Source organism: Triticum urartu, chromosome 7 (genome assembly GCF_003073215.2).
Source record: "Triticum urartu cultivar G1812 chromosome 7, Tu2.1, whole genome shotgun sequence".
NCBI classification, from domain to species: domain Eukaryota; kingdom Viridiplantae; phylum Streptophyta; class Magnoliopsida; order Poales; family Poaceae; genus Triticum; species Triticum urartu.
Genome location: NC_053028.1, coordinates 304,504,066 through 304,576,154, shown reverse-complemented (window position 1 = coordinate 304,576,154; position 72,089 = coordinate 304,504,066). Strand labels below are relative to the sequence as shown.

The window sequence follows — 72,089 nt, the reverse complement described above, 5'->3', positions numbered from 1 at the left end:
GAGGCTAGGTGGCAAATGATAAAACCAAGGTTGGGCATTGCTGGAAAAGCTTTAATCAAGGCGAACTATCAAGGGGTTCCCATTATCACCCAACCGCGTAAGGAACGCAAAATCCGGGAACATAACACCGATATGACGGAAACTAGGGCAGCAAGAGTGGAACAAAACACTAGGCGAGAGGCCGAGCCTTCCACCCTTTACCAAGTATATAGATGCATTAAGATAACATGGCAATATAATGATATCCCAACAAGTAAATAATGTTCCAACAAGGAACGGTCTCCAATCTTCACCTGCAACTAGCAACTCTATAAGAGGGGCTGAGCAAAGCGGTAACATAGCCAATCAACGGTTTGCTAGGACATGGTGGGTTAGAGGTTTGACATGGCAATTTGGGAGGCATGATAAGAAAGTGGTAGGCATCGTAGCATAGGCATAGCAAAAGAGCGAGCATCTAGCATAGCAAAGATAGTAGTGATTTCGAGGGTATGATCATCTTGCCTGCAAAGTGGTCAGAGTTGACTGGATCCTCGAAAGCAAACTCAACGGGCTCCTCGTTAGCGAACCTCGTCTCCCGGCTCTACCCAAACAAGACAAACAAGCAACAAGGACACAATCAACCACGTGCAAACTCAAACAACATGATGCAAAGATGGTATGCTATGCAGGATGCAAATATGTGATGCATATGCAAGATTTGACAAGGAATGAATGAACCTGGCCTCAACTTGGAAATCCAAGTGTGCCACTGAAAAGATGAGATTAAATCGCTTGAAAACGATATAAAGATCACCGGAATCGGAGTTACGGTTTGGAAATGGCAAGCAATTCAAATATCACCACGTTCTGCGATTTACAGTAAGTAGCCATCTAAATGCAACAAGATGAACATGCTACAGCACCCAAACATGGCATCCAAATACATGGCAGGGATCCATTCATGATGTTTAACAAAATACTAGCACTGAGCTACTGCCAATTCATCCATTAACAGGTTCAAACAAGCATGGCAAAAATGCATTTGGTAAACAGATTTCAGACTTTAATTAACACTTGTCTGGAATTTTAGATCAGATAGCACACTTTGGAGCATGAAAACTATAAGCTACAGGACCTGAACATGGCAAAGTAAATCATGGCATGGAGCTACTCAAAGAGCTTAACAAAAGTCCCTTAGTGACCTTGAGCCAAAAGGTATCAGAAAATACATTTGCAAGCATGTGAACATGGCAAAAAAACATAATCAGTTCTCAGACTTAGTGAAAACTGGAGCATGCTGAAACAGATATCAAGTAGGCATGTTTACGAGCTCGATGCACTCACTACAGAGTAAGTCATGACAATCTAAGCATACAACCATCAAGAATACACAAAATACAAGCTAGACATGGCAAGAACAATAACATAGCATGCACGGATCAACTACAACATCCTCGGCAAAATCGCTAACAAGTAGACAATCTGCCCAGATTCACGAAATGACAAAAGTAGAGCTCGATTGACTCAAGCTAGGTACTCCATAATTGCAAAAAAATACATGGATGGATATAGCACTACAAGATTAACAAAACATCCTTACTGACCATCCTCAGAAGAGGCACGGATCACTAGGAAACAACATGAACATATGGCATAATGAGATAAACAGATCAAGGACTTGGTGGAAATGCTAAGTCCCTGAAATCAGCATTAACGAATGCACCACTTTGCAAGCTTGTGCTAGTCACCACACACATCACAAAAATACATGGGTTGCACCTCTGGATAGAGGGCAAAACTTATAACAAAACTCATGTAGAGCTCAGGGGCATATCATGCACACAATAATCATGGCAAAAATGACAAATATCTAATTGGAGCAGCAGATCTGACAATTAACTCAAATAGCATTCTTCCAACAGAATTTAGGGAATCAAGATGAACTCAAATAAAAATGATGCAATGATATGAAATGATGTGCTCTCTGAGACGAACATTTTGATATGCTACACGCCCAAAACGGAGTTACAGATGAGGAGTTACGATGCGATGAACATAGCCAAAAATATCTGAGACTTGTAAAAAAACAACCTCCCAGATCTAGGGTTCCTTGGCGCGCGAACCGAGGCGGCGGCGCACGCACTCCGGCGGCCGGGGTCGTCAAGGGATGGCCGGATCGGGTCGGTCCCTGCCCGGATCCGGTCGGAGGGGAGGCAAGGAGGCGCGAGGAGGCGGCTCCGGCGAGGCTCCCGTGGCGGCGGCGAGGTTCGGTGGCAGTGGCCGGCGATGGTGCGGCCCGGCAATGGCGGCACGATGGCGGAGGTGGCCGGCGGTGGCCGGGGTCGGGGAAGAGGCGCCGGGTGGCGGCGGACGAAGGCCGGGCGGCGGGGTCGGCGACTGGGCCGCGGGGGCCCTCCCCGGGCCGAGCGGGCCGGCAGCGGGTGGAGGCGGCGATGTGGGCACACGGGACACGTGGCGCCCTGCGATAGGTCCGGGCGGTCGGCGGACGATGTCCGGCCGGCACGGACGTGTCCGGCGCGGCGCGAGGTGGCGGATCTGGGGTTAGGGACGAGGGGTACCGCGAATTTCGGGAGGGTGGTGTATATATAGGCATAGAGGGAGCTAGGAGAGTCCAAATGAGGTGCGGTTTTCGGCCACACGATCGCAATCGAACGCTCTAGATGATGGAGAAGGTTTTGGTGGGTTTTGGGCCAACTTGGAGGGGTGTTGGGCTGCAACACACACGAGGCCTTTTCGGTCCGTTAGTTAACCGTTGGAGCATCAAACGAAGCCCAAATGGTACGAAACTTGACAGGCGGTCTACCGGTAGTAAACCAAGGCCGCTTGACAAGTCTCGGTCCAATCCGGAAATGTTTAATCCCCACACACGAAAGAAAGGTAGAAATGACCACCGGAGGAGAACGAAGCGCCGGAATGCAAAACGGACAACGGGGAAAATGCTCGAATGCATGAGATGAACATGTATGCAAATGCAATGCACATAATGACATGATATGAGATGCATGACAACGATAACAACACACGGAGACAAAAACCCGAACCCGAGAAAATAAAATAACTTAACACCGGAAACGGCAAGAGTTGGAGTACATATTGGGGAAATCATATCCGGGGTGTTACAATGATCATCTCATCATTCCACTTGGTGAGCTTTTGTGAAACGAATTCATCAACTCCACATGCCTTAAAGCTGGCATACACTCCAGGATAGTGATCTTCATTCTTCTGGATGTACTCCCAGTCTACCCATTTCATGTCACACACAATGGGCTTATTGTCAAGCAACACTGTCTCATAGAAGTCTTGTTGTTCCTGAGTGTGAAACCTGTAGTCCACAACAGTTCTTCTCCTGGTAGCATATGCATCAGACTCTCTCCATATTCTCAATCCTGCATCCTTCCTAATTTTCATGTTTTCTGCAACTAGATGTGCATCATTGTGGTCAGGGGTCTTGGGTTTCAGCTTCCTTAGCACTTGAGTTTCATCTTATTCGGTAGCTTCAGACACTGGGGCCTTGTTCTTTTCCTCAGCAGCAATGTTTCTAGTGCTTCTCTTGGGCTTCTGAGCTGGAGCAGCTTTGGGCTTAGATGGAGCAGCCCCTGATCTGATTGCATCCCCCATGAGCTTTTGAGCTTTGGGTGCTGGTGCAGCATCCTCTTCCTCTTCAACATCATTTCTCATAATTGATGATCTGCCAAGCACTCTGACAGTGGTCTTGTTGACCCTTTCCTTCCTTTTCTTGCCTTCTCCAACTACCTCTTCAGATGGCTTGGAGGTTTCAGCAGTGGATGCTCTGGCCTTAGACATGGGGACTCACTTTGCTGGTGCCTTCTTATGCATACCTGGCTTGACTATAGCAGCTGAGCCATACTCCTTTTTCAGCACCTTTTTCTTGGAGCTGACTTCTTCCTCAACAGCCACATAATCCTCATCCTCTGAATCTGAGGTCTTCTTCTTTCTTGTTCTAGTGGCTGCCTTTGGCAAGTTACTTGGTGTGCTCCTGCTGCCATCATCAGATGAATTGGAGGGACTAGTGCCCTCACTCAGTTGAACCTGCTCCTCAGACTTGTTCTGGCTATCACTTTGGTCAGACATCATGCAGGCAAACTATCAGCAGACCCTGTGAATAGATTATAGATGAGGTAGAGTAGATGAGCATCACAAAGTACAGGAGTTCTGCAAAACAATTGACTCAAAAACTTAGTTTTAGTTCTTCACAGAAAGCATTTCGGATCTACCAATTTGTAAAGTCGGTGATACCGAAGCAGTTTTTGGAACCTAAACTGGTGAACTCGGTCAGACCGAGTCACAGTTCGGTGGCACCGAGACTGCTAGGGTTTCACAGAGAATTGAACTCGGTCACACCGATTTGCAATTTTCGGTCAGACCGAAAACGCGTGTGCTCTGGCCTAAGCCAAAATCGGTGAGACCGATTTCTACAACTCGGTCGGTCCGAGATGAATTGGGCAGAGACCTAACCCTAAATTTTTAAATCAAAACTAATCTACAGGATGTTTTCGCTGGACGGGATGATTTCATTCGTGGCAAGAATCATGGCAAAGCAATGTGCTAAGAATCAGATAAGATTAGCACAATGATCAAGTTCGTACCCTAGTTTGGCAACAAACTTGCTACGGCGGCAACGACGGTGAAGATTTCCGTTGACAGCGGCGGAGACTAGCGGCGGGTGGTCGCTGGCGACGAGAGGACGATCCGGAGACCCGAGGAGGCAGAGTGGGTTATGCGCGGGCGGGGAGGTTCAGAAAATTTTCCAAATTTTGGCCCGTCGGTATATATAACCTGACCCTGTCGGTGTGACCGAGTGGAACGACTCGGTGGCACCGAGATGCAAAACTACATGCACTTACTGCAACTCGGTGTGACCGAAAGGTTCTAATCGGTTGCATCGTGATTGAAAAACCCTAGATCAACTTAGTGACTCAGTAGGACCGAAAAGGATGAATCGGTCAGACCGAGATGCACAAAGAGGTTTTGGAGGTTTAAGTCTATGACGAATCGGGAACTCCGAGTGCTCCTCACACAGAGTGGTTCGAATCTGACTTGATCAAACTTTGTGATGTAGCATGAAGAGAGTTTGAGACGAGAAAAGCATAAATAGCTAGAGGGAGTTCTTAGTCATTCTTGTCCATCCATTTGGCAAAAGAGAAAGAGCCAAACAATCAAAACAACAAATGGATGTCCTCGAATGAGTAAAATATGCAACCAACATGCTCACACAATAAAATGGCAAATGAAATATGTGACAAAGCATGCACAAACACTCTAGCATCTATCAAGCAATTTGGCGATGACTAGGTCATCTATATATGAGTATATTGACTTAGGAGTCAAATGAGAACATTTGATCATAGGTCATACTCATCGTTTAAGCACAAGTGGGGTTACCACTTTTACATAAAGCATTGTTGTGTTCACACCATTAGAGTTTCTTTAGCTCAATTGGTTAGAGTAAAGCTCCCCCTAGATGTGATATCCCCCCTAAGAGGGATGAACTAACCTTGGGTTTTGTCGATGATGACTTCATGTAGGTGTCGAAGATGTAGATGCTCAATGTTTGATGTAGATCATTTGGAGCAATCCATTGGAGTGAGTTGCACTTCCAATACCTACACAGGTTAGTACCACAAGGAACAAACAAGGATATCCATAGACATAGAGTGATGCATACACAAGATGATATCCATGAAAGCATTAGGTTACCTTGTCCCTTGTCTTACCAACAAGAGGGTTTGTGACTCCTTGAACTAGTGCAGTATATGGAAGTTGTTTGCACTTGTCCTCACCAAAATGATAGGAGTGAAGTATGTTGGCAGAGTCACCCTCAAGAACTCTCTAGTTCTTCTTCTGGATCCACACCATCTTGATGGGAACCCTTGTAGTTGTAGTTGTACTTGATGAAGTAGAACTTGATGTGGTCTTGGGAACCCACTTGACCAAGGCCTTGGGTGCTTCTTCAAATGCATCAATTTCCTCTTGAAGCTTGTCCTTGCCTTTTTGCTTGTGGTCTTGTGGTGGAAGATCATCTTGAGCTTGTGTCCCTTTAAAAGAAGCAGGATCATACTTCTCTTGTTGAGGAACAAACTTCGTCTTGGGGTATTGATCTTCTTCCCACTAAACTCCATTGGCATTGAACTTTCGTTCAAAACCAACACCTTGATTCTTCCGGTGTCTTCCTTGCTTGCATACAATTTCCTCAAATTGCTTACTCCCGGCAAGGCTCTTGTAAACACCTTTCTCTATAATTCCATTCAATAAGCTATTTTCTTGCTCAAGTGTAACTTGGCTAAGAGAATCATTAGTGGAATCAAGAGAACTACTAGAAGCAACAATATTGGATTTAGCATGATTGTTGTTACTACTAGATGAAGAATCTTTCTTGCTCTTGTTGCTAGATTTAACTTGTGTTATGTAAGTAGACAAGAGTAAACGCTTGGAAATGTAAGAAGAACTTTTCTTGCAAAGATCATCATTGATTGCCTTTAAAAACTCATGCTCTTGCTCAAGGTTGAGCTTTTCAAAGCGTAGCTTATCATGAGTCTTTAAAAGTTCTTGATGATTTTCCAAGGTAGTTTCATGAGCTAACTTAAGAGTGTTTAGTTCTTTAGTTAGACGCTCAATATCCTTCTTATCATCATCATTCTTTTATCTTGATTAGCATGATTAATTGACGTTTCATCATAGTATTCATCACTAGAGTTGTCAACAAGTAAACCATCATCACCTAGCAATCATCTTCATCACTATTGAAAACATACTCGGAATGTGTTACCTTTGGACCTTTGCCCATGAGGCACCTTCCAATTCCTTCATTTGGTGAGTCAGATATGTCGTAGGAGTTGGTTGACACAAGTGCTAGACCGGCAACACCTTCATCTTGAGTATATTCGGAGTCGGAGTGATAACTTCTTTCAGAGTGATTGTCGGAGTCGGAGCTGGATACCCATTCACCAACATGAGCTTGATGTCTTCTTTTTGTGTAGCTCCTTGATTACTTTTCTTTCCTTTCCGAATCCTTGCTTCTCCGAGAGGGTTTTCGTTCATAACAATCATCTCTACTCATCCTTTCTCTTGGTGGTGATTCTTCTCTTCTACTTCTTCTTTTGGGAGAATCTTCTCTTCTTTTGTAGGGAGCCGTACACTCATTGGAGTAGTGTCCGGGGCCTCCACAATTGTAGCAATTATGTTCACGACTAGAAGATCTTTTGTCATTGTAGGACCTTGACTTGGAACTTCTTTCTTTGCTTCTACTCTTGTAGAACTTGTTGAAGTTCTTTACCATTAGGCTCAATTCTTCATTGAAGGTTTGTTTCTCACTTGATGATGTGGGAGCATCACATGAGGCTTTGTAAGCACCACTTGACTTGTTGTGAAGCTCTTCCTTATCCTTGAGTGACATCTCATGAGCAACAATTCTTCCAGTGACTTCCGTTGGCTTGAGATCTTTGTAATTGGGCATCATTTGGATCAATGTGCACACGGTATCATATTTTCCATCCAAGGATCTTAGGATCTTCTTGATGATGATTTTTTCGGTCATCTCTTCACTTCCTAAGCCGACAATCTCATTTGTGATGAGAGCAAGCCTAGAATACATTTCGGCGACACCTTCACCATCCTTCATTTTGAACTTGTCAAGTTGACTTTGAAGCACATCCAATTTGGATTCCTTGACGGAGTCGGAACCTTTGTGCATATCAATCAAAGTATCCCAAATTTCCTTTGCATTCTCAAGACGGCTGATTTTGTTGAATTCTTCGGGGCACAATCCGTTGAAGAGAATATCACAAGCTTGAGCATTGTATTGTAGCATCTTCAACTCTTCCGCGGTAGCTTCACGGTTTGGTTCTCTCCCATCAAAGAATTCACCTTGCAAGCCAACACACACAATAGCCCAAACGGCGGGGTTATGTCCAAGAATATGCATTTTTCATCTTATGCTTCCAACTAGCAAAATTTGTACCATCAAATAAGGACCTCTACGGTGGTAATTTCCCTCGCTAGACACCATACTCTCCTAGGTTGTGAAACCAAGGCTATGACAACCAAAAGCTATGGAAATCAAAGCAAATGGAGACCAAAGCTCTGATACCACTTGTAGGATCGAAAGTATGTCTAGAGGGGGGTTGGTTAGACTACTTGACCAAATAAAAATCTAGCCTTTTCCCAATTTTAGTTCTTGGCAGATTTTAGCAACTTAGCACAAACAAGTAATCAACCTACACATGCAATTCTAAGAGTATAGTAGCGGAATGTAAAACAATTGCATATGAGGGTAAAGGGAGGAGTTTGATGGAGCAAACGCAATGTTGACACGGAGATTTTTGGCGTGGTTCCGATAGGTGGTGCTATCGTACATCCATGTTGATGGAGACTTCAACCCACGAAGGGTAACGGTTGCACGAGTCCATGGAGGGCTCCACCCATGAAGGGTCCACGAAGAAGCAACCTTGTCTATCCCACCATGGTCGTCACCCACGAAGGACTTGCCTCACTAGGGTAGATCTTCACGAAGTAGGCGATATCCTTGCCCTTACAAACTCCTTGGTTCAACTCCAAAATCTTGTCGGAGGCTCCTAAGTGACACCTAGCCAATCTAGGAGACGCCACTCTCCAAGAAGTAACAAACGGTGTGTTGATGATGAACTCCTTGCTCTTGTGCTTCAAATGATAGTCTCCCCAACACTCAACTCTCTCTCATAGGATTGGATTTGGTAGAAAGAAGATTTGAGTGGAAAGCAACTTGGGGAAGGCTAGAGATCAAGATTTATGTGATTGGAATGGAATATCTTGACCTCAACACAAGTGTGGGTGCTTCTCTCTCAGAAAATATGTATTGGAAGTGTAGGCATGTTCAGATGGCTATCTCCTCGAATGAAGAGTGGGTGGAGGGGTATTTATATCCTCCACACAAAATCTAACCATTACACACAAGTCACCAAACTCGGTGGGACCGAATCATGAAACTCGGTCAGACCGATTTAGTTCAAAATGTGAACGTTAGGATTCTCGGTGGGACCGACATGTCAACTCGGTGGGACCGATTTTGTTAGGGTTAGGGCATAATGTAATCTCGGTGAGACCGATTACACAAACTCGGTGAGACCGATTTTGGTAATGGACTAACAGAGAGTTGGTCAGGCATATTTGGTGGGACCGATTCGCTCATCTCGGTTGGACCGAAGTGTTACGAAAGGGAAACAGAGAGTTTACATTGCAATCTCGGTGGGACCGATCGCTCATCTCGGTTGGACCGAAACGTTACGAAGGGAAACAGAGAGATTACAATCCCATCTCGGTGAGACCGAGATCCCTATCAGTGAGACCGAAAAGACTAGGGTTTCTGGCAGTGGCTATGTCAACTGAACTCGGTGGTGCCAGATAGAAAGAATCGGTGGGGCCGAGTTGGATATTTGGTGTGGGACATATGTGGATATGAGAAAGTAGTGGAGGGTTTTGGAGCATATCACTAAGCATTTTGAGCAAGCACCTCATTAAGCAACACCTCATCCCTTCTTAATAGTATTGGCTTTTCCTATAGACTCAATGTGATCTTGGATCACTAAAATAGAAAATGTAGAGACTTGTGCTTTGAGCTTGAACCAATCTTTTATCCCTAGCATTTTGAAGGGTCCACTTTCTAATCCATGCCATGCCAACCATTGAGCTTTCCTGAAATATTCATCTTGGAATAGCATTAGCTCAATGAGCTATACGTTGTTAGGAATTACCAAAACCACCCAGGGATAGTTGCACTTTCAAGAAGGAATCATGGCAAGCATGTCATGTGTGCAAATAGTGGGCATGAATAATGCACGTGACATATCACAAGCCTGAAGGAAAGATATGATCAAAATAGCATCAATAGCATGAGGCACGTGATAAACATGGAAATATCAACAATGATCTCCACCAAGTATGCAAATACACTTAGGAGTAGCATAATGGTGAATCATGGGTAGATGAAAGCAAGGTCACAATTGCATGGCAAAATCATGTAAAGAGGCATAACATGCAAAGTGAACATGATATAATGGGCATAAGGTGACAAATGGTAAATATCCCAAAGTCGTGTGAGAGCCAAGTAAAAGAGATGCGTGTAGTTCTTGCGCGAATGGAACGTTGGTAATGGTAGTCCGCGGGATCCCAAATCGGCGTTGCTCTCAAGAGCTTGTTTCGTAAACTCTTGGGATTGAGAGGTTGACGAGTATATGTGAGTACCTACACAAAACAAAGATGAAGGGAAAATTGTGTGTGTGGTATATGTACACATCATCCATCATGATGCGCACGTGCATGTGTTGGTTATCACAAAATAGCCAATGCTCAAATAAATGAGATGTGTGATATAGGAACATGTCATCCGTCATGAGAGGTTTGTTATTATGTGTAAGTGCATCTAGTGCCACCCCTAGTTGGTTTTGGAGTATTGACGACAAACCTGGTTGAGGGACTAATGTGTTTTGAGAATTGCAGGATAACATAGGTAGTAGTCCCTCATTGATTCGGTTTATCTACCGGAGATGACCCCTAAAAATCTATGAAGACATTGAAGACAATGGTGGTATGTGAAGATATTCACATTGAAGACTATGACAAGAGAAGACATTGCGTGAAGACTATGGGGCGCGAAGACTTAGTTGTTTCGTTGTCTCCTTTTCTTCTTTGTTGAGTCATAGGAACCACCGTACTGTTAAGTGGGGTCCAAGTGAACAAAGTCAGAGTGACTGAAGTGATGCTCAACCAAAATCCTATGTCTTCGAGCGAAGACAATGAGAGCAAATCTTATCCAGAGCTGGATGAGTCAGCTTTGCTTGTAGCCCAAGTAAAGTTGCCGCGTGTGTTTGAAATATGACAGTTGGAACACGTGTTAGTTCCTTAGTGACGCACGGTCATTTCGGACAAATCAGGTCGGGTTGCCTAGTGGCTATAAATAGCCCACCCCCTACAACCATAAACGGTTGGCAGCTCAGAGTTAGTGTACGGCTTTTGTCGTTTGAGAGCAACCCACCTCGAAGCCTTTGAGAGAGAATTCCTTGCGAGGATAAAGCCCTAACCACCCAGAGCCAAAGAGTGTTAGGCATCACTGAAGTCTTCCTGTCTGTGTGATCTGAAGACTTATTACACTTGAGGACTGTGAATCCCCTAGCCGGTTAGGCGTCGCGTTCTGAGCATCCAAGAGTCATTGTGGATCACCGGTGAACGAAGTCTGTGAAGGTTTGGGAGTCTACCTTGAAGACTTACCAGAGTGATTGGGCGAGGACTGGGTGTCCTTAGCTCAAGGGGAATAAGGTGAAGACGCGATCTTCTGAGTTGAATCTTAGCCTCCCTAACCAGACGTACAATTGTCACAGCAACTGGAACTGGTTCAACAAATCATTGTCTTCAACGAGTCACTGGTTTCGTCCTTCCCATTCCTTTACTTACTGTTGGCCCTGGTGAAGTCATTGTATGATTGCATTATCTTTTGTCTTCACTAAGTAACTGATTGTTCTGATTGGCTTCACACTATCTTCCTACCTGATCTATACTATCTAGCTGCTATTAGTCATTGTGCTTTCACTTCATTGAATACTTGACTATGGCTTGCTAGTGTAGTCTACCTTCCGCTGCATGGTAATAGGTTTATTTCTATCGTTTATCTTCGAAACTTCCATGTTTTGAAGACTTTCATAAAAATTGCCTATTCACCCCCCTCCTCTAGTCGAACACTACCACTTTCAATTGGTATCAGAGCAAGGTACTCCCTTGTTCTGTGTGATTCGGTTTAACCACCTGGAGTTTTAGCTATGTCGACTGCAGGGATAATTAAAGTCTCCGCTGCGTGCCCCGTCTTCGATGGAACTGAATATCCCTACTGGAAGAATAAGATGTGCATGCATCTTGAAGCCATTGATGTCGACCTCTGGTATGTCGTCAAGAATGGCGTTCCCAAGGCTGGTGAAGGTGTCACTGCTGTTGATGTCAAGAAGTTCGTTCAACTGGATTCCACTGCCAAGAACATCATCTGTGGTCATCTGACCAAAGGACAGTATGGCCGTGTGAGTGCTCTGGAAACATCCAAGCAAGTCTGGGACTGGCTCTCCAAGGTCAACGAAGGTGTCTCAACCCAAAGAGATCAAAGAATCAGTGTCCTTCGCAACCTCTTCAACCGCTTCAAGAGAAACGACAATGAGAATGTCCAGCTCACGTTTGACCGCCTCACTGACATCACAAATGAGCTTCGAGCTCTCGGCGCTACTGAGATCACCAAGCATGAAATCGTCAAGACACTCTTGAGATCACTTGACACCTCGTTTAACACCCTAGCCCTGATGATTCAAGAACGTCCTGACTTCAAGACACTCGATTCGTCTAACATACTTGAAAGGCTCAACACACATGAGTTTCAGCTTTCTGAGAAAAGAGACATCTACGGTCCCAACTATGGGCGAACTCGCGCCTTGAAGGCAAAAGTTGTTTCCTCATCTGATGAAGAATTTGACTGCAGTTCTGAGGATCCTGAAGACATTGGAAGGGAGCTTGCTATGCTTGTGAAGAAGCTCCAGAGATTCACCAAGAAGAAAGACTTCAGAAAGTCTTCACGATCCAGCTCAAGAAATGATGAATCTTCTGCTCATGACTACAAGAAGAGAACATGCCATAAGTGCAAGAAACCTGGTCACTACATCTCTGAGTGTCCGCAGTGGGACAATGAGAACAAGAAGAAGAAGAAGAGCAACGAGTATGATTCTGACGATAAGAAGAAGAAGAAATACTCAAAGTCTTCTTCCAAGTCTTCCTCAAAGTCTTCATCACACAAGAAGAGCTCATCTGGCAAGGCCCGCGCGTTTGTCGGCAAGGAAATGGATTCAGAGGAGGAGTCTGGTTTTGAGGAGGCAGAGGTGGAGTCTGAGGAGGAGTCCGATTCTGGCATTGCAAGTCTGGCTACAGCCTACGTTGCCAAGTCCATCTTCAACACTGAAGACAATGACTCCGTCACCAACGCCGATGCTAATGACAAGGACAACTCCACTCCCACCTACTGCTTCATGGCATGCGGTGCCAAGGTAAACTCACGCGCCACTCACTATCAAAACATCAAGTGAAGATGACTCAGATTGTGGTTCCAAACCTAGCTACAAAACACTTGCTAAAATTGCAACTGAACAACAGAAAGCTATGGAACATATTCAAAAACTATTAGACAAAAGCGATGGCCTGTTAGACGCTGAAATGACTCGATCTTAGTCCTTAATTGAAGACATAAAAATCTTCATGTTAAGTATGACGAACTTGAAAGTTGTCATGAAACGCTCTCGACAACTCATGAAAAGCTTTCCTATGATTATCTTCAAAGGAAGCAAGATCTTGAGAAATTGAGAGCGGCTCATGAAGATCTTCAAAAGGAAAACGAGTCACTTCGCGCCAAACAGGTCAGTTCCGCTCAGGAAGGATTTGAACCACCATGTCTTAAATGCATTGAGCGTGATAACGCTACTTCTGTTGCTGAATGTTCTACTACTGCTACTATTGCAATATCTTCAACTGCTGATGTGGTAACTAACCCCTCTGCTGAGGATGCCACTGCTATTGCTGATGAGAATGCTAGGTTGAAGACATTGCTTGAAACAGGGATGTTCAAAAGTCTCAAAGGGCATCAGACACTATGTGATGTCCTTAAAAGGCAGATCCTGAACCGAAACCCTAGGAAAGAGGGTGTTGGGTTCGAAAGTAAAATGAATGTTGATGGCTCTTACTGGAAACCTGAGCAGTACCCCAAAACCACATGGGTTGCTACAAAGGAACCTTCAGCAGATCCATCCACCCTATCTGGCTTCACTTGTGCTAATCCCATTGTTATTGATGAATCCTTTGATGCAAACTATAAACTGTTTAAGAATCAGAATGGTGAAGTGTTTGCCAGGTATATTGGTACTAACTGCAGGAATGGGCCGCCTATGAAGAAAGTCTGGGTGCCGAAAAGATGTTTGGAGAATCTTCCTGTGAATGTCGTCATGACACCACACATGAAGAAGATAAACCCCAAACCACAGGCTTCATACTGTCCAAAGGCTTCATACAGACAGAGGACTCACCTGAGTCGCACTAACACAAATGTTTTGCAGGGAAACCTTACTCAGGCCTATGAATATGAGCGCGTTTCATCAAACCGCCATGTTCATAAGACCAAGAACTACTCTGCTTATTCTTATGAGTACTATTGTCCACCTGCAAGACTTTTTGCTAGGGCTCCAAAGCCAAAGTTCTTAGATGCTGCACTTAGACTCATTGCTTCGAAGCCACCTTGAAGATGTGGGTGGCTAAGAAAGCTTAACTCTCTTTTGCAGGGAAAGGTCTCCAGCCGAAAACCAAAATCGTCTGAAGCTATTGCTGGGGACCTTAAACATCTTGTAGGGCGCAAGATCAAATGCCCAAATGGTCTTATTATGTATTTTGTTCCTGAGTCGCTTGCTACTTGCCCTATCAGTCCTAACCTTGATCTAAGCTTTCATAATCCACTTGCTCGTCAAATGTTTATGCTTCACAATTCTCTTCATGAAGCCTATCCCCCTAACTGCACTGTAGGGTACGACACCAGCTGCTTCAGAATGGATTATTGATAGTGGGTGTACTAATCACATGACTGGCAAGCGAAGTCTTCTTATGGACTCAACCTTACGTCCATCTGACAAAAGTCACATCACATTTGCTAACACTGGTAAAAGCAAGTTTTTGAAGGGTATCGGAAAGATGATTTGTACGTGGTAGATTTCTCAGCAGGACCACAAATTGCCGTATGTCTTCTAGAAAAAGCTTCAGAATGCTGGCTCTGGCATCGGAGGCTAGGGCATGCTGGCATGAGGAACTTGCACACTCTTGCAAGAAAGAAGCATGTCATAGGCATCGAGGGCGTCAAGTTCAAGAAGGATCACTTATGCGGTGCCTGTGAAGCAGGAAAGATGACGAGGGCCAACCATCCCTCGAAGACAATCATGACAACGACTCAACCCTTCGAACTACTCCACATGGACCTTTTCGGTCCCACTCATTACTCAACTCTTACTACTATTGCTTGTCTCTATGGCTTTGTCATTGTTGATGATTATTCAAGATATACTTGGGTGCATATAATCCTCTACAAGACTGAAGTGCAGGATGTCTTCAGACGCTTTGCCAATCGAGCCATGAACAACTATGGCGTCAAGATAAAGCACATCAGAAGTGATAATGGCACTGAATTCAAGAACACTGGCCTAGATACGTATCTTGATACATTGGGCATCACACATGAATTCTCAGCTCCGTACACGCCGCAGCAGAATGGCATCGTGGAACGCAAGAACAGAACACTTATTGAGATGGCCCGAACGATGCTTGATGAATACAAGACTCCAAGAAAATTCTGGCCTGAAGCCATTGATACTGCATGCCATATCATCAACCGTGTTTATCTTCACAAGCTTCTCAACAAGACATCCTATGAGCTCCTTACTGGCAAGAAGCCAAATGTCAGTTACTTCAGAGTATTTGGTGCCAGGTGCTGGATCAAGGATCCACATCACACTTCAAAATTTGCACTAAAAGCGCATGAAGGTTTTATGCCTGGATATGGAAAGGATTCGCACTCCTACAGAGTCTTCAACCTCTTTCACTATAAAGTGGTTGAAACTATGGATGTGCGGTTCGATGAGACTAACGGCTCGCAAAGAGAGCACCTGCCAAATGTGCTAGATGAAGTTCCATCCAGTGAATCAATCAAACTTATGGGAACTGAAGAAAGCATACCATCTAAAGCTCAGCCTGAAGACAATCCTTCTAACGATGACAATGATCAGCAAGAGCAAAATCTTCGTCCTCTACATCCTCGTCTTGCAAATGAAGTACAGATTGAGAGAATAATTGATAGCATCAATGCACCAGGTCCACTCACTCGTTCAAGGGCAACACAACTAGCAAATTTCTGTGGGCACTTCGCATTCGTCTCAATATCTGAACCCAAGAAAGTAGATGAAGCCTTCATGGAACCTGAATGGATTCAAGCTATGCAAGAAGAGCTTCAACAGTTTGAGCTGAATAATGTATGGGAACTGGTTAAGCGTCCTGATCCTCGTAAGCACAATATAATAGGCACCAAATGGATATATCGCAACAAGCAAGATGAGCATGGTCAAGTTGTCAGAAACAAAGCTCGTCTCGTTGCTCAAGGATACACTCAAGTTGAAGGGATTGACTTTGATGAAACATTTGCTCCTGTGGCTAGGCTTTGAAGCCATACGCATACTGCTGGCCTATGCAAATCATCATAACATTCTTCTGTATCAAATGGATGTGAAGAGCGCTTTTCTCAATGGCAAGATTGAAGAAGAAGTGTATGTTGCACAACCGCCTGGCTTTGAAGATCCAAAACATCCTGACATGGTGTACAAGCTCAACAAGGAACTGTATGGCCTCAAACAAGCCCCTCGGGCTTGGTATGACACACTCAAAGACTTCCTGAAGAGCAAAGGCTTCAAACCTAGTTCCCTCGACCCCACTCTCTTCACGAAGACATATGATGGTGAACTGTCTGTGTGCCAAATATATGTGGATGACATTATCTTCGGCTGCACCAATCAGAAATACAGTGAAGAGTTTGGATATATGATGCAAGAGCAATATCAGATGTCCATGATGGATGAGCTGAAGTTCTTCCTTGGTCTTCAAATACGTCAGCAACGCAACAACATCTTTATATCTCAAGAGAAATACCTCAAAGATTGCCTGAAGAAATTTGGGATGCAAGATTGCAAAGGCTTCACGACGCCAATGCCAGCCAAACATCATCTGGGTCCCGACGATAAATGGTAAAGAGTTCGATCAAAAGGTATACCGCTCCATGATTGGTTCCTTGCTTTATTTATGTGCATCTAGGCCAGATATCATGCTTAGTGTTTGCATGTGTGCCCGGTTCCAAGCGGCACCAAAGGAATCGCATCACTTAGCTGTGAAGCGAATTCTCAGATATTTGGCTCACACCCCAACACTAGGATTATGGTATCCAAAGGGCTCAGAGTTTGATCTAGTTGGATTCTCGGATGCTGATTATGCTGGTGACAAGGTGGATCGCAAGTCTACATCAGGCACATGTCATTTTCTGGGACGATCACTTGTATGTTGGTCTTCAAAGAAGCAGAACCGTGTATCTCTCTCCACTACTGAATCTGAATACATTGCTGCTGGATCTTGCTGCGCTCAGCTTCTATGGATGAAGCAAACACTCAAAGACTATGGCATTCATCTGAAGCAAGTGCCACTCTACTGCGACAACGAAAGTGCCATCAAGATTGCCAACAACCCAGTTCAGCACTCGAAGACAAAGCACATTGAAATTCGTCATCACTTTCTCAGAGATCATGTTATGAAGGAAGATATTGATATCATACACGTCAACACTAAAGAGCAATTGGCAGATATCTTCACCAAGCCCTTGGATGAGAAGAGGTTTTGCAAGTTACGGTGTGAGCTAAATATCTTGGAATCCTCAAATGTCCTGTGATCAGGCACACTTCCTAACACTTAAGCATGTTGATGACATAGATGTGCAACACACGAAGTAAAGTATATCTTCAATCAATGAAGACTTACATTCTGAGTGTGAATACATTAACATGGATTTGACTTCGGAGCGCCACGATAATTGTGCGCCGTGTTTGGGTCTAATACTTCCTATACAGTGGGTAACGCCACCACCGAATTCTTCTGTTTGAAGTGTTTTACTCATGGCGTTACATTTGCTATGTCTTCACATTTGGTTTGTCTTCAATTTCAACTTGTCTTCATGATTATCTTCACTATGTTGATCTGATTGTCTTCTGATATATACATATTAGTGTTCTGTCCTCTATAGCATTCACTTATAGCTACGTCTTCCTTGTTGAATCTTTTGAACTAAGTGAATGTGATCGGACCCTAATCTCTCTATGCTTTCTATCTCAAACTCTATCTATCCAAATCATATGCATTCTATTGAAATTGTCGAATGTCTTCTCTGCGTCCTTGTCAGTAGAAGATACAGAGACAAACATTAAGTCTGTTTTAAATGCTCTATCCTTATTGCCTGAAATCCGGAAAAGCCGGAACGACCATCCGACAGTTCGGGCGGGCGTGGGAACGTGGGACAACTCCGAGTATGTTGCATGCTTGCCACGTGTCCCTCAGATGTGAACAGCCAGGGGCACCTGCGTAATTACGATGTGCCGCATACTTCCTTGTAAATACATGTCCCCTGCGGTCAAGAAAACCTTCTTCCACCTCGTCAAAACCCTAGCGCCACCGCTAGCTCTCGACGACGCCAGCGATGAAGCGCTTAGCTGCCGCGACTTCACCGACGCCGTCCTCACGCCGGCCGCGGTCATCGTCCTCTCCACCGCCGCCGTAGGTGTCCTCCGTCGCCAAGTTAGGGCACGATGGATAGAACTGCTCGGTCTCCTACTCTTCCCATCTAGCAGTTTATCGTGTGGTAAATAAAACTCTCTTTTTACCATCTTTTTATCCTAAAAGATTCATCCTGTTTACCGAAAGTGGTTTCTGCCTACTCAATGTTAGATCTATCCTGTCTACATGTAACGCCCCGAGACCGATGCGCCAGGTGTCTTCTAGTTATTCGTCGTCGTTGCCATGTCATTTGCTTGCGTGTTGCATCGTGTCATGTCATCATGTGCATTGCATCATCATGTTTCAAAACCTGCATCCTCCGGGTCTTCCGGTTCTCTCCGTTGTCCGTTCTGAGCCCAAACACACTTGCACGCGCCCGCGGCATGTCCGAAATATTATTTTATAAGTGGCCGGAAAATGTTCTCGGAATGGGATGAAAGTTGGCATGCGGTGTTTTTATGTTGTAGGAAGGCCGCCTGCCAAGTTTCATCGCGTTCGGAGTCCGTTTGACGCCCCAACGGATAACTATAGCGGTAGTATAGCCGGTCTAACGTCGGACGTTTTCGGTCTCCGAAAACTGTTCCCGGGCTTTCCCTCTCTTTCCTCTCTAGACCGTCTACACAGCCCACTACCTACCGTCAGGTCCAACCTAACCTCTCTTGTCAGCCCGCGGGCCTCATCGCGCGCGTCCGAAAGCTGCCCCGGACCCGAACCGGACTTTCGTCACTGTTGTGTCCAGATCATCCCCAAACATCTACAAAACATCTCTGTTTTGTTAATTGGACTTCCTAGTCTATTTTTTTCTGACCCTTCGATTATGATCGTAGGGACGGATTAGTCCCTAAATGTCTCCCTCTTTCTTTATATATATATATATATACTCTCTAGTCTAAATCTAGACCAAAGCCTAACATCTAGGCGCTTGTCCCTGCCGCCGCCACACTTATTCCCCAAATACCCATCAGGATCTCACCCACAGCCAACCACAAACCTCCCCTGGTCTCCTCCTCGTTGTCCCATAGAACCAATCCCACCGCACCAGCTCCTCCCGATCCATCGAGCGCCTCCTCCTCCCTGTTCAATCCAGAGGAGTGGAGCTCCTCCGCGCCCACACCTCCTCGCACCTTCCTTCCCTACTCCCAAAGACATCCACGAGCGAGCGCCCGAACCCCCTGTCGAGTTCTTCCTCTGCTCGCGCAACAGCATCTTGTCTTCGTCACCATGAGCCGCCAGGACCGGCCTCGTCCCTCTCCCTCCCTTCGTTCTCCTCCTCCCGTCGTCTCTCTCTCTAAGTACTCTCTCTCTCTTAGGTGCCCGTAGCCGCCGCCCAGGGAGTTCGCCGTTGACCCCGTCTTCTCCAGATCTGGTCGGGATCCACCGGATCCGGGGCCCTGCGAATCGTTCCCGGCCTCACCAGCGTCACCGGACCCGTCGTCGCCGGAGCTTCGTCACGCCGCCGCTTCCTTCCTCCTGCTGCTGCGTTTTCTTCTCGAGGGAGACCAGCGCCCCGACTGAAGCCCGTGTCCCTGCCTCGCGTGGACCTCGCCCTGCCTCCGCTCGATCTGCCTACGAGGCCCAGCTCCCTCCTTCGCGCGAAGCCCAGTTACAGCAGCGCCCTGCCTCCTTTCGCTTGGGCCGGCCTCGCCTCGGCCTGCTTCGGCTCCTGATGGACCTCCACATCGCCCGCGCCTGGGCCTCCTTGCACAAGGCCCAGCACGCCAGCACCCCTCTGCAGCCTACTCCTTTGACCGGGCCGAAGCCCATGGGTGAGGCCACCCACAGAGCCCCTCCTTTGTTTTATTTCTACCGTTGGGCCAGACTGCAGTTTTGGCCCGAGATGTGTTTTTTTCGCAGAACGTTTTTAGCAAATTTTCCCAAGAACGCAGATTTACAGAAAAGCCCTTGCACTTCATGCATTTAATAACTCACCAACCGTGCATCGGATTAAAAAAATTTATATATGAAACTTGCTTAGAAATTCATCTAGTTTCATAATATGTCACTCTCATCCATGTTTAACATGTTTAAAATGTTGTTTGTTTAAATTTGCTTAATAACTTGCTAAAATGATTTATTTCATAACTAAATAACCGTAACTCGGAATTTAATAAACTTTATATGTAAATGGGGTAGAAAAATGTCTAGTTTAACATGGTGTACTTGTTTTGCATGTTTAATAACTCTAAAATTGTGTTTAGGGCAGAACAGCACCAAATCTAAAATATGCATATCAGGAGTTTCCGGAATTGTTGTTCGTTGTTTCCGGCCTCATTTAAACTTGACTAGATATGTAGTTTTCATTTGCTTCACCCTCTTGCCATGCTAACAACATTTAATCTTGTTGGGTACATAAACGAGAGAGAACTAAATAAGTCATGTGGTGTTTTCTTCAATATGCAACTCCATTTCATAATGAGCTCCACTTAATTTGTAGGATTGTTTGTGCACTTTGCCATGCCATGCTTCATTAAACCGGACATGCATCATACTCGATTGTGCATCACGCCATGTTGATGTGTTGGTTGTTTACTATGTTGTATGCTTCTTTTCCGGTGTTGCTTCTTCGGGTTGGTTTTGATAATGTCGCATTTGTGAGGATCCGTTCGTCTACGTCCGTTTGTTCTTCTTCATGGACTCGTTCTTCTTCCTTGCGGGATCTCAGGCAAGATGACCATACCCTCGAAATCACTTCTATCTTTGCTTGCTAGTTGCTCGCTCTTTGCTATGCCTATGCTGCGATACCTACCACTTGCTTATCATGCCTCCCATATTGTTGAACCAAGCCTCTAACCCACCTTGTCCTAGCAAACCGTTGTTTGGCTATGTTACTGCTTTGCTCAGCCCCTCTTATAGTGTTGTTAGTTGCAGGTGAAGATTGAAGTTTGTTCCTTGTTGGAACATGGAGATCGTTCCTTGTTGGAACATTGTTTACTTGTTGGGATATCACAATATATCTTATTTAATTAATGCATCTATATACTCGGTAAAGGGTGGAAGGCTCGGCCTTATGCCTGGTGTTTTGTTCCACTCTTGCCGCCCTAGTTTCCATCATATCGGTGTTATGTTCCCGGATTTTGCGTTCCTTACGCGGTTGGGTGATAATGGGAACCCCTTGACAGATCGCCTTGAATAAAACTCCTCCAGCAATGCCCAACATTGGTTTTACCATTCGCCACCTAGCCTTTTTCCCTTGGGTTTCGCGGACTCAAGGGTCATCTTTATTTTAACCCCCCCGGGCCAGTGCTCCTCTGAGTGTTGGTCCGAACTGAGCTGCCTGCGGGGCCACCTCGGGGAAACTTGAGGGTTGGTTTTACTCGTAGCTAGTCTCATTTGAGTGTGCCCTAAGAACGAGATATGTGCAGCTCCTATCGGAATTTGTCGGCACATTCGGGCGGTTTTTCTGGTTTAGTTTTACCTTGTCGAAATGTCTTGTAACCGGGATTCCGAGTCTGATCGGGTCTTCCCGCTAGAAGGAATATCCTTCGTTGACCGTGAGAGCTTGTGATGGGGTAAGTTGGGACACCCCTGCATGGATTTGAACTTTCGAAAGCCGTGCCCGTGGTTATGGGCAGATGGGAATTTGTTAACGTCCAGTTGTAGAAAACCTGAAGTTGACCTTAATTAAAATACATCAACCGCGTGTGTAACCATGATGGTCTCTTTCCGGCGGTGTCCGGGAAGTGAACACGGTGTTGGATTTATGCTTGACGTAAGTAGATTTGGATCACTTCTTGATCATACTTTTATCGACCGTGCTTTGCCTTCTCTTCTCGCTCTCATTTGCGTATGTTAGCCACCAAATATGCTAGTCGCTTGCTGCAGCTCCACCTCATACCCTTACTTTACCCATCAGCTTAAATAGTCTTGATCGCGAGGGTGTGAGATTGCTGAGTCCCCATGACTCACAGATACTTCCAAAACCAGCTTGCAGGTGCCGTTGAACCGTGCATATGACGCAACCAAGCTCAAGGAGGAGCTCGATGAAGATCTTGTCCTTTATGTTGTTCCGCTTCCAGTTGATCCGTAGTGGAGCCCAGTTGGGGTCGACCGGGGACCTTGTCGCTTTTGGGGTTCTTCTTTTATTTTGGTTCCATAGTCGTTCCTTGATTGTATCTGATTGATGTAATGCTTTATTCATGTAATTGTGTGAAGTGGCGATTGTAAGCCAACTATGTATCTCTTTCCCTTATGTATTACATGGGTTGTGTGAAGATTACCTCACTTGCGACATTGCTTTCAATGCGGTTATGCCTCTAAGTCATGCTTCGACACGTGGGAGATATAGCCGCATCGAGGGCGTTACAAGTTGGTATCAGAGCCTTCCCCGACCTTAGGAGCCCCACTGCTTGATCGAATTAGCGGATGAGTTGAGTCTGGAAAAATGTTTTGAGTCATTTAGGATTATATATATCGGAGAGTTTAGGAATTCTTTATAATTCCCAGTCCCTTCATCGCTCTGGTAAGGCATCCTGACATAGTGTTTTGACTTTTCTCTTCTCAAATTTCACAAAAAAATTTAGGATCACGCGGGTATCTTGGAATCGTTCTGATCGATTTGTGACGAGAACATTGTTCTTGGTGCCTCCTGTCATTTAGGGGTTGTGGCAGTGTCCCGAGGAGTTGAGCTCCGAGGTGTTGTCGTCACAATTTTATCATTGCAGTTTTGGAATACCTGAGTTTAGTTCGCCGACATCGAAAATCTCTTTTATGCAGTTGTTGGTGAGATAACCTCGATGCCACCCAGTACTGGGGCGGGAGTTCGGGAGTATTGCCATAACTCGTATAACGGATGCTTTTCGAAGGTTGAGGTAGACGATTTCCGAAGGTTTCTTGGTTATGTGTTGAAGGATGGATACAGCTGGATGTAGGATTTGCTAGTTTTGGGTGAGATATTATGCTTCCCTTGTATCCCCAACACCTGATTGCATAACCGGAAAGGTTCGGGAGTTTCATAGGTGGGAATTCAAGTAGCTCCTAGGATATCTTTCCGACAGATGTATGATATGAAATTGGGGTTCGACGTCTAGTGGTCCGCCTATTCACGGTTGGTTTTACAGTGGTCTCATTGTGTCTTAAAGAGTCCTTGGCTATGCCGACTCGGGGACGCTTCGTATGTCATGTCCACTTCCTTGTACATGATGGTACTGTACGATCGAGCCCGTGTAGGCCCCACCACGAAAACTTCGGACGAAATCTCTATCATATGTTTGTTCCGGCTTATTCTGCAAGCCAATCCTTTGTTTGTTTTGAGTTGTGGTATTCGAGTTGCTTCGAAGTCAAATGTTGACTCCATACCTTTCCTAAGTGGTGTTCTCATACTCCTATGCGAATACTAATCCTCCTTGATAATCGAGATTGTTATGCCAATCTTGTTCAACCGGTGTGCTTCTCTTCAAGTGGATCCGATCATTTCAACATCCGCAAGATCAATTCTAAGTTTCTCAACGGTGTTCGTTTCTTCCATTCCAAATTGTCTTTGTTTTTCCCACCCTCCCTCCCTTTGTTTTTTTTCAAGGACCCAGATTTCTTATTCAAGTATCCTTTTTTTGTTGTGAAGTCTCTCCATTCTTTTCCGTCATTGTTCTTACCCGATGAATTCTCGTGAAGATTCTAACGAAGCTTCAAATTCGTCACTCTTCACTCGTTTTCTTCTCCGCTGGACAAATTCAAGCTTTTGGTGTTGATCATATCCCTTTTTCCTCGTTTCAAATACCTTCTCTTGCCGGTGCTCCTCATATACATTCATTTCTCGCTATTCTATTGTTCCGGAGAGCTAAAGATATCTCAAAGATTCATGTTTCCACTCTGCATTCGTTCAAGATATTTCGAGGATGTTCTCTCATTCAAGCCATTTAATTCAACCGGTGAAATCTCTCCTTCAAATCGTTCAACGGTGTATCTTTTGAGTGGGCCCTAACCCACAGGTCTTTTCCCAGGATCTTACCTGACTCTTCTCTTTTCCCGGCGTTACTCTCAAATTCTTTTCCAAGTTTGACGTAAGAATGAATTTTTCATTATCAAATGCTTTTCTCCAAGTTATTTCAAATTCTTTTCATCGTTGGCTCAACTTTTCCATTCTTCATTCTGGTGTGCCTCAATAATTCTTGGTGGTGTTTCTCGTCGTCATTTGAAGACCGAAGAAGAGTTTTACCTCCATATCTTATCCGTTCTCTCAGAGATTCGTGGTTCTAATTCGAGGCCATCCTCTCATAATTGTTTGATTGTGAGAATTCTTTTTATCCATCCAGAGCAATTCAGGAGTCTTTTCAGTTTGATTATCCAGAGCCCATCATCTCAAAGTTATTCGTTCTCAGCCTTTCAGCTATCATTCTCCAAATCTTACCGGTGCATCATTCAATATTCTCTAATCAGTTCGTGATCCCTTCGTTCACTTGTATCTAAATTCTCTAAAGTATCCTCGTTCATTTCATAATTCTTCCCGGTGTTCCTCTGTCTTTCCTTTGGTCATTTTAATTCTAACGGTGGTTCGTTCAAGAGTTCTCTTATTTATCAATTTACTCGATGTTCCAATCCTACCGGCGGTTCGTTGAAGACATTCTCAAGTTTATGTTATATCTCTCTTAATCTTTTCTACGAGAATAAGTAATATGTCAAATCCGTTGATTGTCATCAATTTAATTGATGAAGGACAAGCATAATGTAATTCTTATTCTTGTTTCATCCTAATGATTAATTCCTTATTCCGGAGGTTCTTCAAATTCTCGATTCAAGTTGTCCGTCTTTCTTTTTCAGAGTTCCAAGTTTCCACTCTATCTCGTCGAAAATCTTCATCTAAATCATTGCAAGTCTTCACCTTGTGTTTCCGATTTCTCTTTATTTTGTTATTCTTTTGTTACTGGAGTTCTTCATGGAGGTTCTACATGATAGTTCATCAAGGATTTATTTCCTTCTCGAAGTGTTCATCGAGATTCTTTTCTAAGGAGCTCAAGCATTCTTCATCTTGCAATCCGGAGTGCAATTCTTTCTATCTTATCTTTTGTGGTGGTGTTATGTCATTTTCGATAATTTTTCCTTCGTGTTTCACGATTCACAAGTTATCAAGAATGAGATATCTTAAATCCATCAATCTCTTCATTGAAGTATTCTTGGGTTATATTTCACCTGAAGCTTTCCCCAAGGATTGTTGCTATTTATGGTGCTTAAATGATCCAAGTTCTTCATTTATCCTCACGGTGAAATAAGTTTCTTGTCTCCTTGTTCTTATCAATCCAATTCTTTTTCCCGTGAGTGGCAGGTTTTCACCTCATATTTGAGCTGTATTCCATAAGACCATATCAAGCTTATCTTTTCGTTGTTGTGTTTCCAACAACTCCGTTCGACCCTTCTCCTAAGGATACCTTTTCAAGTTCTTTTGTGGCAGAAGTTGGCATTTTCTTCTCCATTCTTTTATTTCAATTATCTATATTCTATTCTTTCGTTCCGGAGGCATTGTGTTGTTTCTCTTTTCAACCAATCATCTCATTTTGTCAAAGATCATGCTCTTTTCATGCCTATCCATTTAACCGGAGTGTTGTGCCCTTTTTGCTCAAGTATCTTCTCATCTTATCAAGTTCTTATTCAATCCCTTCCCTTTTCAATCGAAGTTCTGCCCGAAGTTGTTCTTCCTTGTTCATCTTTTCTAATGGAGTGTTTTCAACTTCACGTATCTCCGTTGTAATATTTTCTCGAGTTGGCTTAACCTTTTCAAGGTTCTTTGGTCTCACTCATTTGTCAAACAAGCAACTTAATTTTACCTCTTCTCTTTCTCTTCCGTTTGCCCTCCGGTGCCATTCTAGATCTCGGGACGAGATCGTCTCGTAGTGGTGGAGTGTTGTAACGCCCCGAGACCGATGCGCCAGGTGTCTTCCAGTTATTCGTCGTCGTTGCCATGTCATTTGCTTGCGTGTTGCATCGTGTCATGTCATCATGTGCATTGCATCATCATGTTTCAAAACCTGCATCCGTCCAGGTCTTCCGGTTCTCTCTGTTGTCCGTTCTGAGCCCAGACACACTTGCACGCGCCCGCGGCATGTCCGAAATATTATTTTATAAGTGGCCGGAAAATGTTCTCCGAATGGGATGAAAGTTGGCATGCGGTGTTTTTATGTTGTAGGAAGGCCGCCTGCCAAGTTTCATCGCGTTTGGAGTCCGTTTGACGCCCCAACGGATAACTATAGCGGCAGTATAGTCGGTCTAACGTCGGACGTTTTCGGTCTCCGAAAACTGTTGCCGGGCTTTCCCTCTTTTTCCTCTCTAGACCATCTACACAGCCCACTACCTACCGTCAGGTCCAACCTAACCTCTCTTGTCAGCCCGCGGGCCTCCTCGCGCGCGTCCGAAAGCTGCCCCGGGCCCGAACCGGACTTTCGTCACTGTTGTGTCCAGATCATCCCCAAACATCTACAAAACGTCTCCATTTTGTTAATTGGACTTCCTAGTCTATTTTTTTCTGACCCTCCAATTACGATCGTAGGGACGGATTAGTCCCTAAATGTCTCCCTCTTTCTTTATATATATATATATACTCTCTAGTCTAAATCTAGACCAAACCCTAACTTCTAGGCGCTTGTCCCTGCCGCCGCCGCCGCACTTATTCCCCAAATCCCCATCGGGATCTCACCCACAGCCAACCACAAACCTCCCCTGGTCTCCTCCTCGTTGTCCCATCGAACCAATCCCACCGCACCAGCTCCTCCCGATCCATCGAGTGCCTCCTCCTCCTTGTTCAATCCAGAGGAGTGGAGCTCCTCCGCACCCACGCCTCCTTGCACCTTCCTTCCCTACTCCCAAAGACAGCCACGAGCGAGCGCCCGAGCCCCTGTCGAGCTCTTCCTCTGCTCGCGCAATAGCATCTCGTCTTCGTCACCATGAGCCGCCAGGACCGGCCTCGTCCCTCTCCCTCCATTCGTTCTCCTCCTCTCGTCGTCTCTCTCTCTAAGTACTCTCTCTCTCTCTCAGGTGCTTGTAGCCGCCGCCCAAGGAGTTCGCCGTTGACCCCGTCTTCACCAGATCCGGCCGGGACCAACCAGATCCGGGGCCCTGCGAATCGTTCCCGGCCTCACCAGCGTTACCGGACCCGTCGTCGCTGGAGCTTCGTCGCGCCGCTGCTTCCTTCCTCCTGTTGCTGCGTTTTCTTCTCGAGGGAGACCAGCGCCCCGACCTGAAGCCCGTGTCCCTGCCTCGCGTGGACCTCGCCCTGCCTCCGCTCGATCTGCCTACGAGGCCCAGCTCCCTCCTTCGCGTGAAGCCCAGTTACAGCAGCGCCCTGCCTCCTTTCGCTTGGGCCGGCCTCGCCTCAGCCTGCTTCGGCTCTTGATGGACCTCCACGTCGCCCGCGCCTGGGCCTCCTTGCGCAAGGCCCAGCGCGCCAGCACCCCTCTGCAGCCTGCTCCTTTGACTGGGCCGAAGCCCATGGGTGAGGCCACCCATAGAGCCCCTCCTTTGTTTTATTTCTACCGTTGGGCCAGACTGCAGTTTTGGCCCGAGATGTGTTTTTTTGCCGCAGAACGTTTTAGCTAATTTTCCCGAGAACGTAGATTTACAGAAAAGCCCTTGCACTTCATGCATTTAATAACTCACCAACCGTGCATCGGATTAAAACAATTTATATGTGAAACTTGCTTAGAAATTCATCTAGTTTCATAATATGTCACTCTCATCCATGTTTAACATGTTTAAAATGTTGTTTGTTTAAATTTGCTTAATAACTTGCTAAATTGATTTATTTCATAACTAAATAACCGTAACTCAGAATTTAATAAACTTTATATGTAAATGGGGTAGAAAAATGTCTAGTTTAACATGGTGTACTTGTTTTGCATGTTTAATAAATTTAAAATTGTGTTTAGGGCAGAACAGCAGCAAATCTAAAATATGCATATGAGGAGTTTCCGAAATTGGTGTTCGTTGTTTCTGGCCTCATTTAAACTTGACTAGATATGTAGTTTTCATTTGCTTCACCCTCTTGCCATGCTAACAACATTTAATCTTGTTGGGTACATAAACGAGAGAGAACTAAATAAGTCATGTGGTGTTTTCTTCAATATGCAACTCCGTTGCATAATGAGCTCCACTTAATTTGTAGGATTGTTTGTGCACTTTACCATGCCATGCTTCATTAAACCGGACATGCATCATACTCGATTGTGCATCACGCCATGTTGATGTGTTGGTTGTTTACTATGTTGTATGCTTCTTTTCCGGTGTTGCTTCTTCGGGTTGGTTCCGATAATGTCGCGTTTGTGAGGATCCGTTCATCTACGTCCATTTGTTCTTCTTCATGGACTCGTTCTTATTCCTTGCGGGATCTCAGGCAAGATGACCATACCCTCGAAATCACTTCTATCTTTGCTTGCTAGTTGCTCGCTCTTTGCTATGCCTATGCTGCGATACCTACCACATGCTTATCATGCCTCCCATATTGTTGAACCAAGCCTCTAACCCACCTTGTCCTAGCAAACCGTTGTTTGGCTATGTTACTGCTTTGCTCAGCCCCTCTTATAGCGTTGTTAGTTGCAGGTGAAGATTGAAGTTTGTTCCTTGTTGGAACATGGAGATTGTTCCTTGTTGGAACATTGTTTACTTGTTGGGATATCACAATATATCTTATTTAATTAATGCATCTATATACTTGGTAAAGGGTGGAAGGCTCGGCCTTATGCCTGGTGTTTTGTTCCACTCTTGCCGCCCTAGTTTCCATCATATCGGTGTTATGTTCCCGGATTTTGCGTTCCTTACGCGGTTGGGTGATAATGGGAACCCCTTGACAGATCGCCTTGAATAAAACTCCTCCAGCAATGCCCAACATTGGTTTTACCATTCGCCACCTAGCCTTTTTCCCTTGGGTTTCGCGGACTCAAGGGTCATCTTTATTTTAACCCCCCCGGGCCAGTGCTCCTCTGAGTGTTGGTCCGAACTGAGCTGCCTGCAGGGCCACCTCGGGGAAACTTGAGGGTTGGTTTTACTCGTAGCTAGTCTCATCTGAGTGTGCCCTGAGAATGAGATATGTGCAGCTCCTATCGGGATTTGTCGGCACATTCGGGCGGTGTTGCTGGTTTAGTTTTACCTTATCGAAATGTCTTGTAACCGGGATTCCGAGTCTAATCGGGTCTTCCCGCTAGAAGGAATATCCTTCGTTGACCGTGAGAGCTTGTGATGGGCTAAGTTGGTACATCCCTGCAGGGATTTGAACTTTCGAAAGCCATGCCCGCGGTTATGGGCAGATGGGAATTTGTTAACGTCCGGTTGTAGAAAACCTGAAGTTGACCTTAATTAAAATACATCAACCGCGTGTGTAACCGTGATGGTCTCTTTCCGGCGATGTCCGGGAAGTGAACACGGTGTTGGAGTTATGCTTGACGTAAGTAGATTTGGATCACTTCTTGATCATACTTTTATCGACCGTGCTTTGCCTTCTCTTCTTGCTCTCATTTGTGTATGTTAGCCACCAAATATGCTAGTCGCTTGCTGCAGCTCCACCTCATACCCTTACTTTACCCATAAGCTTAAATAGTCTTGATCGCGAGGGTGTGAGATTGCTGAGTCCCCGTGACTCACAAATACTTCCAAAACCAGCTTGCAGGTGCCGTTGAACCGTGCATATGACGCGACCAAGCTCAAGGAGGAGCTCGATGAAGATCTTGTCCTTTATGTTGTTCCGCTTCCAGTTGATCCGTAGTGGAGCCCAGTTGGGGTCAATCGGGGACCTTGTCGCTTTTGGGGTTCTTCTTTTATTTTGGTTCCGTAGTCAGACCTTTATTGTATCTGATTGATGTAATGCTTTATTCATGTAATTGTGTGAAGTGGCGATTGTAAGCCAACTATGTATCTCTTTCCCTTATGTATTACATGGGTTGTGTGAAGATTACCTCACTTGCGACATTGCTTTCAATGCGGTTATGCCTCTAAGTCGTGCTTCGACATGTGGGAGATATAGCCGCATCGAGGGCGTTACACTACATCTCATATAATGCCTAGTATATTCACTTAAGCTTCATAACGAGTTAGATTCCTCACTTGTACCTATTCCTGGATTCGTACAAATCTGGAACCAACTTCAAACACATAAGTGAATGTCTTCGCACCATGAGGTCAATGTCTTCAAACTTATTTATCTTCAAAATCTTCTGAGAATGCATATGACCTATCCCCTTCCCTCGCATCTCTAATGCTGTCACAGGTACATGTCCGTGGGAGAATCCCTTGGTTCACATAGTCTGCATTCGTTTGCAGAATTCTTACAACATCACATTAACTCTCCCGAAGCCAGTTCCTGTTTGACCAGCAAGCGGAAGCCTTTGAACATGTTGAAGCCATTCAGTTTGAAGTTCATGGCTACAGAGAAATCAACAAGGAAAGGTGGCAGACAGCGTCGAGGGGGAACATCCAGAGATCTGCCTGATGACCTCTCAGAGCTGTACAAGACAGATCCAGAAGAGGATTACAATCAGCGCAAGACACGGATCCAATGGATTCGAAGATATTGGGCCGAACAATGGTTTAAATACAAGTTTGTGACCCAGGAGTATGCTGAGAAGAATCCATCGAGAGTCCTTGGGGTGACATTCTCTTCCGAAGCCTTCCACCCAAGACCAGAGCTGAAGCTATTGCTCAGGGTTTCTATCCTTGTATGGTCCGTGGACCACAGCCTGAAAATGCCGACCCATCATCACTGCTCTGGTGTCGTGACGATAATCTCTTCAAGCGCAACTTCCAGCATGCAAAGGCATCAGCCAAGGAAAACAAGAAGTCATTGGGACTAGACTTCAACCCTGGTCCTTCTGCTCCCCGGGCTGACGGCACACGCGATGCTGAACCCAATATCATCGGACCTTTCTACAACCTTGATGGCCTTATCACTCACATTTCCGTTCAAGGTGCCAAAGTGGATCATTCTGATGATGATGCCGACACTGATGAAGCCCCAGCTCCTACTCCAAAGCCGCAGAAGCAAAAAAAGGCTAAAGCTTCAAAGTCAGCTGCTCCTCCAAAAGCTTCACGTGCGAAGCCACTGGCTACTACACCTCCTGAAGATAGTGTGCAGTCTGAAGATCTATCACGTATCTCCAAGAAGACGGAGATGAAAAAGAATACTGATCAGGCATTGACCCCTACTGCCATTCTGCGAGACGAACACATTGATCTGTCCAGTGATGAAGATCTTGCAGATGACGCTCTTGAGCAACTGATTAAGAGCAAGGAAGAAGCAGAAATCTTCAATGATTGGCCTCTCTTTGACGTGGCAATCCTCCATGACTTCATTGATGAGTGGTTTGAAACCCCCAATCTTAGCTTTGAAGATCTGCAACTTCCAATTGGCCTCAGCGTCTCTTCCAATGGCGCCATTGCTTCTGAGCTGGCTCTAGCTCAGCGCATCGTTGAACTAAAGCACAAGATCGACTATGAGAAAGCTCAGTTCAAGAAGCACATGGCAAAGCTCAGCGTGCAAGATGTCAAAAACTTCAAGGTTATGCTACACGAGCTCAAGGAAGCTTTTCTCAAGAAACGAGAAGAAGCTAAAGGTTCTTGTGAGCGCATGAAGAGTCTGGCTAACAAGTGCGTGCAAGCCTACAATGAAGCTGAGAAGCGCAAGGCTCTTGGGCGTCCTGGCATCGACCCCAGAATGGCTGCAAAGAAGAAGAAGCCATCGACTGACAAATCTGCACCTTCAAGGCGGGAAGAACCTTGCATTGTATTCCCAAGCAGCATGTCCGGCTCGAAGCCAAAGGTCAAGTCAACCGTTTCAGAACTGAAGAAGACAAGGGCTGCCGAGGCTGAAGCCAGAAAGAGGAAAAATCCTGAAGCTTCTGATGTCGCTCCCTCCAAGAAGAAGCGCAAAACCAAGAAAGATCGGGCTGCTCCCATAGAGCCCCTTGTTGTCGAGCCCATCTCGGTCTCTCATCCTGACTCTTCGCATCAAGAATGACGGATGGTAGTTCATGAGCCTGCTTCCACAGAGGCTCCTGAAGCTGAAGACATTCCAGCAGTTGACCCCACTGCTGCTGAAGACATTGGTCACCATGACAATGTTGAAGATAATGTAGTTCTTCCTCAGATCGAGCACAACTTGGTATCATCGCCTGTTCTCACGAACAGCAAACTCATCAGCATTGGTCGTCCTCTGACGCCAATTGCTCAGGATGCATCATGGGCTGATCACACACAACAACAAGACACCCCGAGTACTCCCCAACAATAAGTCACCCCACCAGTGCAAGAAGAAGAAGATGACTTTGAGGCCCAGCCAACTCCATCTCCACAGGCGTCGCCAGCGTTACGCAGGCTTCGCAAAGGACCAAGGCCCCAAGTCCCTCTTTCGAGTGTTCCAGAAGGAGAAGTGCACCACCAATCTGTTGCACGTCAGGTGTTCCCAGAAGCCACTCCTACTGTGAATGTCTCCGAGTCTGAAGCTAAAGTTGCTGAAGACAATCTGGTTGCATCAGCCGAAGAAAAACAACAAGAAGAACGTGTCCCTACTCCCCCCATCACTAAAAAAGTTGTTCCTGAAGTGAACGTGTTGGTGCCTGACCCTCCAGCTCCTCAAGTGGAGGTTGAGAATCCTGAGGCTTCCACCACTAACACCACTGAAGCCAATGACGTGGTCATGGCTGAAGACAATGTGGAGCCTGCACCAAACACTGTGCCAGAAGCCAGTGAAGCCAATGATGCACCTGCAACAGATGTGCAGCCTGACGCCTCTGTTGATATCACTGCTCCTGTTCCGCCACCAAGGCCACATACTATCAAGCAAGCATACAACTATGGCCAGCTTATCACTGTCAAATGGCCTCTTCTTGTTCCTCCACCTGCTGCTGGTCCCCAATTTGACTATCACGTCGAGCGTAGGCCTCGGGTTCAGAAGCCAATGCCAAGGCTGCCTAGGTTTCCAGGCACTGCATCTGCACCCGGATCATTCAATATCAATGGCTTCGAAGCACACAACACCTTCTTTGATAGCGCCAAGAACCCCTACTCTAAGGCAAGAATATCTTCTGGTCGGTTCTGGAGCTATCAGCAGCGCAGTTATTACTCATGCATCTTATACAATCAAGGTCGCATTTTTCCACATATGCGTCTTGACACTGAAGCCATAACTGGTCTGCCCTGTTTGGAAGAAGCGCTGGATTGCTTTAGAGAGTCTGGCTTGTTGCAGTTCGTCACTGACAAGGAGCACTGGAATGAAGAATTGCTGCTCCAATTCTATGCCACTCTTCATATTCGTGGCTACAACAGGGATCCGAAGACTTGGGTCCTTGAGTGGATGACAGGCAATGTTCATCATGAAGCCAAAGCCTTTGATGTCATTGAGCTCACTAGTCTGCCCACTCCAGGTGTTCTTTATGAACCTTGTTGTCAGCTTCACGGTGCTGCTATGGAAAGCATTTTTCACAAGCCTGAACCCAACATGAGTCAGATGCTTAGCATGATGAAGCCTTTGCCTCCCGATGCTGAACATCCTAAGGAGTTCTTTGTTGAAGACCTTGAGTATCTGCCACGTACTATCTATCACATTATAAGGCGAACTCTCTGGCCCATCAAAGGACATTATCCACATGCAAAGCTTGAAGGTGCAATGAAGACTTTGGTCTTCCATATTCTTCATGGTAAAAGCTTCAATGCACAAGACTTCTTCATCTGCCAACTTGCTGCATCAGGATCTGATCTCTTTGGCTTGAAGTTTTACGCTCCATGGATTATGCGTCTGATCAAACTACACTCAGCTGTCACCTATCAGCCCTCTGCTCGCAATCATCTGATTTTTCTGCCTGACGTCGATATGTCAGTTGAAGCCATCTATCCAGAGCCTGCCAAGGAGCTCCTTAGTCTTCAAAATGCTGATAATCAAAGCTTCTCACAACACATTGAAGGAGTCCCAGCAGTCACTCGTGTTTATCCTCTGGCTGGTACTACCCGTGCACCTCATCATGCCCTCACCGAAGCCATTGAAAGCACCATTGCACAACGGCCTAAGAAGCGATCTCGTGTTCTCAATGACCGAGAGCTTCTGGTTGCCCTTCATCAGAAACAGGATAAGCATCATGACTGGCTGAAGCGCCAAATGAAAAGCCTCTTGGTGGACGTAAACAGGATTCACAACCTTGCCACCAAGAATGCCTTTGTCGCCCATGAAACTTGTCGGCGTACATGGAAAGGGCTGACGCTTATGTGTTCTAAAGATGATCTTCAAGATGATGGCTTCTCTGAACACTTCAAGTTTGACTCAACACCTCCGAGAAGGACTGTGCTGCGGCGTACTCCGTCTCTTGAAGACTCTGAGTTCTCCTCCTGTGCTGCAATAGTGAATGCATGTGTCATCGATGATGAAGACGATGCTACTTCACCACCTTTAGCATGAATCAACACTGCACCAACTTCGTCTGTACCGCCAACCAACACCGACGACCCTGCTGCTTCACCAACTACTCATGGGAACGAGTAGGTGCTCTATGTCTTCAAACCTTTTTGGTCCTTACTGACAAAAGGGGGAGAAGCATATGAGTTTGATAGTCTTCAAGCGGGTCCATATGGGCGGTGGTTTTATATTTTGCCTAGTGTTTACAACTCTCGCTTTTTGATACATTTGGTTCTTTGAGTTGTAACACTTAAACTCGATGGTCGTCTGCTACTTATTTGCTATTATGTGATGCGATGATAAATTCCACATGTGCGATGATAACTTCCGCACTTAGGTCATTCTACAGACGTCCATTTTTCATTATGCATGTCATTATCTTCACATACTTTTCATGCATGATGAATTGTCGTCATAAGTTGAAGAGGATCTCTACAAGTACAACCTGCCATGTGCATTTGCATTCCAAAAGCAAATTACTTATATGCACATCTTCAGGGGGAGCCTTTGCCACTTATGAATACAATACCTAAATCCTTTACATTTCACATACTTTTATCCCCGTTGAAAACTTCAACCAGTTTGTCATCAATCACCAAAAAGGGGGAGATTGTAAGTGCATCTAGTGCCACCCCTAGTTGGTTTTGGAGTATTGACGACAAACCTGGTTGAGGGACTAATGTGTTTGTGAGAATTGCAGGATAACACAGGTAGTAGTCCCTCATTGATTTGGTTTATCTACCGGAGATGACCCCTAAAAATGTATGAAGACATTGAAGACAATGGTGGTATGTGAAGATATTCACATTGAAGACTTTGAAAAGAGAAGACATTGCGTGAAGACTATGGGGCGCGAAGACTTAGTTGTTTCGTTGTCTCCTTTTCTTCTTTGTTGAGTCATAGGAACCACCGTATTGTTAAGTGGGTTCCAAGTGAACAAAGTCAGAGTGACTGAAGTGATGCTCAACCAAAATCCTATGTCTTCGAGCGAAGACAATGAGAGAAAATCTTATCCAGAGCTGGATGAGTCAGCTTTGCTTGTAGCCCAAGTAAAGTTGCCGCGTGTGTTTGAAATCTGACCGTTGGAACACGTGTCAGTTCCTTAGTGACCCAGGGTCATTTCGGACAAATCAGGTCGGGTTGCCTAGTGGCTATAAATAGCCCACCCCCTACAACCATAAACGGTTGGCTGCTCAGAGTTAGTGTACGGCTTTTGTCGTTTGAGAGCAACCCACCTCGAAGCCTTTGAGAGAGAATTCCTTGCGAGGATAAAGCCCTAACCACCCAGAGCCAAAGAGTGTTAGGCATCACTGGAGTCTTCCTGTCTGTGTGATCTGAAGACTTATTACACTTGAGGACTGTGAATCCTCCAGCCGGTTAGGCGTCGCGTTCTGAGCATCCAAGAGTCATTGTGGATCGTCGGTGAACGAAGCATGTGAAGGTTTGGGAGTCTACCTTGAAGACTTACCAGAGTGATTGGGCGAGGACTGGGTGTCCTTAGCTCAAGGGGAATAAGGTGAAGACGCGGTCTTCTGAGTTGAATCTCAGCCTCCCTAACCAGACGTACAGTTGTCACAGCAACTGGAACTGGTCCAACAAATCATTGTCTTCAACGAGTCACTGGTTTCGTCCTTCCCATTCCTTTACTTACTGTTGGCCCTGGTGAAGTCATTGTATGATTGCATTATCTTTTGTCTTCACTGAGTAACTGATTGTTCTGATTGGCTTCACACTATCTTCCTACCTGATCTATACTGCCTAGCTGCTATTAGTCATTGTGCTTTCACTTCATTGAATACTTGACTATGGCTTGCTTAGTGTAGTCTACCTTCCGCTGCATGGTAGTAGGTTTATTTCTATCGTTTGTCTTCGAAACTTCCATGTTTTGAAGACTTTCATAAAAATCGCCTATTCACCCCCCCCCCCTCTAGTCGATCACTAGCACTTTCATTATGTATAGCATAATGGAGACTCAAATTGTGTAATGCATCATGAGAAATATGTAGAGCATTGTTATTCATGGAATGCATATGGTGCAAGCAATTGTGGAAATCATGCAAAGTATGGAATGCATCAAAATATCCTAATATGTATGAGGAAACTATGGGGGTCTCCTCATGATCATTAGTGGAAACATCACATGGAGAATATTGAGAACATCCAAAACAATGCATATTTGGAACATTGTGATCATGGCATGGCATAGTAGATGAATTGCGCAAATCATGTAAAGGAAGCATGGCAATGTCATCACATGAAAAACAAAAGCCAATGACCATCATCTCGTCATCTATGCCATAAGTGCAAATGGGATTTATTTTAATGGGGCATGCATAGCTACTATGTTGAGATTTAAATGATGCAATATGGGATATCTCACTCATAGCATATGACAAGTTTAAAGGATTGTTGAACATGATGTGACCAAAAGAATTTTCACATGATATCCTATGGAGCATAGCATCACAACTAGGAAAATCAACATGCTCATCATCATATTCATCATAAATTGGTAAGTCATGACATGAAGAATTCGCACTAGCATGAAGCATGGGAATAGGTGGGTCAACATCATGCAAGCAATCATTGGTGAGATAGTCCACTAGTGGGACAAGAGAAGCACCATCACCTATGTTACCTTTGGAGCATTGCGCATGTGTTGTAGGTGAGGTGTCGAAGACCGAGTCATGGTCATCTTCATCTTGATGGAACCATGTGGGGGTGCATCTTCTTCCACCATAGCCATCGATGTCTCCATTGGAGGTATGGACTCGTCGAGAATAGGCGTGTCATCATGTAGGAGACCTAGCACCAAAGAAGAAAACACACTAGGAGTAGAGGCTAAGTCATTAGAAATGAAAGTGGCCTCACATGCTGTCTCAACTACCTCACTCACTAAGTGTTGTGGCTCACTCACTCCCTCTTGGATGCTCTCACTCATGTTGGTGCAGTCACTCAAATGGCTCTCAACCTCACATAGGATGTGTGGCATGCTCTCAAGTGTGGGGCTAGTGGTGGTCACACTTATCCTCTCATAGGAAATGCTCTCAATGTCACGTGTGGTGGAGTCACTCATGTCACTCATGTGGTGGTGGCTCTCCTCACATGGCAATTGGGGCATCTCGTCATATGTGGGTGTCGAAGAGATGTAGGTGCAAATGTCTCCATGCTCAATCATGTCGTAGTCATAGTCGTGGATGAAGGCCGAAGATGGCACATCATCACTCTCCTCTAAGACCAAAGATAAGGTCTCATGTGCGGTCTCATAGCTTGACTCGGAGTATGAGTCCAATATGGGCGTCGTCTTGATATTGTTGAGGAGGTTCATGCTCGTCGCCGTGGTTGAAGGGGATGGCCCTTGCTCGACCTTCTTGTCACCGTCTTGTCGTTGGAGGCCCATATGATGTGGCACCTCGTAGCTCGTCTCCATGACCAAAGGGAAATTCCCATGCTCGGCCATCTTCCTTAACGGACTTCCGAAGATGGAAGTGTCGCCCTCACTTGTAGGTGGTCGCCTTGGACTTGATGAAGTCGTTGTAGGCGTACTTGTGGGAAGTAGGCGAAGATGTCGTACGTCCAAAGGCGAAGATGTCATGATAGCACTTGGCGAAGATGCCAAAGTGGTGGTGGTAGTAGCCGTAGCGTCGTCTTGGTTGTGGTCGTCTCACGGTCTTCTCTTTTGCTCATGAAGCGTGGACTTGGCGTGAATTAGGGCTTGTTGGGACTTGTGCATTTGCGCTTGGCGAGCATCTTCATGATGATGGTGTCGTTGTCGTGCTTGAGCTTGATGGGGTTCGTCGTCGTCATGCACATGATGCTTGGAGGTGACTTGCCCTTCATGACGATGTGGATCACGAACGTGATGGTGGTCACCATGGAGATGTGGACGTGGATGACTTGCACTTGTGTTGCTTGGGCGCTCCAAATATGATTGACTTGAACGTCGCCGCCTTGAGGATGGTGAAGGGGAAGAACAGTTGAACAACAAGGTCTGAATCTCCTCCATCCTTGCATCTTACTCCCCCTTTTGTGCGGAAAGCTTGTTGTCGATGTAGTCCCTTTTCCTTGCTTCGGAGTGACGAATGTCGATGGAGAGGTTCTCGATGCGCTCTCGCAATCTTGATTGTGCGCCTTGCATTTGTCGTTGTAGATCGAAGATTGACGCTTTGGTGATGTAGTTGTTCACGTTGTCTTTGTTGTAGAAGACCGGAGATGAAATGCCTTGCCTATCCATCACAATACTCGAGCAAATATGAGTGGAGAAAGGAGAAGAACTATACCAAATGTACCTTGACCAATGTTGAAGATCGATCAATGATCACTCAATGATGTAACAAGGAAATAGCACAATTGGTACCAATTCTTGTCGGTTTCTCACACCTACACAAAATAAGGCTTATGGTGGAGCTCGGTGAGGATAGTGGCACAAAAATTTGATGCAAAATGTTAGCAAGAGTCAATAATGTTGAAAGAGATTCACAAATTCGCAAGTGAAACAAGTAGGCCAATAGCAATATGTGGCACACGGAAACACACACACGGATAGATAAATGGGGTCGTGCAACCAAGGGTGAGCACAAAATGTGGAATCCACGGAAAATGCTCATGTTGCACAACTCAAGAGAGACGCTAGCACGATTGCTCTATAGGCGGATACGACACTTGTGCACAACCTATAAGATGCAAAATGTATCAACTTCTATCCCAAGTATGCTATGTATGATGTCCCGGTGGTATGATCCAAGATGATCGGATATGACAATATTATATGGAATGTGGTATGATGCTATGGCACTTGCTTACAAGCTTCTTTGCTCTTTCTCTTTTGCTTAAAAGCTTATTCTTTTTTTATGGCCACTTTTGCACAATGCACAAACCAAGATAGCAATTGTATATATGCGGGAACAAACTTGTGGCACAAGGGATGATATGATACCAATATGATATGGTATATATGCAATGGAAGGTGTAGATCACTAATGTGCACAAGTAACGTTGCCGACAATACTCAAAGGCTAGTCTCGATAGGCAAGTGACGCAAAATAGGCTAGGGGTTATCAATGCAATGGCAAGGGAATATACAATGGAGGGATACCACGATACCAAGATGATATTGAGGTTACCATCCTTGGTGATGATGAGTGGCGGTGATCTTGATGGAGATACCAAGATGATGGAGACTCGCCCCTAAGTAGCCGAAACACCTTAGGAAACGGAAAAACCGTGAACTCAAAATCTCAAATGTCAAATGTCAAATGGTGGTAGTGGAATGCGGTGGTGGTGTTGCGGAAGCTCAATGGGATTGCAGAAATGGAGGGTAGGGTGGTGGACTATACACGGTGTCGGAGTTGGAAGCACGGTCCCTAAGTAGCCGAAACACCATAGGAGACACAACTCACAACACAAACAAAATTGGGTCAAGTTGGGGTGGCGGAAGTGTATAGTGGGTAAGCCTATGCAGTAGTGGTGGTGGTGGTTGATGAACAAGCAACCGTCCCTAAGTAGCGAAACACCTTAGGAGACTCAAATCACAACTCAAACAACCAGTAATGCGAAGGGGAACAAAATTGGTAGGTTGCGGAAGTCGGTGGTGGTGTAGCGGATGATGTGGTGGAAACCCTAGGCAAAGATTCCAAAATTCACAAATTTTGATGGAGTCAAAAGATGTTGGTGGTATTTTTGTGGGAAGGGGGATGTCAAGATCTTCAAAACAAGCTAAAGAACGTCAAAATCGGAGTTCGGATGAATTAGTTATGGCCGAAACAAAAATCAGCCGAAGTCAATATCTACAGGTTACGGACGTCCGGAAATGGACGGATGTCTGGGGGCCGGACGTCCGGTGGGCTCGGAAATCCGTAAATTCTGCTCGGGTTAGGGGGTTCCGGTCGTCCGGAAGGTTGCGGACGTCCGGTCGTTCCTGGGGCTCCGTGTGATGCCCCGAGACCGTCGCGCCAGGTGTCTTCCAGTGATTCATTGTTGTTGCCTTGTCTTTTGCTTGTGTGTCGCATCTTGTCATGTCATCATGTGCATTGCATCATCATGTTTTCAAAACTTACATCCGCCCCGGTCTCCTCGTCCTCTCCGTTGTCCGTTCTGAGCCCAGACACACTTGCACGCGCCCGCGGCGCCTTCGAAATAGTATTTTATAAGTGACCGGAAAATGTTCTCGGAACGAGATGAAAGTTGGTGTGCGGTCTTGTTATAGTGTAGGTAGACCGCCTGCCAAGTTTCATTGTAATCGGAGTGCGTTTGATGCCCCTATGGTTAACTTTAGCGGCTTTATAGTCGGTCAAATCGTCGGACGTTTTCGGTCTCCGAAAACTGCCGTCGGGCCTCTCCCTCTCTTCTCTTCTGCAGCCCACGGCCTTCTACACTACCCATATGTTTTGAACCGTCCGATCCAGATCAAATGGTCCGAAAACGGACTAGTTCCCCTAACCCTAGACCCCCCCTACCCTATTTAAGCACCCCTCCCTTCCAAATTTGGGCATCCCTAGTCTTCCCCTACCTCCTAGACCTCCTCCCTCGGATCTAGCGCCACCCCTTCCCCTCGAATCGCGCCTCCAACCACAACCGACCCTCCTCCTCCTCAATTTCCGGCGACCTCCACCTCCTCCGTGCCACTTGGCAAGCTGCCATTGGCCTGCGCCACCTGAGCAACGCCCTCCACCACTCCAAAGCCTCCACGTCGCGTCCCAGCCAGCCATCCCACCACCGCGGCCCGCGGAGCTCGCGCGAGGACCGCCCAGACCCCGATCTGGGCTCGGAGGCCCGGATCTGCGCCGCCGCTCGCCCGAGCAGGGGCCTCGTTCTCCTCCTGCTCCACCCCAAGAAGCGACAGCGCCCGAGCGCTCCTCTGCCTCGCCCCAACCCCGCGGACGCCGGATCCTCGCCGCCGTCGTGCTCCGCCTTGTCGAAGGCGCCCCGCAGGTGGCCATCCCATCTCCTTCCTCGTTTCTCTCCTCTCTCTCACCGGACTCCCCTTCCTCCATTGCTGACTACAGGAACCACCACCGCCCGTGGAGCTCGCCGCCGGTCGCGTTCTTCGCCCGATCCGGTGGGGATCCGTCGGATCCGGAGCACCTCGGTCTGTTCCCGGCCTCCTTGCTTTGATCCGTAGCTGGAGCTCCTGCCGCGTCGCGCCACAACCAGTGACCGCCGTCTGCATCGCCTCGCCTCCGTGCCCTGCTTCTCGTCCTGTCCAGGAGCGAGCGCGTTGACCACGGCCCCCGCACCCCCATCGTTTGATCCAGCAAGGCCATGAGAGCGCCAGGCCCAGCTCGCCCGCGCGAAGACCCCCCACCTCTGCCGCTTTGCCTGGGCCGCCTTCTCCCCTTGCTGCTCGTCGTGGGTACGCGCCTGCCGGCCCAGCTGCGCCTTCTCTCGTCCTAGTCCATCACCGAGCCGGCCCAAGTGCTGTGGTGAGCAGCTCAGTTCAACCCAATGCAGCCCATCCTGTTTTTTTCCCGCTGATGCGAATTTAGCTATTTTCCAGAGAGTGCCTGTTTTGCAGAAAACACCCTAGTCTTCATGCATTTCATTACTCACAAACTAAGCATCACATGTAAAAACTTTGTATATGAAACTTGCTTAGAATTTTGTCTAGTTTAATAATATTCAACTTTAATGCATGTTTAAAATGTTTAAAATGTTGTTTGTTTAAATTTGCTTAAATAACTTGCTAAAATGATTTAGTTCATATCTAAATAACCGTAACTCCGAATTTAATCAACTTTATATGTAAATGGGGTAGAATTTTGCCTAGTTTAACATGGTGGCATTGTTTTGCATGTTTAACAACTCTAAAATATGGCTTAGGGCAGATCAGCACCAAATCAAAAATATGCATATGAGGATTCTTCCGGACTTGTTGCTTGTTGTTCCGGCCTCATTTAAACTTGCCTAGATAGGTAGTTTTCATTTGCTTCACCCTCTTGCCATGTTTAACAACATTTAATATTGTTGGGTACATAAACGAGATTGAAGTAAATAACTTGTTGTGGTGTTTCGTCAATATGCAACTCGTTGCATATTGATCCCCACTTAATTTGTAGAATTGCTTGTGCACTTTGCCATGCCATGCTTCGTTAAACCGGACATGCATCATACTTGATTGTGCATCATGCCATGATTATGTGGTGGTTGTTTACTATGTTGTTTGCTTCTTTCCGGTGTTGCTTCTTCGGGTTGTTTCCGGTAATGTTGCGTTTGTGAGGATCCGTTCGACTACGTCCGTTTGTCTTCTTCGTGGACTCGTTCTTCTTCCTTACGGGATCTCGGGCAAGATGACCATACCCTCGAAATCACTTCTATCTTTGATTGCTAGTTGCTCGCTCTTTTGCTATGCCTATGCTGCGATACCTACCACTTGCTTATCATGCCTCCCATATTGTTAAGCCAAGCCTCTAACCCACCTTGTCCTAGCAAACTGTTGTTTGGCTATGTTACCGCTTTGCTTAGCCCTCTTATAGCGTTGTTAGTTGTAGGTGAAGGTGCTTGTTCCATGTTTGGAACATGGATATTTTATTGGGATATCACAATATCTCTTATTTAATTAATGCATCTATATACTTGGTAAAGGGTGGAAGGCTCGGCCTTATGCCTGGTGTTTTGTTCCACTCTTGCCGCCCTAGTTTCCGTCATATCGGTGTTATGTTCCTGGATTTTGCGTTCCTTACGCGGTTGGGTTATAATGGGAACCCCTTGACAGTTCGCCTTGAATAAAACTCTTCCAGCAAGGCCCAACATTGGTTTTACCATTCGCCACCTAGCCTTTTTCCCTTGGGAGTCGCACATCCCAAGGGTCATCTTTATTTTAACCCCCCCGGGCCAGTGCTTCTCTAAGTGTTGGTCCAACCGAGCGATGTCCGGGGCTACCAGGGGCAACTCTGGGCTGGCCTACCCGACGTCTTGCTCATCCGGTGTGCCCTGAGAACGAGATATGTGCAGCTCCTATCGGGATTTGTCGGCACATTTGGGTGGCTTTGCTGGACTTGTTTTACCATTGTCGAGGATGTCTTGTAACCGGGATGACGAGTCTGATCGGATTGTCTTGGGAGAAGGAATATCCTTCGTTGACCGTGAGAGCTTGTGATGGGCTAAGTAGGGACACCCCTGCAGGGATTTGAACTTTCGAAAGTCGTGCCCGCGGTTATGGGTAGATGGGAATTTGTTAATGTCCGGTTGTAGAAAACCTGAAGTTTATTTTAATTAAAATGCACCAACCGCGTGTGTAACCGTGATGGTCTCTTCTCGGCGGAGTCCGGGAAGTGAACACGGTGTTGGAGTTATGCTTGACGTAGGTAGTTCTAGGATCACTTCTTGATCATAGTTTCTCGACCGTGCTTTGCCTTCTCTTCTCGCTCTCATTTACGTATGTTAGCCACCATATATGCTAGTCGCTTGCTACAGCTCCACCTTATACCTTTTACCCTTCCTATAAGCTTAAATAGTCTTGATCTCGAGGGTGTGAGATTGCTGAGTCCCCGTGACTCACAGATACTTCCAAAACCAGCTTGCAGGTGCCGATGATATCGTGCAGATGATGCAACCAAGCTCAAGGAGGAGCGCGATGAAGATCTTGTCCTTTGTGTTGTTTCGTTCTAGTTGATCAGTAGTGGAGCCCAGTTGGGGTCGATCGGGGATCTGTGTAGCATTTGAGGTAGTCTTCTTTCATTTTGGTTCCGTAGTCGGACCTTGATTGTATCTGGTTGATGTAATGCTTTATTCATATATTGTGTGAAGTGGCGATTGTAAGCCAACTATGTAACTCTTTCCCTTATGTATTACATGGGTTGTGTGAAGATTACCTCACTTGCGACATTGCTTTCAATGCGGTTATGCCTCTAAGTCGTGCTTCGACATGTGGGAGATATAGCCGCATCGAGGGCGTTACACTCCGGACGTCCGTAAAACGTCGGCATCCGGTGGGTCGGGGTCAACGCGAGATGCGAGATCCGAGGTGCGATTTTGGGCTGAAAATGGGGATTTGGGGGTCAAAATTGAGGAGATTTCATGGATGAAAGATGGGGAAACTTGGGGAGATGCTAGATCCACTCGAAACCAAGCAAATCCATGGATCAAATCCAACAAAACTTCATCAAACCAACAAATCACAAAAAAAATTGGGGCTATTTTTGGTGGGGATTTTCGAAATTGAGGAAAACACAACAAAATCAAGCTAGAAAACACAAAGGGGAGGCTCCGAAATCATGATCAACGTGGCTCATGATACCAAGATGATGTAGCAAAAGGAGCGGATCCCGCGATGAACACGAAGAACACAAGGGGAAACACGAGGGGAAATCACAAAGGGGCACAAAGAGAAACACTCAAACCAACAAGATTAAGTCACACATGTGCTAGATCCTCGAAACACGAGAGGGGATACAAGATCCAAAGTCAACAAAGGACGATACAAGAGGTAACCGTTTCTTCTCCGTGAGGAGGTCTTGATGGTCTTCTCCGTGAGGAGGTCTTGAATCCAACATGGATCTTCTCCATAGAGGGGCAGTGGTCTCTCTCGTGGAGTAGATCCGATGTGGATGAGCGGGGCTCTATCTCTAGTATGAGCTATCACAACGCTAACCCTAACTAGGAGGAAATGGAGGAGTATATGTAGTCTAGGTCCATGAAGGGGTAAGTGGGGAATACATGGGCCTAGGCCCGATACTCTGCGCATAGACAGGCGTCGGTCATCCGATGGGTACCGGATGTCCGGTGGCTCGCGAGGGTCCGGTCGTCCGGTACTTGTCGGACGCCCGGTGTTTTGGCTCGGGATAGCTGGCACCAGATTTCTGGAAGTGGCCGGTCGTCCGGTCGCCGGTCGTCCGGGGGCGTCGGACGTCCGCTCATTTGGCTCGGGCTTCAGGCTGCGGATTTCTGAAGACGTTCGGACGTCCGATCGTTGGAGGGGGTCGGACGTCCGGTAAGGACCGGTCGTCCGGTGGCTGTAGCCTCCGGGCAGCTCCTTCTCTTGTTCCTTGCGCTTGGTGTCCTCACCGTCTTGTCCATTGTCTTCCTCTTGGTTCCTGGTCATGCATAGCACACATGTTTGAGGTAGTAGCCATGTCTCGCATGTGGAAAGTGACGATTTGGAGAGGAGCGAGTTCACCTTGTGTCCGATGACGTAGTTCGAGGTCTCGTCGTATGTCCTCTTGGGGCTTGGAGAGTAGTCGGAGTGTACATGGGGATGAATGTGGGATGCTCCACATCAAATGCTCTAGACCATGACGCCTAACCATCTGGAGGATGCACAGTCCTCAAAGGTAACAAGCGTCGGTTCCACACAGGAACAATCTCTTCAGTGATGCTCAATCACTTTGGGTTTGTAGGTGTTTGGGTTTAGGTTTTCCTCACTTGATGATTTTCGCTCAAAGTCCTCGGAGGATGGGATGCTCTCAATGAGAAGTGTCAGTTTCTCGCGAAGCAGTCAACCAGCTAGTGGTTGTAGGGGGGCGGCTATTTATAGCCCAGGGAGCAGCCCGACATGATAAGACATAAATGCCCTTCAATGATATGACCGTTAGGTGGGTAGATATTTTGGGACAGCTGGCGCATAGCACAGCAACGGTCAGAAATTTGACTGTCAAATTCCTCAGGGTTATCATGTTCCTCACTTGTAGGTAGTTTGCACTGGCGAATTCCTAACTCCTTAGTCAGAGCCAATTCCCGAGGGACCGGAAGATCTTTGTCTCTGTCACTGAAGAAATTGACTGCACTGTATGAGATTTCCAATGGCTTCACTCTAAAGGATTGGTAGGTGTAGGATTTTGAGATTGACTGCACTTTTTCTTAGTTTTACCTCGGCCCCCTTTAAATGTATGGTGTTTCCTATGACTCAAGAAAGAGAAAATGAAACTACGAAAACAAAAGTCTTCACGCTTCATATTCCTCGCATGAATATCAAGTCTTCAGGGTTACACCAATTTCTTCACTTTCAAAGTCTTCAGTTGAAGACATTCATTTTCAGGGGTCGACTTTCTCTGTAAAAATCAAACTCCTCATAGACTTATAGACATGTGTACACTCACAAATGCATTAGTCCCTTAACCTATAAGTCTTCAATACACCAAAATCATTAAGGGACACTAGATGCACTTACATTAGCCAGCATATAATTCGATGGTCTCTCTCTTCTCTTCCTTTAATTCCACCACAAACACCTCACAATTTCTTTTCAATTTAGCCAACATATAATCTAGTAGATTTTCTCCCTCTGTCCCAATAAATCCAACATCCATGTCTCATGGATCTTGGGTCTTAGCTCATGCCAGACAACGAACTAAAAAACGTATATAAATTGATGTGAATAAGTGTAAGGGAGCAATATGGGACTAATGATAATTGATTGTTGCGGCTTATACTCGACGAGAAGTTATAAGCTCGATCCCTAGCAAAGTATTATTTTTCGGTGCTTCTTTTTCGTGACTTCCAGCATAGCCCATTCTTGTTGCTGACGGCCCAATAGAGAAGACCTTTTTTGCAGCTGAGAAACAATGTAGCTGGTAAGAATTACGTACGAAACGAACTGAAAACATAGGTGCTTTTTCTACAGACTTGTACATGTAGCTAAGTTGAATTAGGATTCTTAATATGGCTACCTGCATGTTCAGCTAGCCCACAACCTCCACGTCTGTTGTAGTATACAACTAATAAATAACTTTGTTTTATTCACATCAGCTAGCAGACTCAGCTGGCTATAATGGCATGACTTCCATCTCAGGGTTAGCGAGGTCACGTGTTCGAATTCTTGCAATGCGGTGCTTTTTCTTTTTAGCTTTTCCTTGGATGTCCGCCTAGGTGGCCCATGGGGACACGCTTGTTATTGGGCCGAGAATCCACTCGAGTGTATGCACTGGGCCAGTGCGTTGGCGAAATTACTTTTATGGATGAAACAAAAAATCAAACGACGGACGGACGGATGAAATTTACGGAGGAAGAAGCAATCCGTGGTCGATCAACGTAAATTCATGGGAAGAAAGCATATTGTGACGGTGAACCCATGGAGTCAATCCATGCTTTATTATTAGGGATAGATTAGTACCACCTCGCATATATGTTTTAAATTCAAACTGAAAATGTAAATTCACAGAAAGAAAGTGTATTGTGACGGTGAACCCACCTCGCATATTATATATGGGGATAATAGGGATAGGGATAGAGGGATAGATATTAGGGATATATGTAGTCTACAACTAAGAATAGCTTTGTTTTATTCACATCAGCTAGCCGACTCAGCTGGCTAGAATGGCGTGACTTCCATCTTAGGGTTAGCAAGGTCACGTGTTTGCAATGCGGTGCCTTTTCTTTTTAGCTCTTACTTGGATGTCCACCTGGGTGGCTGATAACCCACAAGTATAGGGGATCGCAACAGTTTTTGAGGATAGAGTATTCAACCCAAGTTTATAGATTCGACACAAGGGGAGTCAAAGAATATTCGAAGGTATTAGCAGCTGAGTTGTCAATTCAACCACACCTGGAGATTAATTATCTGCAGCAAAGTGATCAGTAGCAAAGTAGTTTGATAGTTTTGATAGTAGTGACAGTAGCAATAGTAATAGTAACAGTGATAGCAGTAATTTTGTAGCAAGTGTAACAATGATGATAGCAGTAGTAGCTTAGCAGAAACAATATGGAAAAGTTCGTAGGCATTGGATCAGTGACTTGTTGGATGATATTCATCATGTGACAGTTATAACCTAGGGTGATACGGCACTAGCTCCAGTTCATCGATATAATGTAGGCATGTATTCCGTAAATAGTCATACGTGCTTTATCAAAAGAACTTGCATGACATCTTTTGTCCTACCCTCCCGTGGCAGCGGGGTCCATATCAGAAACTAAGGGATATTAAGGCCTCCTTTTAATAAAGAACCGGAACAAAGCATTAACACATAGTGAATACATGAACTCCTCAAACTACGGTCATCACCTAGAGTGGGCCCGGTTGTTGTCACTCCGGGGTTGTCAGATCATAACACGTAGTAGGTGACTATAACTTGCAAGATCGGATCTAGAACATGGATATAATGGTGATAACATAAACGGTTCAGATCTGAAATCATGGCACCTGGGCCCAAAGTGACAAGTATTAAGCATGGCAAAGTCATAGCAACATCAATCTAAGAACATAGTGGATACTAGGGATCAGGGCCTAACAAAACTAACTCGATTACATGATGAATCTCATCCAACTCCTCACCGACCAGCGAGCCTACGAAGAAATTACTCACTCCCAGTGGGGAGCATCATGGAATTGGCGATGGATAAGGGTTGGTGATGACGAAGAACGAAGATCCCCCTCTCCGGAGCCCCACGGACTCCAGATCTGCCCTCGTGAGGAAGAACATGGCTTGGCGGCGGCTCCGTCTCGTGGATCACAATAAAATCTTTCTCCCTAATTTTTTTCTTCGAAAATAGGAATTTATAGTGTCAGGGTTGAGGTATGCGGGGCCACCAAGTGGGTATAACCCACCTGGGCGCGCTAGGAGAGGGGGGCGCCCTGGTGGGTTGTGCCCACCTAGGTGCCCCTCTCTGGTAGGTCTTGGCTCCAAAAATTCTTATTATTGATATAAAAAATTCTCGCAAAGTTTTGTTCAATTCTGAGAACTTTTATTTCTGCAGAAAAACAACACCATGGTAGTTCTGTTGAAAACAACGTCAGTCCGGGGTTAGTTTCACTCAAATCATGCAAATTAGAGTTCAAAACAAGAGGAAAAGCATGAAAAAAAGTAGATACGTTGGAGATGTATCAGTGGCTGTAACGCCCAGGTAGTTAAGCTATAGTAACCACACACTAATGGTGCCATGTCATCGCGATTAGTTTTCTAAACCTCACTTTGATCCAAACCAAACTCGAATTCAAATTCAAATGCAAGTCAATTTATTAAATTTTCTAATAATAAAATAAAGATGTAGGCTGGGTTAAAATAAATCCCTAATTATTTATCATGAATTACCCAACATATTTTGAATTAATAAAATGTCCCTATCTATTTAAAACAGAGTTAGCAACAATTAAATTTACTGTTTCAATTTAGATAAATATCCAACCTTTTCAAAATGAATTGTAACTTTGTGTGTTGCTTTAAAATATTGCCTAGTAATTGTGTGCTAAGTGGCACATTTGAAAAAGTTTGTTTGATAGCTAAAATAAATAGAAAACCATAGGGAAAATAGTAAATGAAGAAGAAACCTAACTAGTATGCACTTTAGCCCACTATGAACAGTTGCTAGCCCAGCCCACCAGGCCACAACCGGTCAGCCCACACTCCACTCATCCCCTTCCTCCTGCTACAGGAGGTAGAGGAGGGCGTGGCAGCCATCCCAGCCACCCTGCCCGTCGATGCCGCCATGGCAGACATCCACCGCTTCCCCCATTCGGATAAGGTCACGCCCAGCCTCCTCTCCCTCGCGGTCAAACCTAGCGCCCACTTTCCCTTCTCCCTCACTCGCTCTCGCATCCGCATTGCACAGCCGAGCCTTGTCGCCATGGCCGAACTCGCTCACGTAGCCACCGTCGTCCCCGGGCCGTGAGACAGTGTCCGGCCACTCCATCATCGTCTGCTACGTCGTCCTCGCAGAGCAAATCGAGCAGGAGAGACCCACGTCGCCACCATCGAGCTCTTATTTGACCGTCTGCATCACCGACCGCCATCGTCGATTCACTTGACCCTGACCTTCCCTGGCCTCCTCGAGCTCGTCTTCGGCACCGCAGTGAGCTCCTCCTCCACCCCCTACTTGCCCCCTCGATTCATTATTGTAGCCTCTGTCCCCGATCTCATGCATACACGTACATACGAGCGTGCGTGCTCGGAGTTGCTGCTGCTCCTTGTGAACTGCTGCTGCTCCTGCGTACTTGCTGTTGCCGCTCGCGCCGCCCGCGTGGCCGACCCCCATCGCCCCGTGGCCGCGACCGTGCCCCTGAACCCCGCTCGTGCCTGCTGCCGCCTAGGGTCGTGCCCTGCTCTCCTTAGTCGCAAGCGCTAGCACGCCTCCTCCTTGTTGCTGCCCGATGCTTCTGCTAGCGGCTATTCCTTCTGCCGCTGCCTGCTGCTGCTATGCTTCGCTTGTTGTCGCCGCTCTGCTTGCTGCCGCTCTGCATGATGCGGTCTGCTGCTGCCGCGTGCTCTAACTGCTGCTGCTCGGGCCGCGTAATGGCTACGCCCAGCCCGCACGTGCGTGCACGCCTGCGTCCCTGCTGATGGTGTCCCTGGTTTCAGCCACCGGCACCCTTGTGTGCTCGTGCGTGCTGCGGCTGCAGCTACTACCTCTGTCCAAGAGGTCGGCCCCCATTAGATTAGTACTAATCCCTCTAGTACTAATTCACTCTTGTACTAACGCACCCCACTTGGGGTCCATTACATGTGGCCCCACTAGGTAAATTGATTAGCTAAAATAAGTTTGTCACATATTACACTTACATGTGGGTCCACTAACCCTATTGACTGGTTAATCATTGACCTGGTCAACAGTCAACCAAGCCCCCTGACCCAACCGTCATAGACTAGGCTAGGCAACCTCTGGGTACACTTAGAATTTCTATTTTAATTTCGAATTAATAATAAATCCAGGAATTTCAAAAATGAATTGAAACTTTGAAAATTAATATAAAATAATATGTAACTCGGATGAAAATACTTTGTACATGAAAGTTGCTCAGAACGACGAGACGAGTCTGAATACGCAGTCTATTCGTTCGCCGCATGTCCCTAGCATAGCGAACATGCAACAATCCGCCTCCATTTCATTTGCCCGAAAACGTCAAACACCGGGAATACTTTCCCAGATGTATCCCCCCTTTGCCGGTATCACCTACTACCGCGTTAGGGCACACCTAGCACCACTTATTGTCATGTCATGCATCATCATGCATACGTTTGCTTTATATTTATTGTTTCTTCCCCCTCTTCTCTCGTTAGACACCGAGACCAACGCTGCTACTACCCAGTACAACTACGGTATTGACGACCCCTCATTCTCAACTGAGCTTCCAGGCAAGCCCCCCCCCCTTGATCAACCCGATATCGCCTTTTTCTTCTCTCTACTGTTTGCATTAGAGTAGTGTAGCATGTTACTGCTTTCGGTTAATCCTATTCTGCTGCATAGCCTGTATTTGCTACTATTGTTGTTACCTTTACCTGCAATCCTAAATGCTTAGTATAGGATGCTAGTTTATCATCAGTGGCCCTACATTCTTGTCCGTCTGCCATGCTATACTATCGGGCCGTGATCACTTGGGAGGTGATCACGGGTATATACTTACATACATATATATGATACATGTGGTGGCTAAAGTCAGGTCGGCTCGTAGAGTACCCGCGAGTGATTCACGGATTAGGGGTTGAAAGAACATTTGTCCCGACAGCCCTCTGAGTGGTTCTGTCACGCCCTCGATGCGGCTATATCTCCCATGTGTCGAAGCATGACTTAGAGGCATAACCGCATTGAAAGCAATGTCGCAAGTGAGGTAATCTTCACACAATCCATGTAATACATAAGGGAAAGAGATACATAGTTGGCTTAAAATCGCCACTTCACACAATTACATGAATAAAGCATTACAACATCCAAATACAATCAAGGCCCGACTACGGAACCAAAATAAAAGAAGAACCCCAAATGCGACAAGGTCCCCGATCGACCCCGACTGGGCTCCACTACTGATCAACTAGAACGAAACAACACAAAGGACAAGATCTTCATCGAGCTCCTCCTTGAGCTTGGTAGCGTCATCTGCACGGTTCAACGGCACCTGCAAGCTGGTTTTGGAAGTATCTATGAGCCACGGGGACTCAGCAATCTCGCACCCTCGCGATCAAGACTATTTAAGCTTATGGGTAAGGTAAAGGTATGAGGTGGAGCTGCAGCAAGCGACTAGCATATATGGTGGCTAACATACGCAAATGAAAACGAGAAGAGAAGACAAAGCACGATCGATAAAAGTATGATCAAGAAGTGATCCTAGAACAACCTATGTCAAACATAACTCCAACACCATGTTCACTTCCCGGACTCCGCCGGAAAGAGACCATCACGGTTACACACGCGGTTGATGTATTTTAGTTCAGATCAACTTCAGGTTTTCTACAACCGGACATTAACAAATTCCCATCTGCCCATAACCGCTGGCACGGCTTTCGAAAGTTCAAATCCCTGCAGGGGTGTCCCAACTTAGCCCATCACAAGCTCTCACGGTCAACGAAGGAATAGACCTCCTCCCGAGACATTCCGATCAGACTCGGTATCCCGATTCTACAAGACATTTTGACAGGGTAAAACTAAACCAGCAACACCACCCAGATGTGCCGACAAATCCCGATAGGAGCTGCACATATCTCGTTCTCAGGGCACACCGGATGAGCAAGACATCGGGTAAGCCAGCCCAGAGTTGCCCCTGGTAGCCTCAGACATCGCTCAGTTGGACCAACACTCAGAGGAGCACTGGCCCGGGGGGTAAAATAATGATGACCCTCAGGAGCGCGACTCCCAAGGGAAAAGAAAAGGCTAGGTGGCGAATGGTAAAAGCAATGTTGGGCATTGCTGGAAGAGCTTTACTTAAGGCGACCTGTCAAGGGGTTCCCATTATTACCCAACCGCGTAAGGGACGCAAAATCCGAGAACATAACACTGATATGACGGAAACTAGGACGGCAAGAGTGGAACAAAACACCAGGCATAAGGCCGAGCCTTCCATCCTTTACCAAGTATATAGATGCATTAATTAAATAAGATATATTGTGATAACCCAACAAGTAAACATGTTCCAACAAGGAACAACATCTCCATGTTCCAACAAGGAACAAAACTTCAATCTTCACCTGCAACTAACAACGCTATAAGAGGGGCTGAGCAAAGCGGTAACATAGCCAAACAACGGTTTGCTAGGACAAGGTGGTTTAGAGGCTTGGTTCAACAATATAGGAGGCATGATAAGCAAGTGGTAGGTATCACAGCATAGGCATAGCAAAAGAGCGAGCATCTAGCAAGCAAAGATAGAAGTGATTTCGAGGGTATGGTCATCTTGCCTGAGATCCCGCAAGGAAGAAGAACGAGTCCATGAAGAAGACAAACGGAACTTAGACGAACGGGTCCTCACAACGCGACGTTATCGGAACCAACCCGAAGAAGCAAACACCGGAAAAGAAGCACACAACATAGTAAACAACCAACACATGAACATGGTATGATATGCGGGATGCGGGATGCGATGCATATGCATGATTTGACAAGGAATGAAAGAACCTGGCCTCAACTTGGAAATCCAAGAGTGCCACTAGAAAGATGAGATGAAATCGCTTGAAAACGATATAAAGATCACCAGAAACGGAGTTATGGTTTGGAAAAGGCAAGCAATTCAAATATGGTCACGTTCTGCGATTTACAGCAAGTAGCTATCTAAATGCAATGAGATGAACATGCTACAGCACCCAAACATGGCAACAAAATACATGGAAGGGATCCACTCATGATGCTTAACAAAAGTCTAGCACTGAGCTACGGCCAATTCATCCATTAACAGGTTCAAACAAGCATGGCAAAAATGCATATGGTAAACAGATTTCAGACTTAGTGAAATTAACACTTGTCTGGAATTTCAGATCAGATAGCATCTCTTTGGAGCATGAAAACTAGATGCTACAGGAACTTAACATGGCAAAGTAAAGCATGGCATGGAGCTACTCAAAGAGCTTAACAAAAGTCCCTTAGTGACCTTGAGCCAAAAGGGATCAGAAAATACAATTGCAAGCATGTGAACATGGCAAAAACATAATCAGGTCACAGACTTAGTGAAAACTGGAGCATGCTGAAACAGATATCAAGTAGGCATGTTTACGAGCTCGATGCACTCACTACAGAGCAAGTCATGACAATCTAAGCATACACCCATCAAGAATACACAAAATACAAGCTAGACATGGCAAGAACAATAACATAGCATGCACGGGTCAACTACAACATCCTCGGCAAAATTGCTAACAAGTAGACAACCTGGCCAGATTCACGAAATAGCAAAAGTAGAGCTCGATTGACTCGAGCTAGGGTGCTCCATAATTGCAAACAAAGACATGGATGGATAAAGCACTACAAGATTAACAAAACATCCTTACTAATCATCCTTAAAAGAGGCACGGATCACTAGGAAACAACATGAACATCTGGCATCATGAAATGAACAGATCAAGGACTTAGTGGAAATGCTAAGTCCCTGAAATCAGCATTACCAAGTGCCTTACTTTGCAAGCTTGTGCTAGTCACCACACACATCACAAAAATACATGGGTTGCACCTCTGGAAAGATGGCAAAACCCTTAACAAAACATAGGTAGAACTCAGGGGCATATCATGCACACATTAATCATGGCAAAAATGACAAATATCTAAATGGAGTAGCAGATCTGACAATTATCTCAAGTAGCACTCTTCCAACAGCATTTCGGGCATCGAGATGAACTCAAATGAAAATGATGCAATGGAATGAGACGATGTGCTCTCTGAGACGAACATTTTGATATGCTATATGCCCAAAACGGAGCTACGGATGTAAATTTACGGCACGATGAACATGAGCATTTGAAACAAGGGAATTTCGGGGACTTAGTGAAAATATAGACCTCCAGATCTAGGGTTCATCCGGCACGCGAACCGAGGCATGGACGGAGACACTGTAGCCGGCCGGATCTTCGCCGGAGTTTAGCCGAAGACGAAGAAGGAGGAGGGCGTGGAGAAAGCCGGCGAACCCGAGCCGGCGGCGGGCTCTCGCGGGGAGGAACAGTGGCGCATGGCCGCGGCGGTGGAGCGCGACGTGCAGGGCGGCAAGAGCGGGCGGCTCACCGGCGGGAGAAGCAGCCGCCGGTGGGGAAAGGCGGAGACGGCGGCCGGCGATGAAGACATGCGGCGGCGGGGCGAGGACGGCGGCGGCTGCCTCGCGCAGATGGCGCGGCCTCGTCGGACGGAGGCGCGGGCGATTCGGGCCCCGCGGGCCGGATCTGGGCCGCGCGGGCCCGCGACGGCGGAGGAGAGAGGAGGGCGCGGCGCTGACAGGTGGCGCGCGCGGAGTGGCGGGAGCGGCAGCGGGGCGACGTGGCAGCTCCGGATTGGTCCGGGTGAGGTGGCGGCGGCGGCGGACATTGTCCGGCGCGGTGGAGAAGTGTCCGGCGGCGCGGTGGAGAAGAGGCTAGGGTTTCGTCCGCGAAAATGAACGGGGTGCACATATTTATAGGTAGAGGGAGCTAGGAGAGTCCAAATGAGGTGCGATTTTCGGCCACGCGATCATGATCGAACGACTGAGATGATGGAAGGGGTTTAGGTGGGTTTTGGGCCAAAATGGAGGGGTGTTGGGCTGCAACACACACGAGGCCTTCTCGGTCCCTCGGTTAACCGTTGGAGCATCAAACGAAGTCCAAATGGTACGAAACTTGACAGGCGGTCTACCGGTAGTAAACCAAGGCCGCTTGGCAAGTCTTGGTCCAATCCGGAAATGTTTAATCCACACACATGAGAAGAAGGTAGAAAAGACCATCGGAGGAGAACGGAGCACCGGAATGCAAAACGGACAACGGGGAAAATGCTCGGATGCATAAGACGAACACGTATGCAAAAGAAATGCACATGATGACATGATATGCAATGCATGACACGCAAGCAATGACAAGGCAACAACAACGAATCACTGGAGGACACCTGGCACATCGATCTCGGGGCGTTACAGGTTCTTTGTGGCGGAGCGACAGGGCAGGTTGAGACCACCTAGGAGAGTGGTGGGCCTGGCCCTGGTCGGCGTCCACGGTTACATCAATTACATGCTTAACGAGATCTTGGTATTTGATCTGAGTCTGGCCACTGGCCTATACGCACTAACCAACTACACGGGAACAGTTATTGGCACTCGACATCGTGGTATCAGCCAAAGCCTTCTTGACGTCAGCGACTGAGCGGTGCGCGCCGGGTTGGACTGGAACGTCTGCTCTTGTATAAGGGAGGCCAGGTCTGCTCACCGGCCGCGTACGCAATGTGTAGGTGTGTAACAGGCGATGGGCCCAGACCCCTGCACGCATAGGATCTAGACCGGCTTGTTGACCTCTCCGTTGTGCCTAGGTAGGGCTGCGATGTGTTGATCTTCCGAGGCCGGGCATGACCCAGGAAAGTGTGTCCGGTCAGAGAGATCGAGCCTGTTGGGTAATGTGGTGCACCCCTGCAGGGAAGTTTATCTATTCGAATAACCGTGTCCCTCGGTAAAAAGACGACCCCGAGTTGTACTTTGACCTTATGATAGTTAGAACCAGATACTTAATAAAACACACTCTTTCAAGTGCCAGATATAACTCGGTGAGCGCTCTCTCACAGGGCAAAGAGGAGAGGATCGCCGAATAGGATTATGCTATACGATGATACTTGGTGAACTTACCAGCTACTCTCTTCTATATGCTTCAAGATGGAGGCCGCTAGAAGCTTAGTTTTCGATAGGACTAGCTATCCCCCTCTTATTCTGGCATTCTGCAGTTCAGTCCACAAATACTACCCATTTCATTGATACCATTGCATATGTAGTGTAGATTCTTGCTTGCGAGTACTTTGGATGAGTACTCACGGTTGCTTTGCTCCATTTTTTCCCTCTTTTTTTCTCGGTTGTCGCAACCAGATGCTGGAGCCCATGAGCCAGGCGCTACCTTCGACGACTCCTACTACACTGCGGGTGCCTACTACTACGTGCAGGTCGCCAATGATGACCAGGAGTAGTTTAGGAGGATCCCAGGCAGGAGGCCTGCGCCTCTTTCGATCTGTATCCGAGTTTGTGCTAGCCATCTTATGGCAACTTGTTTAACTTATGTCTGTACTCAGATATTGTTGTTTCCGCTGACTCCTCTATGATCGAGCACTTGTATTCGAGCCTTCGAGGCCCCCGACTTGTATTATGATGCTTGTATGACTTATTTATTTTTTAGAGTTATCTTGTGATATATTCCCATGAGTCCCTGATCTTGATCGTACACACTTGTGTAGGATCTAGAAGTAGATGTGTCTAGAGGGGGGGTGATTAGACACTTAGTGCTAAAGTTGCAATTTTTAAGCTTTTTAGGTTTAAGTGGAGTTTTAGGCACAATTTCAACATACACAATACATATCAAGTAAGCATGCAAAGAGTATATGAGCAGCGGAATGTAAAGCATGCAACTTGCAAGAATGTAAGGGGAAGGGTTTGGAGAATTCAAACGCAATTGGAGACATGGATGTTTTTCCCGTGGTTCGGATAGGTGGTGCTATCCTACATCCACGTTGATGGAGACTTCAACCCACGAAGGGTAACAGTTGCGCGAGTCCACGGAGGGCTCCACCCACAAAGGGTAACGGTTGCGCGAGTCCACGAAGGGCTCCACCCACGAAGGGTCCACGAAGAAGCAACCACCCACAAAGGGTCCACGAAGAAGCAACCTTGTCTATCCCACCATGGCCATCGCCCACGAAGGACTTGCCTCACTAGCGGTAGATCTTCACGAAGTGGGCGATCTCCTTGCCCTTACAAACTCCTTGGTTCAACTCCACAATCTTGTCGGAGGCTCCCAAGTGACACCTAGCCAATCTAGGAGGCACCACTCTCCAAGAAGTAACAAATGGTGTGTAGGTAATGAACTCCTTGCTCTTGTGCTTCAAATGATAGTCTCTCCAACACTCAACTCTCTCTCATAGGATTTGGATTTGGTGGAAAAAATATTTGAGTGGAAAGCAACTTGGGAAGGCTAGAGATCAAGATTCATATGGTAGGAATGGAATGTCTTGATCTCAACACATGAGTAGGTGGTTCTCTCTCAGAACATATGAGTTGGAATTGTGTATGTGTTCTGATGGCTCTCTCCACGAATGAAGAGGAGGTGGAGGGGTATATATAGCCTCCACACAAAATCCAACCGTTACACACAGTTTTCCAATCTCGGTGGGACCGAATCAACAAACTCGGTCGGACCGAAAAGGTAAACCTAGTGACCATTAGAGATTTCGGTGGGACCGACTGGATCAACTCGGTGGGACCGATGTGCTAGGGTTAGGGTAAATCCAAAACTCGGTTTGACCGATTACTCAAACTCGGTGGGACCGATTTGGGTAATAAGTGAAACTGAGATTTGGTCAAGCAAACTCAGTGGGACCGATTGCATATCTCGGTGGGACCGAGAATATTGCAATGGGTAACAGAGAGTTTGCAAGCCCAGCTCGGTGAGACCGAGATCCCATCGGTGAGACCGAACTGATTAGGGTTTGACAGTGGCTTATGACAAGTGAAACTCGGTGGCGCCGGATAGGAAGAATCGGTAAGACCGAGTTTGGCTTAGGGTTTAGGTCATATGTGGAAGTGGGAAAGTAGTTGAGGATTTTGGAGCATATCATTAAGCACATGAAGCAAGAGGCTCATTAAGCAACACCTCATCCCTCCTTGATAGTATTGGCTTTTCATATGGACTCAATGTGATCTTGGATCACTAAAATGTAAAATGAGGAGTCTTGAGCTTTAAGCTTTAGCCAATCCTTTGTCCTTAGCATCTTGAAGAAGTTCCCACAACCTTTAGTCCATGCCACTCCATTGTTGAACTTATCTGAAACATGCTAGATAGAAATGTTAGTCCAACAGGAGATATGTTGTCATCAATTATCAAAACCACCTAGGGAGCACTTGTGCTTTCAACTTGCGTGTATGATTAGTGTACGATCGAATCGGGGGGCGTCATAGTGGGCCCATGGGAACACGCTTGTTATTGGGCCGAGAACCCACTTGAGTGTACGCGCTAGGCCAGTGCGCCGGCGAAATTTACTTTTACGGGTGAAACCAAAAGTCAAACGACGAACGGACAAACGAAATTTACGGAGGAAGAAGCAATCCGTGGTTGATCAACGTAAATTCACAGGAAAAAACATATTGTGACGGTGAACCCACGGAGTCAATCCATACTTTATTATTAGGGATAGATTAGTACCACCTCGCGTATATGTTTTAATTCAAACCAAAAACGCAAATTCGCAGAAAAAAGGGGTATTGTGACTATGAACACACGGAGTCAACCTGTGCTTTATTATTAGGGAGGGATGCAAATACAATGCGCATGATGCCATGATGAAATGCAACAAGCAAGCAATTAACACGGCTAACCCAAAAACATGAAAGGCATCCAGAGCGTCGGTCTCGGATCGTTACAAAGGTTGTGGACAGGTTCCCCTACAATTAGGCGACGACGCTGGTGGATTATGACTATTTCTCCGCCGCTATGGTCTTCATGGCTGCCATGGACGATGATGTATGTAGGACGCGAGTGGAGTCGGCTGGAAGCACAATGACATCAATAAATTTTGAAATGGAGATGAGATCGGGTGGGAGCACATTGGCGACAATAAATTTTAGATGAGAGATGGGATCGAGGCCGAGGGGTTGGGGCAAGATTCAGAAGTGTGTGCATGGGTTGCTGAAGTTTCTTTTTTTCCGGGTTGTGCCCTTGTGCATATGTGAATTATTTTCGCGTGGGGATGGAGGGGTGGGGAGGGAGGAGGATCGATCGGTTGAGCCATCATGATAAGTGGGAAGAATAGTAGGTTGAGCCATTATGACGTTTGATTATTTTTTAGGGAGACTTTTGATATTTTTAATACTGAAATGAAAATAGAGATCGTCAATTCGCCAAAAAAATGATCATGCGCTTATTTCCAAACTTTTGGTGGGGCTAGCTTGGGAGCAAACATTGCTCTTACTCGGGATTAAATTACGGCAGGTCGAAGACGATCGGGAAAAGGATCAGACGATCGTCCCGTGTTACAAATCCCAAATCAATCCAACTCCTTCCCGGCTTGGCTTGGCTTTGCTTCGCTTCCGCATGCCTCCTCGTCGCCATCTTCCCAAACCCTAGCCCACGCCGCCCTTTCCCCCGAAACCCTAGATCTCCCTATGGCCTCCGCCGCTGCGGCGGCCCCAGTCGTGGGCCAGGTCGTGGAGCGGTTCCGCGCGCGGCTGCGGGAGGAGGCGGGAGAGGAGCCGGGGGCGGCCGCGGTGGTGGGCGTCTACAAGGAGGCCCTCGCCGAGCTCACCTTCAACTGCAAGCCCATCATCACCGAGCTTACCATCATCGCGGGCCAGCACGCCGCGCTCGCCGCCAGGGGCATCGCCGACGTCATCTGCGCCCGCATCCTTGAGGTGGTTGCTCTCCCTTCCATGCTTTTCCCGAGGGCGGTCATGTTGTATTTTGAGAAAGAAAGGCTTGGGATTTGAGGGCTAGGTCTGCATGAGGAGCTGCTTGCTGTGCTTATTCGGCCGATGCTTACTTGTAGATTTCCGCTGGTGCTAGGGTTTGCTCAAAGTTGAGAAGTTTCGTGAAACTACTGTTAAAGTTTGGGCTTGATGTCCTTTACACACCCTTTGTCCCTAGAATAGTGTGTTCACTGCATTTTCATGCGAAACATTTAGATGCGTTGGTGCTCATGTAGTGTGCAATCTCAGAGTTACTGTTTGTAGATACGTTGCTGGTTACAAATTCGACAGCTAGAATTTAGTAATCACAGTGACTTGGATTTAGGAGTTTTGAAGCAAATAAATGCAATTTGAGTTGTATACACTGTGATCTAATTTGCTCTGTCTATTCTTAATACTGTATTATTTTTCTGATATAGGGTGCATAGTTGGTAATGTGGTTGAAACCCACCTTGTGCATAGGCATTGCGGTTGCATAATTTGGTTGCCAGATACGGCAACTGCTATTTTGGCTAGGAACTTTTGATAGGGTGAAACTGAATAAAATTAGCAGTGGAGACAGTTAGTTATGATGAAAGCTGGTTTTCTGGGGTACTATATTCTGTTCAGATGTCCTGTTGTCGTCAACTTGTAAAATAGGATTGCAGCCTGAAGTGGAAGTGTTAGGGAATAGTATTTTAAAACTATGGGGATTACTGGATTGGATGTGAACTAATTAGATGTTACTTGGCAGATATGATTTTGTCTATTTATGTTTGGTGATAGAACAATGTTTCCTTTTTCTTTTCTGAAGAGGGCATTATGCAGTTATAGATGGAAAAATATGAGAGTTAATCCTGGTAGAATTTTTATTTCACATGCTTGCTTCTATCAATTATCTCTACACCTAAGGTTTGTTTGCATGATAGGCATCATTCTGCAATGTTCTTGCAGGTGCCAGTCGAGCAGAAATTGCCATCTTTGTATCTGCTAGATAGTATCGTGAAGAACATAGGAAGAGAATATGTAGAGGACTTTGCCACTCGATTGCAGAAGGTATTTTGTTTTGCATACAGGGAAGTTCATCCCAAACAGCATCCTGCAATGCGACACCTCTTCCGTACCTGGTCGCAAGTGTTCCCTTCTTCTGTCCTTCAAGGGATCGAGGATGAGCTTCAGTTTTCTCCTTCAGAGAATAAGCGTCCTGCCACAACGACTATTCCGCGACAGCCAGAGTCGTTATCTCCTAGGCCATCTCATGGCATCCATGTAAATCCAAAGTATCTAGAAGCGCAACACCAACTCAAGAATGGTACCAAGGTAAGAATATTGTTATATCCGTTAAATGGGACAGTTCAATAATGGCCAATAGTTGGGTGTAATTTTTGGAATTCAAGTATGTTCTTGTTATCCTCTGTGGCTGGCAACCTTTGAGGCTTGTTGCAGATCAAAATTAAAATTGTTGAAGTCAGTAATTTTTAATAATCAGGTGGATCAGCTAGCAACTCGAGGCAGGCAAATGCTTGACGTGGCGGAGGATCATATTAATGGGTTAACAACAAATAGTTTGCGGGGATTTCCTTCCACTTCTTCAAAGCTCCAGGTATTCAGTATTCCATCTGCCCTTTTGCTCCTTTTGTCATATCTTTTCCTTTGTGTTCTACTCCTAGCCTGGCTTCCAAACCTAGGAGCCGTTCTCTGTGTATGAACTAGAGAAGTTGTACTCTTCTCATTTTGAGTAGTTGGTAGTGCTTCCATGCTTTCATCCATAACTAAATTGCACAAATTAAATCGTATTGTCAGTAGCGGAGTACTTGGTGGTAGCAACTTGCAAGTCAGACCTTTTGCATTTTTCACCCTTCTTAGGTATGCAACATATCACCTGCCTTGTCTTGGAAATCCACATAACCGAGTATGTTGGGGCTTCCAACTTACATTATTATAAATTTTGGTAGCATAACAGTGTAAACCGAGCCATCAAGGTCATAAGCAAAGCATTACAAGCAGTCAAGCACCCCACATACAGTCTCATCATTCCAAGTTCTTGTGTAGGAGAGCATATGATGTGGGGCAAAGCCTTATTTGATGCTCAATCTTCACAGCAAGGGGAGAAAACAGAAATAGCTCAAGAAACACAAGAGGATAAACTAGATTGAACAAGTTTCATCACACATGTACTTTACAAACACCCAAACAGTTGGTGAATCCTTCTCCCTTAGGATCCACAAGCAACAAGTAGGAAGTAAAAGCTCTTCCAAAACATCTAAGAGAGGTGGGGCCTTGAGAGACGTTCTTCTCCAAATCCTAGTGGGAAAGGAGGCCTTGGTGCTCCAATTGGTGAATCCTTCTCCCTTAGGATACCTTGGGAGGCTAGGAGGAGATATGATGACCAAAGCTCTCTCAAGGTCTAGTTATATGCTTTGCTAACCCTAATGGGAGTCCAGGGTACAGTATATAGTGTAGGGGCAAAGGAGGGTGGTAGGAGAGGGGTACATGACCTCTTGGCCTGAGTTGCACGCAGGCAGGGGTCGGACGTCTGGGTTGGATGGCGGATAGTCTGTCCGCTGATGCAGGCGTTGCTCCAGCTGGTGTGGTCGGGCATGGAGCGATCTCTAGGAGCCGGACGTGCGGGCTGGAAGCTGGATTGTCCTGGGTCAGGTCGGACGTCCGCGTTGGAGGCCGCAGTCGTCCGGACGTTTGGCCGCTATAGTTTCGGCTGCATTTCTTCCTTGTCTCCTCGCTTCTCCTCCACTATGACTTGGCCTTCTCCCCTCGCTTCTTCATGGTCAATTCCTTGGTACCTGAGTATGCATAGAGTCCCGGTTGTAGGTAGTAGCCATGTCTCATGGGAAGGCATAGGAAGTTCGAAGAGGAGTGAATTCACCTCGGATTCCATGGGCCGGGCCCGTGCTCTAGTCATTGGTCCAATTGGCATTTCGGGTGTTGGCGTAGGATCCATGGTGATGTCGATGGGCTAAAGGTATGATGTTACTTTCCTGATACCACTGGAAGTATTTGAGTTGGTGACGATTGCGGTGGGTGCTACATTTGCTCTCTCACCTCCTAGTTCAATCTCCCTTGGTGATCTCTACGCAATAATGAGAAGTACAAAAAACCTCCTAACAAACATGCACCAGAACTCAAATCATGATTTGGGTCACAACAAATATTGACGAGGGCCATTGCTGGCAGCTGGGAGGAGCTTGTCTGAGCGCAGTTGTGGCTCCAACTCCCAAGGGCTAGGAGCAGGCTAACCCTGATGACAGCATCTTGGTGTGCTGGTATATATATTTTTTTCATTTTTAGTAGTCTAGCAGAATACCTGCTTTAGGCTAGTTACGTACATACTGCTTACTGACCCGGCAGTAGTCTGATTGTGCTCCTTCATTGGTAGACACAAGGAGACTGTTTCTTTTATAGATTTTCCTAGGGGCTAATACATTTATTTGAGATGACAATCATGTGCTATTTCTATTTGTAAACTCTTCCTCTGTTCTAGGTCATCTGAAGTTCTGATAGCTCCTAGCCTATTACCATTTCTTGTTGCTGGGTTGATACAGCTCATTTTCAGTATTAGCTAGATGTCTTCCATCAAGAGAATGCAAGGTCCTTCAGATTTATTTAGATGAAATGGTATCCATATATTTCAGAATGCATTTGACCCTTTCAGTTTTATAACTTACAATGTAGCATGTCATTTCTACTTATAACGCAAGTGTTGCTTATAATCTTTCCTGGAATCATATGGACAGAGATCTATGATACTGTATACTGAAAATCCTGATCAACAAGAAACATTTCAATCACGTATTGGATTGATAAGAAGAGATATGTCCAGATCACCACCTCCTGATGTGCTCCCTAGGAATGCATCCCCAAAAAGACCACTAGAGATGCCGCAGCTGTCTCATTCTGTATTGGGGCATGATCCTAGAAGATTGCCTGATAGAAATGGTTGGTTTGAATGGCAACATGCTTTTGAGGATAGTGCACAACGGCCTTCGATGAGCACGCTTGATGAAGAATATAGGAAACAAAGTGCAAGAGAACTTATTGATGCCTACGGAAATTCTCAAGGCAATGATGCTGATGATAGGCTTCCCAAGATGCAACGGCTAGAATCAAATGGCATGGCAAGTAGATCCAGTGCACAAAAATGGCTCACTTCAGAGGAAGAGGAGTATACTTGGGAGGATATGCGTCCAACTTTGTCCCGAAATAGAAACAACATTCTGTCTTTACCTTCCTCTGAAACTTTGAGAGCTGGATTTCCTGGGCCAAACACTGGGCAGCTGGATTCTGATATTGGGATGCGCAGCTGGCGAAGCCAGGCTCCTCGACCAGCACTAAATCTCGAAGACAGGACTGGTGTACGCTTGTCTGACCTTTTTTTTATTACAATGAATAGTAACATCGACACAACACTTCTCATACCTTCTATCACTTCTCCTTTTTCGATGATTTTTCTTCTATTGATCTTTTAACCCCTGCTTTGAGATATAATTTGTTTTTCACTTTATCATGATGACAGTTTTATACAACCTAGATCAGCAATTTTTATTTGTGTGTTTGTAAATTTGATTAATTATACAGTTATGTTTTGTGGAAGTATTCTTTGCAACAAATCATAGATTTCTGGCAGCTAATCTAATTATGTACGAAGATATTGTTGTTACATTTTATGACTGAAAAGGGTATCTGTCTCGTATGGCTTATATGTTTTCTTTCATGGTGATTCTTTTCCTTTTGATGGGCTACATATTTGTCCATATGCATCTTCACTACCTGCATACAATGTTAGGGATCACTTGAACAAAACAGACTTTCCACTTCAGCACTTCTTCATTTGGGTTTTGGAACTTGAATGCTATGGAAATGCATATATTCTGTCTGCAAACAAGTTTTTTAACACTCAGGAGTGCATACACCATGCGTAGTAGATTCCAAAGTAGCCTTCTGAAGTTTGAATTCTGAATAGTGCACTTTTTTTTGAGGGAATGCCTTGTGGCTATCTTTATTGCTTCTCAAAATGGAGTTATGTCGTTTATCATCATGGGCATAGTGCAACCAGTAGGGTCTTCATCCCAAACACTAGTTTCAAGAGAAAGGAAACAACTTTTAGCAGTGTCATGGGCTACCTCATTTGATTCTCTTGGACAGTGTTCAGTTTTGACTTCAGAGAAACCAGTAGCAAGGATGGTGCAGTCCTGGAATATATTACTCCATTGCCATAATGTTTAAATGCAACTTATCAATATTTAATCCTTTATCAGTTCAACTTATAAGCTAATGTTGTATTGAGGTGGACCCGCTTTACTACCTGTTGACTTAGCGTTGGTCTTTTTTGCAGCATGTTGACATAGCCACTAGTAGGAGATATCCAGGCAATTTTGGTCTGCAAAATGGAGCTATTTCAGAGTACCATAGTTCTGAGAATACCCTTGATCCTGGAAGAATTCTTGCTATGTCAGCTCCACCGTGGCAGCAGACTAATGGCCTGCCTTTGCGAATACAAGCACCTCAACCTTCATCAACACTGAATAGGTTGGCACTGCCCACTGATGTTGAAATGCCTGTCAAGATGTTGGCCACTGGTGGTCCATATGATGCTATGCATGTAGACTTACCCTTGACTAATAGGTCCTCGCCTGCTCCTGCTCCCATAGAATGGCCTCTTCATCATCATAGTCAACCACCACATAATACAAAAGATATTAGAGGTGCAACAGATAGTCTTGAAGTTAGGCCATTTATCAGGCATGGAGTCAATTCATCTGTATTTGTTCCTCGGCATCTATATGATGCATTGGATCGGAAAACTGTAAGTACCGGTAACTTAGCTCAACCACCATACCAGCACCCAGATTTGTTGTCATCGAGTCAACAAAATCAAGGTACAAATTTTGGAAATCAATCTCAGCCTCATGATGTGCCACAGTTTCATCCTCATTCCCATTCCCATCCTCCGGAGGCATTTAGAAGCTTTGCCCCCAGCATGCCTATAGCTCCCCCCCAAAATCCATTCCAAGGACAAGGAGGTAGTGCAGCAGTACCACCAGTTACACCTCTACCAAACACCTTTTCTGTAACACCTACTGTGCAACCCTATGGTGTGTCGTCAGTGTCTAGTTTTGCTCTGCCTCCATTACATCGTGGCCTACCTCCTGCTTCGTTGCAGATGGGTCCATCTTCATCACAAGTTGGTGGGCCTACAACATATTTCTCTGGAATTTTAAGTAACCTTATGAATCATGGTGTAATTACACTGGAGCCTTCTAGTCAACCTCAGGTACTTCTCATGCATGTGTGCATCTTATTACGTTACAGCTATCTAATATTATTTTGTTATGCAGTTAATACAATGATTTTTATTGTATATGTATACATGTTCATTTAGGACTCTGTTGGAGTTGACTTCAATGTAGACCTCAAGGTGCGGAACGAGTCTGTCATTAATGCTCTGTATCAGGATCTCCACAGGCAATGCAAAACGTGTGGCCTTCGTTTTAAATGCCAGGAAGAGCACCGTGCTCATATGGATTGGCATGTTACGAAAAACAGAAATTCCAAAAATCGCAAGCAATCTTCACGTAAATATTTTGTCACTGTGGGGGAATGGTTAAGAGCAGCAGAAACGGTAGGAAATGATGGTGTTCCTTCTTTCGAGCTCACGGAACCAATCCCTGACAGAAATAAAGAGAAAGAAATGGCTGTTCCTGCCGATGAAAACCAAACAACATGTGCTTTATGTCAAGAGCCATTTGAGGATTTCTACAGCGATGAAACTGAAGAGTGGATGTACAAAGGTGCAGTTTACATGAATGCACCTGATGGTAATATTGTTGGTCTCCAGAGGTCGCATTTGGGGCCTATTGTCCATTCCAAATGTCGATCTGGCCCCAGTAATATTTCTTAGGTGGGCCTAGCTGGTGAGTATCTGTGCAATTTCATGCTGCGACCAAAAATGCAAAAAATGATTTGGAGAACATACCATACAACCCTGACCTTGCAACTTGACTATACTATATTCGAGACCATATTTTTTGCCTTCTATACAAGGAACTGAGAGCGTAATTTGTCCTGTATTCTAATACACATTCAGCTGTGGTTATATTTTTATTATACGTGACCTAGAGGAGCTAGACAATAACGCTGAATGTGATACTCCTTTGTTATCTCACTCTTAGTTGATAGTTGATTTACATGCAATATACATGCTCTGTAGCAATATTAGTTGATCAAATACTGCTTCTGTGCATATACATGCTTTGTAGCAATATTAGTTCATCAAATACTGCTTCCTTTTGGTTGGGGACATTCTTTCTGTTGTGTTTGAAGGGTTGTGATTCTTAATATCTTTGAGTGTTTCTGTCACTTCCATGGTACTATTCATTGTTAGCCTGCTTCATAACCTAGATCTTAGGACGTTCTCATATAACTCATGGCATGATAAGATTCCATAGAAGACGTCGTTCAAAGAGGTAACTATGTTGATTTGTTGATTGCAGGAACCCTTGTCCCATTATTTCAGTTTCTTTGGTTGCGGCTAGACAAGACATGTAAAATTACTGGAGAAATCAGATTTTGGTATGCTTAGTTTCCCCCCTTTCCTGGCAACAGTTTGAATAGATGTTAATGTGACAATAGTAGTGTAAAATTGTAAAATACTTGTGTTTTAGTGATGGAGCATGAGTAACTTGCTCTGCAGTCGCCACAGTTGTCGCCTGCGCTGCTTTTACATTAATATATGGAACCCTCTTAATCTAGGCGAAACAAACATGCTCCTGCCCTTTTCTTGTCCCCTTCCTCTCTGCAATCTCATATGCAGGACAATGTCAGCCCACGAGTGCTGGTAACTTCCGAGAAAACCCAGGACGAATGAATCAAGGCATCCGTCAACAGCTCTCCTATACTAATAGATGAGCAAGATGTTGCTGTTGTTTTCTTTGGTTTGTCTTTCTTTGCACGTCTCTGCATTGTAACAGTGTGTGACAATAAATTCTTGGTCGCTTGTATAACTAGTAAGTGTGCACGTGCGTTAACCTTGAGAAATAAATCTCCTGTTGCATGTAATACGTAGCATGTCAATTCTGCAAAGAGGAAGTTAAGTACTTCCCGTGCATGGAGAAAAAGGATCCCGTCATGATATAGTAATTCTAACTAATATGATAAACAGAAGGCACATGAAACTAATGAGGTTAGTATAATATAGCCAAAATAGCACATCTGCATTGCTATATTAACACACACCTTGATAGTTAGCGAGCATCAAAGGAAGAAATTAAGATAGCTTGAGCAAAATACAAGAATAAGCAAATAATTTGGTGGGTTATATTCTTCATCTTTTGAAACTGGTAGGCCAGAGTTTCATATAGAATAAATCTGATAGCTTTACAGTCAATCGATCAAGAATAAGAATACATCTATGGCCTATACATTCAACTCTGTTGTAATATGTATGAAGTCGAACAACCATTTATGAGTTTGTTCTTGCAGCTCTTATCAGGTTTAGTACAAAGGATATCTGAGATGTGATTTGTTACTATGGGTGTAGCATACACATTTGCAAAATTATATATAGCATTAGTTGGCACCAAAAATTACTATACACAATGTCGATGTGGGTTATACTCTTGTCATTTTGAAGTTAAACTTTGATCAGCATATATGCAAAGGAAGTGCACGCAGATGAACAAAAAGTCAAATTTTCTTTGCTTTTTGCTGTTCACGGAAGTATACATGCAGTGCACCTACAGACCTTGAATGAAACCACCACCACTTTATGAAGGAAAAAATACCAACCAGTGGATATGCCCACTCTTCTAATGCTATTTGTGCACATCATCTTACCATGCACTTCTAACACACCGAACAAACTCTTAATTAAACTAACGTCAGTGAGCGTGAAGACCGCATCACAGCAGAGGAGGGCCGCCTGGGCCGGGGCTCAAGACGGGCCATCGGTAAGTTGCACAGATCTGGCGGGCGGGTGGTCTGCTCCATTTTAGAGTCTACATTCCTAAAAACAAAACATTTCATGCATGAAAAATCTGAGTCCCCTAGGCCCTAGCGACGGTGGTAATCAAAGATTAATTTAGGATCTATTATCATAAAATAAGAAGAGATAAATTTACTGTATGTGCTAGCGGGCATTACCTCAAACACACTGTGTGCACCGTGGTGCGGGATCAGCACCAACAGAACATTGGCGTGATGGCATGGGGAGGACGATAGCTGATGTGTGGCCACCACCTTCTTCCACCTGGGATCCCCTTCCACCTCTCCGGTGCCTCGAGCTCTCCTTTCCTTCACCGCACGGCCACTGCAACCACCTTGACCGCTGTAATCAAGAAGCACAACTTGGGAAGATGATGGCAACGGCGGCAAGTCCAGAGTAGTACGATGGAGGCTACAGCGGCTGGGCAACGGTGCTGGCGATGGAGGCGGCGTTGAGCATGATGCGGTCATTCCCCCTAGAGTAGCTGTTAATATGAAGACGGTGGTAGCGGCGACTCCATGGAGGCTGCAGCGGCTGGGCACGGGCGCCGACGTGGGAGGCGGCGATGGGCGTGATGCGGACTGCATAGTAGGCCGCGCTAGGCGGGGGCTCCGGCGAGGGAGGCCGCATTGGGCGGGGGCGCTAGCGAAGGAGGCCTTCCTGTGCTGGCGCCCTGCATGCCGGACTTCGTCCTTGTTGTCGTCGGGCTGGTGGATGTGCGTGTGGGTTGGCGTCAGGGGTAGCCGGAGAGAAGAGTTGTGGCCTTGATCTGCGGCCGTATGCTGGCGGCGGCGATCTAACCTAGGAGGATGCGATGAACATGGAAAGATAGAACAGGAAGGAGCCGACAATGGTTTTCGATCGGTTTGAGAAGAAGCTGATTACGTTTTGACGGAACACGTATTCTTGGCGGACGATTTTTTGGCAAAGTACGTCCGTCGGAGGGTTTTTGCTAAGCCCTAACGTGGTGCTGTATTAGATTAATCCGGACTGTTAGATCTGAAGAATTTTGGAAGAGGTAAAAGAAATTTCCAAGGTAAGACTTGAAGCTTCCTTGAACTGAATGTTGGTTATGCAAGCAGTTGAAGTTAGGACCTAGCGTGCCAGTTATGCACTCTGAAGAATGTAAACCTTTGAACTTGTCTATCAAGTCAAGGATACATGATTCAACTATCGACATACTTTATAAAATCTGTTAGAACACTATCTATAATAAATATAGCGAAAGCAAGCACTTGTAAGCACAATGTCTGAAAATGTCAAACTGTGTACAAGTCTAGTTTACAATAAAAGTAGAAATAGATTTTATGTACTGTAAATGACAGAATCTACCAACAAAGCTTAAAGGCACGGACTGGCAATATATATATTTGTAAACCGAACATGACATAAACTGGCAATATAATCTCACGCCACAGTTTGGAAATAAATATGATGGTACATGACATTAACATTAAAAGTAAGTTAAAGAAATTTCAAGCCATCTGATAAAAATAGAATATCACATTAACCAAAAATCTACCCTATTTTCACTCTAATTTAAGGGAAATAAACATGTTTTTACATGATAGGAAAGACAAATGACACATGCTCCTTTTCAGTGGCATAGGGCGCTGGACGCGACTGTGTAAGGAGACATGCTCGTACCTGTCGTCGCCGCGTAGCGTTGCAGGCCCACGTTGCCGCAGTTCCTCGGGACGAGAAGACCAGGAGAGTCAAACCAAGAGTCGAGCCGCGAAGACGACGAACATTCAAACAGGTGAACGAAAAGAAGGAAGTGACCGAACTCAAGGAACGGTCAGAATCAAGGTCAGGGTCTGATCGATCATGTGATCCGAACAAACAGAAAACGAGAGATTTGGTTTCCACGTTATTATCTGCCTACATGCGAACATGGGCCATGTCTTTTTCTTATTTCCTTCTATGTAGGCAGTACACAAGGCTGATTAAAAAACATGATGGCGTAGATCATGGCAATTATTGTTAATTGATATTTTCCTTCTATGTACGCATCACACAAGGCTGAGTTTTAAAAAACATGATGGCGTAGATCATGGTAATTATTGTTAATTGATATTTTCCTTCTATGTACGCATCACACAAGGCTGAGTTTTAAAAAACAT

General features: G+C 45.7%; 1 protein-coding gene across 1 annotated transcript; it reads left to right on the top strand.

The window, feature by feature from the left end:
* The first annotated feature begins 60,514 nt into the window (after positions 1–60,514).
* Positions 60,515–68,768, top strand: LOC125522350 (polyadenylation and cleavage factor homolog 4-like). The gene is made up of 7 exons (XM_048687413.1): positions 60,515–60,935; positions 61,923–62,288; positions 62,458–62,571; positions 64,721–65,338; positions 66,319–67,257; positions 67,366–67,897; positions 68,477–68,768. The coding sequence occupies exons 1-6, from the start codon at positions 60,690–60,692 to the stop codon at positions 67,882–67,884; spliced, it is 2,802 nt and encodes a 933-aa protein (XP_048543370.1). The 5' UTR covers positions 60,515–60,689; the 3' UTR covers positions 67,885–67,897; positions 68,477–68,768.
* Positions 68,769–72,089: the final 3,321 nt, after the last annotated feature.

Excerpts from the sequence above, each read along its gene's own strand:
- LOC125522350 (XM_048687413.1), top strand. The coding sequence starts at position 60,690 with ATGGCCTCCGCCGCTGCGGCGGCCCCAGTCGTGGGCCAGGTCGTGGAG. Across the intron at positions 62,289-62,457 it reads AACTCAAGAATGGTACCAAG|GTGGATCAGCTAGCAACTCG; the intron begins GTAAGAATATTG and ends TTTAATAATCAG. Across the intron at positions 65,339-66,318 it reads ATCTCGAAGACAGGACTGGT|CATGTTGACATAGCCACTAG; the intron begins GTACGCTTGTCT and ends TCTTTTTTGCAG.